The sequence below is a fragment of the Symphodus melops genome, assembly GCF_947650265.1.
Source record: "Symphodus melops genome assembly, chromosome: 14".
Taxonomy (NCBI): domain Eukaryota; kingdom Metazoa; phylum Chordata; class Actinopteri; order Labriformes; family Labridae; genus Symphodus; species Symphodus melops.
The window spans coordinates 8,404,399-8,475,076 of record NC_136704.1 but is presented as its reverse complement, the minus strand read 5'-3'; positions in this window follow the sequence as shown (position 1 = coordinate 8,475,076).

Below are 70,678 nucleotides of genomic sequence, written 5' to 3'. Positions count from 1 at the left end.
GACTTCTCTTCAAAGAACTAAAATATTCAGGGACTTCTCTTCAAAGAACTATAAGGTTCAGGGACTTCTCTTCATGGAACTAAATGGTTCAGGGACTTCTCTTCAAAGAACTAAATGGTTTAGGGACTACTCTTCAAAGAACTAAAAGGTTCAGGGACTTCTCTTCTCAGAACTAAAAGGTTCAGGGACGTCTGTTCTCAGAACTAAAAGGTTCAGGGACTTCTCTTGATAGAACTACAAGATTCAGGGACTTCTCTTCATAGAACTAAACGGTTCAGGGACTTTTCTTCAAAGAACTAAAAGGTTCAGGGACATCTCTTCATAGAATTAAAAGGTTCAGGGACTTCTTTTCATAGAACCAAAAGGTTCAGGGACGTCTCTTCAGGAACTAAAAGGTTCAGGGACATCTCTTCATAGAACTAAAAGGTTCAGGGACTTCTCTTGAAAGAACTAAAATGTTCTGGAACTTCTCTTCCAAGAACTAAAAGGTTCAGGGACTTCTCTTCATAGAATTAAAAGGTTCAGGGACTTCTCTTCCAAGAGCTAAAAGGTTCAGGGACTTCTCTTCTCAGAACTACAGGGTTCAGGGACTTCTCTTCATGGAAATAAAAGGTTCAGGGACATCTCTTTAAAGAACTAAAATGTTCAGGGACTTCTATTCTCTGAACTAAAAGGTTCAGGGACTTCTCTTCATAGAACTAAAAGGTTCAGGGACTTCTCGTCATAGAAAATAAAAAGGTTCAGGGACTTCTCGTCATAGAAAATAAAAAGGTTCAGGGACTTCTCTTCATAGAACTAAAAGGTTCAGGGACATCTCTTTAAAGAACTAAAATGTTCAGGGACTTCTATACTCTGAAGTAAAAGGTTCAGGGACTTCTCTTCATAGAACTAAAAGGTTCAGGGACTTCTCGTCATAGAAAATAAAAAGGTTCAGGGACTTTTCTTCAAGGAACTAAATGGTTCAGGATCTTCTTTTCCAAAACTAAAAGGTTCAGGGACTTCTCTACATAGAATTAAAAGGTTCAGGGACTTCTCTTGGGGAGCTAAAAGGTTCAGGGACTTCTCTTTAAAGAACTAAAAGGTTCAGGGACTTCTCTTCAGGAACTAAAAGGTTCAGGGACTGCTCTTCGTAGAACTAAAAGGTTCAGGGACTTCTCTTCAGGAGCTAAAAGGTTCACGGACTTCTCTTGGGGACCTAAAAGGTTCACGGACTTCTCTTCATAGAACTAAAAGGTTCAGGGACTTCTCTGCTCAGAACTAAAAGGTTTTGGAGCTTCTCTTGCGAGAACTAAAAGGTTCAGGGACTTCTCTTCATAGAATTAAAAGGTTCAGGGAGTTCTCTTTTCAGAACTAAGAGGTTCAGGGACTTCTCTTCCAATAGCTAAAAGGTTCAGGGACTTCTCTTCTCAGAACTAAAAGGTTCAGGAACTTCTCTTCCAAGAACTAAAAGGTTCAGGGACTTCTCTTCATAGAACTAAAAGGTTCAGGGACTTCTCTTCAAAGAACTAAAAGGTTCAGGGACTTCTCTTGAATGAAATAAAAGGTTCAGGGACTTCTCTTCATAGAACTAAAAGATTCAGGGACTTCTCTTCATAGAAGTAAAAGGTTCAGAGACTTCTCTTGAGGAACTAAAAGGTTCAGGGACTTCTCTTCATAGATTCAAAATTCTCAGGGACTTCTTTTTAAAGAACTAAAAGGTTCAGGTACTTCTCTTCAGGAACTAAAAGGTTCAGGGACTTTTCTTCATAGAACTAAAAGGTTCAGGGACTTTTCTTCAAAGAACTAAAAGGTTCAGGGACTTCTCTTCTCAGAACTAAAAGGTTCAGGAACTTCTCTTCCAAGAACTAAAAGCTTCAGGGACTTCTCTTCATAGAACTAAAAGGTTCAGGGACTTCTCTTGAAAAAACTAAAAGGTTCAGGGACTTCTCTTCATAGAACTAAAAGGTTCAGAAACTTCTCTTCCAAGAACTAAAAGGTTCAGGGACTTCTCTTCAGGAACTAAAAGGTTCACAGACTTCTCTTCATAGAACTAAAAGGTTCATGGACTTCTCTTTAGTAAATAAAAGGTTCAGGGACTTCTCTTGGGGACCTAAAAGGTTCAGGGACTTCTACTCATAGACCTAAAAGGTTCAGGGACTTCTCTTCTAAGAACTAAAAGGTTCAGGGACTTCTCTTGAAATAACTAAAATGTTCAGGGACTTCTTTTCTCAGAACTAAAAGTTTCAGGGACTGCTCTTCGTAGAACTAAAAGGTTCAGGGACTTCTCTTCATAGAACTAAAAGGTTCATGGACTTCTCTTCAGGAGCTAAAAGGTTCAGAGACTTCTCTTGGGGACCTAAAAGGTTCAAGGACTTCTCTTCATACACCAAAAAGGTTCAGGGACTTCTCTCCAGGAACTGAAAGGTTCAGGGACTTCTTTTCATAGAACTAAAAGGTTCAGGGACTTCTCTGCTCAGAACTAAAAGGTTCTGGAACTTGTCTTGGAAGAACTAAAAGGTTCAGGGACTTCTCGTTAAAGAACTAAAAGGTTCAGGTACTTCTCTTCAGGAACTAAAAGGTTCAGGGACTTCTCTTCAGGAACTAAAAGGTTCAGGGACTTCTCTTGAGGAACTAAAATATTCAGGGACTTCTCTTCATAGAACTAAAAGGTTCAGGGACTTCTCTTGAAAGAACTAAAAGGTTCAGGGACTTCTCTTCTCAGAAGTAAAAGGTTCAGGGACTTCTCTTCATAGAAAGTAAAAGGTTCAGGGACTTCTCTTGAAAGAACTAAAAGGTTCAGGGACTTCTCTTCTCAGAACTAAAAGGTTCAGGGACTTCTCTCCATAGAACTAAAAGGTTCAGGGACTTCGATTCAAAGAACTAAAAGGTTCATGGACTTCTCTTCATAGACCTAAAAGGTTCAGGGACTTCTATTGACCGAAATAAAAGGTTCAGGGACTTCTCTTCATAGAACTAAAAGGTTCAGGGACTTCTCGTCATAGAACTAAAAGGTTCAGGGACTGCTCTTTTTAGAACTAAAAGGTTCAGGGACTTCTCTTCATAGAACTAAAAGGTTCATGGACTTCTCTTTAGGAAATAAAAGGTTCAGGGACTTCTCTTGAGGACCTAAAAGGTTCAGGGACTTCTACTCATAGAACTAAAAGGTTCAGGGACTTCTCTTAGAAGAACTAAAAGGTTCAGGGACTTCTCTTGAAAGAACTAAAAGGTTCAGGGACTTCTCTTCTCAGAACTAAAAGGTTCAGGGACTGCTCTTCGTAGAACGAAAAGGTTCAATGACTTCTCTTCATAGAACTAAAAGGTTCATGGACTTCTCTTCAAGAGCTAAAAGGTTCAGAGACTTCTCTTGGAGACCTAAAAGGTTCAAGGACTTCTCTTCATAGAACAAAAAGGATCAGGGACTTCTCTTCAGGAACTAAAAGGTTCAGGGATTTCTTTTCATAGAACTAAAAGGTTCAGGGACTTCTCTGCTCAGAATTAAAATGTTCTGGAACTTCTCTTGGAAGAACTAAAAGGTTCAGGGACTTCTCTTCTTAGAATTAAAAGGTTCAGGGACTTCTCTTCTCAGAACTAAGAGGTTCAGGGACTTCTCTTCCAAGAACTAAAAGCTTCAGGGACTTCTCTTCATAGAACTAAAAGATTCAGGGACTTCTCTTCATAGAACTAAAAGGTTCAGAAACCTCTCTTCCAATTACTAAAAGGTTCAGAAACCTCTCTTCCAATAACTAAAAGGTTCAGGGACTTCTCTTCAGGAACTAAAAGGTTCAGGGACTTCTTTTCATAGAACTAAAAGGTTCAGGGACTTCTCTTGAAAGAACTAAAAGGTCCAGGGACTTCTCTTCAGGAACTGAAAGGTTCAGGGACTTCTTTTCATAGAACTAAAAGGTTCAGGGACTTCTCTGCTCAGAACTAAAAGGTTCTGGAACTTGTCTTGGAAGAACTAAAAGGTTCAGGGACTTCTCGTTAAAGAACTAAAAGGTTCAGGTACTTCTCTTCAGGAACTAAAAGGTTCAGGGACTTCTCTTCAGGAACTAAAAGGTTCAGGGACTTCTCTTGAGGAACTAAAATATTCAGGGACTTCTCTTCATAGAACTAAAAGGTTCAGGGACTTCTCTTGAAAGAACTAAAAGGTTCAGGGACTTCTCTTCTCAGAAGTAAAAGGTTCAGGGACTTCTCTTCATAGAAAGTAAAAGGTTCAGGGACTTCTCTTGAAAGAACTAAAAGGTTCAGGGACTTCTCTTCTCAGAACTAAAAGGTTCAGGGACTTCTCTCCATAGAACTAAAAGGTTCAGGGACTTCGATTCAAAGAACTAAAAGGTTCATGGACTTCTCTTCATAGACCTAAAAGGTTCAGGGACTTCTATTGACCGAAATAAAAGGTTCAGGGACTTCTCTTCATAGAACTAAAAGGTTCAGGGACTTCTCGTCATAGAACTAAAAGGTTCAGGGACTGCTCTTTTTAGAACTAAAAGGTTCAGGGACTTCTCTTCATAGAACTAAAAGGTTCATGGACTTCTCTTTAGGAAATAAAAGGTTCAGGGACTTCTCTTGAGGACCTAAAAGGTTCAGGGACTTCTACTCATAGAACTAAAAGGTTCAGGGACTTCTCTTAGAAGAACTAAAAGGTTCAGGGACTTCTCTTGAAAGAACTAAAAGGTTCAGGGACTTCTCTTCTCAGAACTAAAAGGTTCAGGGACTGCTCTTCGTAAAACGAAAAGGTTCAATGACTTCTCTTCATAGAACTAAAAGGTTCATGGACTTCTCTTCAAGAGCTAAAAGGTTCAGAGACTTCTCTTGGAGACCTAAAAGGTTCAAGGACTTCTCTTCATAGAACAAAAAGGATCAGGGACTTCTCTTCAGGAACTAAAAGGTTCAGGGATTTCTTTTCATAGAACTAAAAGGTTCAGGGACTTCTCTGCTCAGAACTAAAATGTTCTGGAACTTCTCTTGGAAGAACTAAAAGGTTCAGGGACTTCTCTTCTTAGAATTAAAAGGTTCAGGGACTTCTCTTCTCAGAACTAAGAGGTTCAGGGACTTCTCTTCCAAGAACTAAAAGCTTCAGGGACTTCTCTTCATAGAACTAAAAGATTCAGGGACTTCTCTTCATAGAACTAAAAGGTTCAGAAACCTCTCTTCCAATTACTAAAAGGTTCAGAAACCTCTCTTCCAATAACTAAAAGGTTCAGGGACTTCTCTTCAGGAACTAAAAGGTTCAGGGACTTCTTTTCATAGAACTAAAAGGTTCAGGGACTTCTCTTGAAAGAACTAAAAGGTCCAGGGACTTCTCTTCATAGACCTAAAAGGTTCAGGGACTTCTATTGACCGAAATAAAAGGTTCAGGGACTTCTCTTCATAGAACTAAAAGGTTCAGGGACTTCTCGTCATAGAACAAAAAGGTTCAGGGACTGCTCTTTGTAGAACTAAAAGGTTCAGGGACTTCTCTTCATAGAACTAAAAGGTTCAGGGACTGCTCTTTGTAGAACTAAAAGGTTCAGGGACTTCTCTTCATAGAACTAAAAGGTTCAGGGACCTCTACTCATAGAACTAAAAGGTTCAGGGACTTCTCTTCGAAGAACTAAAAGGTTCAGGGACTTCTCTTGAAAGAACTAAAAGGTTCAGGGACTTCTCTTCTCAGAACTAAAAGGTTCAGGGACTGCTCTTCGTAGAACTAAAAGGTTCAGGGACTGCTTTTCGTAGAACTAATAGGTTCAGGGACTTCTCTTCAGGAGCTAAAAGGTTCAAGGACTTCTCTTCATAGAACAAAAAGGTTCAGGGACTTCTCTTCAGGAACTAAAAGGTTCAGGGACTTCTTTTCATAGAACTAAAAGGTTCAGGGACTTCTCTGCTCAGAACTAAATGTTTCTGGAACTTCTCTTGGAAGAACTAAAAGGTTCAGGGACTTCTCTTCTTAGAATTAAAAGGTTCAGGGACTTCTCTTCTCAGAACTAAGAGGTTCAGGGACTTCTCTTCCAAGAACTAAAAGCTTCAGGGACTTCTCTTCATAGAACTAAAAGATTCAGGGACTTCTCGTCATCGAACTAAAAGGTTCAGAAACCTCTCTTCCAATAACTAAAAGGTTCAGAAACCTCTCTTCCAATAACTAAAAGGTTCAGGGACTTCTCTTCAGGAACTAAAAGGTTCAGGGACTTCTTTTCATAGAACTAAAAGGTTCAGGGACTTCTCTTCAGGAACTAAAAGGTTCACAGACTTCTCTTCATAGAACTAAAAGGTTCATGGACTTCTCTTTAGTATATAAAAGGTTCAGGGACTTCTCTTGGGGACCTAAAAGGTTCAGGGACTTCTACTCATAGAACTAAAAGGTTCAGGGACTTCTTTTCGAAGAACTAAAAGGTTCAGGGACTTCTCTTGAAAGAACTAAAAGGTTCAGGGACTTCTCTTCTCAGAACTAAAAGGTTCAGGGACTGCTCTTCATAGAACTAAAAGGTTCAGGGACTTCTCTTCCAAGAACTAAAAGGTTCAGGGACTTCTCTTTAAAGAACTAAAAGGTTCAGGGACTTCTCTTAAGGAAGTAAAAGGTTCAGGGAGTTCTCTTCATAGAACTATAAGGTTCAGGGACTTCTCTTCAAATAACTAAAATATTCAGGGACTTCTCTTCAAAGAACTAAAAGGTTCAGGGACTTCTCTTCTCAGAACTAAAAGGTTCAGGGACGTCTCTTCTCAGAACTAAAAGGTTCAGGGACTTCTCTTGATAGAACTACAAGATTAAGGGAATTCTCTTCATAGAACTAAACGGTTCAGTGGCTTTTCTTCAAAGAACTACAAAGTTCAGGGACTTCTCTTCATAGAATTAAAAGGTTCAGGGACTTCTTTTCATAGAACCAAAAGGTTCAGGGACGTCTCTTCAGGAACTAAAAGGTTCAGGGACTTCTCTTCAAAGAACTAAAAGGTTCAGGGACTTCTCTTCTCAGAACTAAAAGGTTCAGGGACGTCTCTTCTCAGAACTAAAAGGTTCAGGGACTTCTCTTGATAGAACTACAAGATTCAGGGAATTCTCTTCATAGAACTAAACGGTTCAGGGGCTTTTCTTCAAAGAACTACAAGGTTCAGGGACTTCTCTTCATAGAATTAAAAGGTTCAGGGACTTCTTTTCATAGAACCAAAAGGTTCAGGGACGTCTCTTCAGGAACTAAAAGGTTCAGAGACTTCTCTTCATAGAACTAAAAGGTTCAGGGACTTCTGTTGAAAGAACTAAAATGTTCTGGAACGTCTCTTCCAAGAACTAAAAGGTTCAGGGACTTCTCTTCATAGAATTAAAAGGTTCAGGGATTTCTCTTCCAAGAGCTAAAAGGTTCAGGGACTTCTCTTTTCAGAACTACAGGGTTCAGGGACTTCTCTTCAAATAACTAAAATATTCAGGGACTTCTCTTGAAAGAACTAAAAGGTTCAGGGACTTCTCTTCTCAGAAGTAAAAGGTTCAGGGACTTCTCTTCATAGAAGTAAAAGGTTCAGGGACTTCTCTTGAAAGAACTAAAAGGTTCAGGGACTTCTCTTCTCAGAACTAAAAGGTTCAGGGACTTCTCTCCATAGAACTAAAAGGTTCAGGGACTTCGATTCAAAGAACTAAAAGGTTCATGGACTTCTCTTCATAGACCTAAAAGGTTCAGGGACTTCTATTGACCGAAATAAAAGGTTCAGGGACTTCTCTTCATAGAACTAAAAGGTTCAGGGACTTCTCGTCATAGAACTAAAAGGTTCAGGGACTGCTCTTTTTAGAACTAAAAGGTTCAGGGACTTCTCTTCATAGAACTAAAAGGTTCATGGTCTTCTCTTTAGGAAATAAAAGGTTCAGGGACTTCTCTTGAGGACCTAAAAGGTTCAGGGACTTCTACTCATAGAACTAAAAGGTTCAGGGACTTCTCTTCGAAGAACTAAAAGGTTCAGGGACTTCTCTTGAAAGAACTAAAAGGTTCAGGGACTTCTCTTCTCAGAACTAAAAGGTTCAGGGACTGCTCTTCGTAGAACGAAAAGGTTCAATGACTTCTCTTCATAGAACAAAAAGGATCAGGGACTTCTCTTCAGGAACTAAAAGGTTCAGGGACTTCTTTTCATAGAACTAAAAGGTTCAGGGACTTCTCTGCTCAGAACTAAAAGGTTCTGGAACTTCTCTTGGAAGAACTAAAAGGTTCAGGGACTTCTCTTCTTAGAATTAAAAGGTTCAGGGACTTCTCTTCTCAGAACTAAGAGGTTCAGGGACTTCTCTTCCAAGAACTAAAAGCTTCAGGGACTTCTCTTCATAGAACTAAAAGATTCAGGGACTTCTCTTCATAGAACTAAAAGGTTCAGAAACCTCTCTTCCAATAACTAAAAGGTTCAGAAACCTCTCTTCCAATAACTAAAAGGTTCAGGGACTTCTCTTCAGGAACTAAAAGGTTCAGGGACTTCTTTTCATAGAACTAAAAGGTTCAGGGACTTCTCTTGAAAGAACTAAAAGGTTCAGGGACTTCTCTTCATAGACCTAAAAGGTTCAGGGACTTCTATTGACCGAAATAAAAGGTTCAGGGACTTCTCTTCATAGAACTAAAAGGTTCAGGGACTTCTCGTCATAGAACAAAAAGGTTCAGGGACTGCTCTTTGTAGAACTAAAAGGTTCAGGGACTTCTCTTCATAGAACTAAAAGGTTCAGGGACTGCTCTTCATAGAACTAAAAGATTCAGGGACTTCTCTTCATAGAACTAAAAGGTTCAGAAACCTCTCTTCCAATAACTAAAAGGTTCAGAAACCTCTCTTCCAATAACTAAAAGGTTCAGGGACTTCTCGTCAGGAACTAAAAGGTTCAGGGACTTCTTTTCATAGAACTAAAAGGTTCAGGGACTTCTCTTGAAAGAACTAAAAGGTTCAGGGACTTCTCTTCATAGACCTAAAAGGTTCAGGGACTTCTCTTCATAGACCTAAAAGATTCAGGGACTTCTATTGACCGAAATAAAAGGTTCAGGGACTTCTCTTCATAGAACTAAAAGGTTCAGGGACTTCTCGTCATAGAACAAAAAGGTTCAGGGACTGCTCTTTGTAGAACTAAAAGGTTCAGGGACTTCTCTTCATAGAACTAAAATGTTCAGGGACTGCTCTTCATAGAGCTAAAAGATTCAGGGACTTCTCTTCATAGAACTAAAAGGTTCAGGGACTTCTCTTCTCAGAACTAAAAGGTTCAGGGACTGCTCTTCGTAGAACGAAAAGGTTCAATGACTTCTCTTCATAGAACAAAAAGGATCAGGGACTTCTCTTCAGGAACTAAAAGGTTCAGCGACTTCTTTTCATAGAACTAAAAGGTTCAGGGACTTCTCTGCTCAGAACTAAAAGGTTCTGGAACTTCTCTTGGAAGAACTAAAAGGTTCAGGGACTTCTCTTCTTAGAATTAAAAGGTTCAGGGACTTCTCTTCTCAGAACTAAGAGGTTCAGGGACTTCTCTTCCAAGAACTAAAAGCTTCAGGGACTTCTCTTCATAGAACTAAAAGATTCAGGGACTTCTCTTCATAGAACTAAAAGGTTCAGAAACCTCTCTTCCAATAACTAAAAGGTTCAGAAACCTCTCTTCCAATAACTAAAAGGTTCAGGGACTTCTCTTCAGGAACTAAAAGGTTCAGGGACTTCTTTTCATAGAACTAAAAGGTTCAGGGACTTCTCTTGAAAGAACTAAAAGGTTCAGGGACTTCTCTTCATAGACCTAAAAGGTTCAGGGACTTCTATTGACCGAAATAAAAGGTTCAGGGACTTCTCTTCATAGAACTAAAAGGTTCAGGGACTTCTCGTCATAGAACAAAAAGGTTCAGGGACTGCTCTTTGTAGAACTAAAAGGTTCAGGGACTTCTCTTCATAGAACTAAAAGGTTCAGGGACTGCTCTTCATAGAACTAAAAGATTCAGGGACTTCTCTTCATAGAACTAAAAGGTTCAGAAACCTCTCTTCCAATAACTAAAAGGTTCAGAAACCTCTCTTCCTATAACTAAAAGGTTCAGGGACTTCTCGTCAGGAACTAAAAGGTTCAGGGACTTCTTTTCATAGAACTAAAAGGTTCAGGGACTTCTCTTGAAAGAACTAAAAGGTTCAGGGACTTCTCTTCATAGACCTAAAAGGTTCAGGGACTTCTATTGACCGAAATAAAAGGTTCAGGGACTTCTCTTCATAGAACTAAAAGGTTCAGGGACTTCTCGTCATAGAACAAAAACGTTCAGGGACTGCTCTTTGTAGAACTAAAAGGTTCAGGGACTTCTCTTCATAGAACTAAATGGTTCAGGGACTGCTCTTTGTAGAACTAAAAGGTTCAGGGACTTCTCTTCATAGAACTAAACGGTTCAGGGACCTCTACTCATAGAACTAAAAGGTTCAGGGACTTCTCTTCGAAGAACTAAAAGGTTCAGGGACTTCTCTTGAAAGAACTAAAAGGTTCAGGGACTTCTCTTCTCAGAACTAAAAGGTTCATGGACTGCTCTTCGTAGAACTAAAAGGTTCAGGGACTGCTTTTCGTAGAACTAAAAGGTTCAGGGACTTCTCTTCAGGAGCTAAAAGGTTCAAGGACTTCTCTTCATAGAACAAAAAGGTTCAGGGACTTCTCTTCAGGAACTAAAAGGTCCAGGGACTTCTTTTCATAGAACTAAAAGGTTCAGGGACTTCTCTGCTCAGAACTAAAAGGTTCTGGAACTTCTCTTGGAAGAACTAAATGGTTCAGGGACTTCTCTTCTTAGAATTAAAAGGTTCAGGGACTTCTCTTCTCAGAACTAAGAGGTTCAGGGACTTCTCTTCCAAGAACTAAAAGCTTCAGGGACTTCTCTTCATAGAACTAAAAGATTCAGGGACTTCTCGTCATAGAACTAAAAGGTTCAGAAACCTCTCTTCCAATAACTAAAAGGTTCAGAAACCTCTCTTCCAATAACTAAAAGGTTCAGGGACTTCTCTTCAGGAACTAAAAGGTTCAGGGACTTCTTTTCATAGAACTAAAAGGTTCAGGGACTTCTCTTCAGGAACTAAAAGGTTCACAGACTTCTCTTCATAGAACTAAAAGGTTCAGGGGCTTTTCTTCAAAGAACTACAAGGTTCAGGGACTTCTCTTCATAGAATTGAAAGGTTCAGGGACTTCTTTTCATAGAACCAAAAGGTTCAGGGACGTCTCTTCAGGAACTAAAAGGTTCAGGGACTTCTCTTCATAGAACTAAAAGGTTCAGGGACTTCTCTTGAAAGAACTAAAATGTTCTGGAACGTCTCTTCCAAGAACTAAAAGGTTCAGGGACTTCTCTTCATAGAATTAAAAGGTTCAGGGATTTCTCTTCCAAGAGCTAAAAGGTTCAGGGACTTCTCTTTTCAGAACTACAGGGTTCAGGGACTTCTCTTCATGGAAATAACAGGTTCAGGGACTTCTCTTGAGGAACTAAAAGGTTCAGGGATTTCTCTTCGAAGAGCTAATAGGTTCAGGGACTTCTCTTCTCAGAACTACAGGGTTCAGGGACTTCTCTTCATGGAAATAACAGGTTCAGGGACTTCTCTTGAGGAACTAAAAGGTTCAGGGACTTCTCTTCATAGAACTAAAAGGTTCAGGAACATCTCTTCATAGAACTAAAAGGTTCAGGGACATCTCTTTAAAGAACTAAAATGTTCAGGGACTTCTATTCTCTGAACTAAATGGTTCAGGGACTTCTCTTCATACAACTAAAAGGTTCAGGGACTTCTCGTCATAGAAAATAAAAAGGTTCAGGGACTTCTCGTCATAGAAAATAAAAAGGTTCAGGGACTTCTCTTTAAAGAACTAAAAGGTTCACGGACTTCTCTTAAGGAACTAAAAGGTTCAGGGAGTTCTCTTCATAGAACTATAAGGTTCACGGACTTCTCTTCAAAGAACTAAAATATTCAGGGACTTCTCTTCAAAGAACTATAAGGTTCAGGGACTTCTCTTCATGGAACTAAATGGTTCAGGGACTTCTCTTCAAAGAACTAAATGGTTTAGGGATAACTCTTCAAAGAACTAAAAGGTTCAGGGACTTCTCTTCTCAGAACTAAAAGGTTCAGGGACGTCTGTTCTCAGAACTAAAAGGTTCAGGGACTTCTCTTGATAGAACTACAAGATTCAGGGACTTCTTTTCATAGAACTAAACGGTTCAGGGACTTTTCTTCAAAGAACTAAAAGGTTCAGGGACTTCTCTTCATAGAATTAAAAGGTTCAGGGACTTCTTTTCATAGAACCAAAAGGTTCAGGGACGTCTCTTCAGGAACTAAAAGGTTCAGGGACATCTCTTCATAGAACTAAAAGGTTCAGGGACTTCTCTTGAAAGAACTAAAATGTTCTGGAACTTCTCTTCCAAGAACTAAAAGGTTCAGGGACTTCTCTTCATAGAATTAAAAGGTTCAGGGACTTCTCTTCCAAGAGCTAAAAGGTTCAGGGACTTCTCTTCTCAGAACTACAGGGTTCAGGGACTTCTCTTCATGGAAATAAAAGGTTCAGGGACATCTCTTTAAAGAACTAAAATGTTCAGGGACTTCTATTCTCTGAACTAAAAGGTTCAGGGACTTCTCTTCATAGAACTAAAAGGTTCAGGGACTTCTCGTCATAGAAAATAAAAAGGTTCAGGGACTTCTCGTCATAGAAAATAAAAAGGTTCAGGGACTTCTCTTCATAGAACTAAAAGGTTCAGGGACATCTCTTTAAAGAACTAAAATGTTCAGGGACTTCTATACTCTGAAGTAAAAGGTTCAGGGACTTCTCTTCATAGAACTAAAAGGTTCAGGGACTTCTCGTCATAGAAAATAAAAAGGTTCAGGGACTTCTCTTCAAGGAACTAAATGGTTCAGGATCTTCTTTTCCAAAACTAAAAGGTTCAGGGACTTCTCTTCATAGAATTAAAAGGTTCAGGGACTTCTCTTGGGGACCTAAAAGGTTCAGGGACTTCTCTTTAAAGAACTAAAAGGTTCAGGGACTTCTCTTCAGGAACTAAAAGGTTCAGGGACTGCTCTTCGTAGAACTAAAAGGTTCAGGGACTTCTCTTCAGGAGCTAAAAGGTTCACGGACTTCTCTTGGGGACCTAAAAGGTTCACGGACTTCTCTTCATAGAACTAAAAGGTTCAGGGACTTCTCTGCTCAGAACTAAAAGGTTTTGGAGCTTCTCTTGCGAGAACTAAAAGGTTCAGGGACTTCTCTTCATAGAATTAAAAGGTTCAGGGAGTTCTCTTTTCAGAACTAAGAGGTTCAGGGACTTCTCTTCCAATAGCTAAAAGGTTCAGGGACTTCTCTTCATAGAACTAAAAGGTTCAGGGACTTCTCGTCATAGAAAATAAAAAGGTTCAGGGACTTCTCTTCAAGGAACTAAATGGTTCAGGATCTTCTTTTCCAAAACTAAAAGGTTCAGGGACTTCTCTTCATAGAATTAAAAGGTTCAGGGACTTCTCTTGGGGACCTAAAAGGTTCAGGGACTTCTCTTTAAAGAACTAAAAGGTTCAGGGACTTCTCTTCAGGAACTAAAAGGTTCAGGGACTGCTCTTCGTAGAACTAAAAGGTTCAGGGACTTCTCTTCAGGAGCTAAAAGGTTCACGGACTTCTCTTGGGGACCTAAAAGGTTCACGGACTTCTCTTCATAGAACTAAAAGGTTCAGGGACTTCTCTGCTCAGAACTAAAAGGTTTTGGAGCTTCTCTTGCGAGAACTAAAAGGTTCAGGGACTTCTCTTCATAGAATTAAAAGGTTCAGGGAGTTCTCTTTTCAGAACTAAGAGGTTCAGGGACTTCTCTTCCAATAGCTAAAAGGTTCAGGGACTTCTCTTCTCAGAACTAAAAGGTTCAGGGACTTCTCTTCATAGAACTAAAAGGTTCAGGGACTTCTCTTCAAAGAACTAAAAGGTTCAGGGACTTCTCTTGAACGAAATAAAAGGTTCAGGGACTTCTCTTCATAGAACTAAAAGATTCAGGGACTTCTCTTCATAGAAGTAAAAGGTTCAGAGACTTCTCTTGAGGAACTAAAAGGTTCAGGGACTTCTCTTCATAGATTCAAAATTCTCAGGGACTTCTTTTTAAAGAACTAAAATGTTCAGGTACTTCTCTTCAGGAACTAAAAGGTTCAGGGACTTTTCTTCATAGAACTAAAAGGTTCAGGGACTTTTCTTCAAAGAACTAAAAGGTTCAGGGACTTCTCTTCTCAGAACTAAAAGGTTCAGGAACTTCTCTTCCAAGAACTAAAAGCTTCAGGGACTTCTCTTCATAGAACTAAAAGGTTCAGGGACTTCTCTTGAAAAAACTAAAAGGTTCAGGGACTTCTCTTCATAGAACTAAAAGGTTCAGAAACTTCTCTTCCAAGAACTAAAAGGTTCAGGGACTTCTCTTCAGGAACTAAAAGGTTCACAGACTTCTCTTCATAGAACTAAAAGGTTCATGGACTTCTCTTTAGTAAATAAAAGGTTCAGGGACTTCTCTTGGGGACCTAAAAGGTTCAGGGACTTCTACTCATAGACCTAAAAGGTTCAGGGACTTCTCTTCTAAGAACTAAAAGGTTCAGGGACTTCTCTTGAAAGAACTAAAATGTTCAGGGACTTCTTTTCTCAGAACTAAAAGGTTCAGGGACTGCTCTTCGTAGAACTAAAAGGTTCAGGGACTTCTCTTCATAGAACTAAAAGGTTCATGGACTTCTCTTCAGGAGCTAAAAGGTTCAGAGACTTCTCTTGGGGACCTAAAAGGTTCAAGGACTTCTCTTCATACACCAAAAAGGTTCAGGGACTTCTCTCCAGGAACTGAAAGGTTCAGGGACTTCTTTTCATAGAACTAAAAGGTTCAGGGACTTCTCTGCTCAGAACTAAAAGGTTCTGGAACTTGTCTTGGAAGAACTAAAAGGTTCAGGGACTTCTCGTTAAAGAACTAAAAGGTTCAGGTACTTCTCTTCAGGAACTAAAAGGTTCAGGGACTTCTCTTCAGGAACTAAAAGGTTCAGGGACTTCTCTTGAGGAACTAAAATATTCAGGGACTTCTCTTCATAGAACTAAAAGGTTCAGGGACTTCTCTTGAAAGAACTAAAAGGTTCAGGGACTTCTCTTCTCAGAAGTAAAAGGTTCAGGGACTTCTCTTCATAGAAAGTAAAAGGTTCAGGGACTTCTCTTCTCAGAACTAAAAGGTTCAGGGACTTCTCTTCTCAGAACTAAAAGGTTCAGGGACTTCTCTCCATAGAACTAAAAGGTTCAGGGACTTCGATTCAAAGAACTAAAAGGTTCATGGACTTCTCTTCATAGACCTAAAAGGTTCAGGGACTTCTATTGACCGAAATAAAAGGTTCAGGGACTTCTCTTCATAGAACAAAAAGGTTCAGGGACTTCTCGTCATAGAACTAAAAGGTTCAGGGACTGCTCTTTTTAGAACTAAAAGGTTCAGGGACTTCTCTTCATAGAACTAAAAGGTTCATGGACTTCTATTTAGGAAATAAAAGGTTCAGGGACTTCTCTTGAGGACCTAAAAGGTTCAGGGACTTCTACTCATAGAACTAAAAGGTTCAGGGACTTCTCTTCGAAGAACTAAAAGGTTCAGGGACTTCTCTTGAAAGAACTAAAAGGTTCAGGGACTTCTCTTCTCAGAACTAAAAGGTTCAGGGACTGCTCTTCGTAGAACGAAAAGGTTCAATGACTTCTCTTCATAGAACTAAAAGGTTCATGGACTTCTCTTCAAGAGCTAAAAGGTTCAGAGACTTCTCTTGGAGACCTAAAAGGTTCAAGGACTTCTCTTCATAGAACAAAAAGGATCAGGGACTTCTCTTCAGGAACTAAAAGGTTCAGGGACTTCTTTTCATAGAACTAAAAGGTTCAGGGACTTCTCTGCTCAGAACTAAAAGGTTCTGGAACTTCTCTTGGAAGAACTAAAAGGTTCAGGGACTTCTCTTCTTAGAATTAAAAGGTTCAGGGACTTCTCTTCTCAGAACTAAGAGGTTCAGGGACTTCTCTTCCAAGAACTAAAAGCTTCAGGGACTTCTCTTCATAGAACTAAAAGATTCAGGGACTTCTCTTCATAGAACTAAAAGGTTCAGAAACCTCTCTTCCAATTACTAAAAGGTTCAGAAACCTCTCTTCCAATAACTAAAAGGTTCAGGGACTTCTCTTCAGGAACTAAAAGGTTCAGGGACTTCTTTTCATAGAACTAAAAGGTTCAGGGACTTCTCTTGAAAGAACTAAAAGGTCCAGGGACTTCTCTTCATAGACCTAAAAGGTTCAGGGACTTCTATTGACCGAAATAAAAGGTTCAGGGACTTCTCTTCATAGAACTAAAAGGTTCAGGGACTTCTCGTCATAGAACAAAAAGGTTCAGGGACTGCTCTTTGTAGAACTAAAAGGTTCAGGGACTTCTCTTCATAGAACTAAAAGGTTCAGGGACTGCTCTTTGTAGAACTAAAAGGTTCAGGGACTTCTCTTCATAGAACTAAAAGGTTCAGGGACCTCTACTCATAGAACTAAAAGGTTCAGGGACTTCTCTTCTAAGAACTAAAAGGTTCAGGGACTTCTCTTGAAAGAACTAAAAGGTTCAGGGACTTCTCTTCTCAGAACTAAAAGGTTCAGGGACTGCTCTTCGTAGAACTAAAAGGTTCAGGGACTGCTTTTCGTAGAACTAATAGGTTCAGGGACTTCTCTTCAGGAGCTAAAAGGTTCAAGGACTTCTCTTCATAGAACAAAAAGGTTCAGGGACTTCTCTTCAGGAACTAAAAGGTTCAGGGACTTCTTTTCATAGAACTAAAAGGTTCAGGGACTTCTCTGCTCAGAACTAAAAGGTTCTGGAACTTCTCTTGGAAGAACTAAAAGGTTCAGGGACTTCTCTTCTTAGAATTAAAAGGTTCAGGGACTTCTCTTCTCAGAACTAAGAGGTTCAGGGACTTCTCTTCCAAGAACTAAAAGCTTCAGGGACTTCTCTTCATAGAACTAAAAGATTCAGGGACTTCTCGTCATCGAACTAAAAGGTTCAGAAACCTCTCTTCCAATAACTAAAAGGTTCAGAAACCTCTCTTCCAATAACTAAAAGGTTCAGGGACTTCTCTTCAGGAACTAAAAGGTTCAGGGACTTCTTTTCATAGAACTAAAAGGTTCAGGGACTTCTCTTCAGGAACTAAAAGGTTCACAGACTTCTCTTCATAGAACTAAAAGGTTCATGGACTTCTCTTTAGTATATAAAAGGTTCAGGGACTTCTCTTGGGGACCTAAAAGGTTCAGGGACTTCTACTCATAGAACTAAAAGGTTCAGGGACTTCTTTTCGAAGAACTAAAAGGTTCAGGGACTTCTCTTGAAAGAACTAAAAGGTTCAGGGACTTCTCTTCTCAGAACTAAAAGGTTCAGGGACTGCTCTTCATAGAACTAAAAGGTTCAGGGACTTCTCTTCCAAGAACTAAAAGGTTCAGGGACTTCTCTTTAAAGAACTAAAAGGTTCAGGGACTTCTCTTAAGGAAGTAAAAGGTTCAGGGAGTTCTCTTCATAGAACTATAAGGTTCAGGGACTTCTCTTCAAATAACTAAAATATTCAGGGACTTCTCTTCAAAGAACTAAAAGGTTCAGGGACTTCTCTTCTCAGAACTAAAAGGTTCAGGGACGTCTCTTCTCAGAACTAAAAGGTTCAGGGACTTCTCTTGATAGAACTACAAGATTAAGGGAATTCTCTTCATAGAACTAAACGGTTCAGTGGCTTTTCTTCTCAGAACTACAGGGTTCAGGGACTTCTCTTCATGGAAATAACAGGTTCAGGGACTTCTCTTGAGGAACTAAAAGGTTCAGGGACTTCTCTTCATAGAACTAAAAGGTTCAGGAACATCTCTTCATAGAACTAAAAGGTTCAGGGACATCTCTTTAAAGAACTAAAATGTTCAGGGACTTCTATTCTCTGAACTAAATGGTTCAGGGACTTCTCTTCATACAACTAAAAGGTTCAGGGACTTCTCGTCATAGAAAATAAAAATGTTCAGGGACTTCTCGTCATAGAAAATAAAAAGGTTCAGGGACTTCTCTTTAAAGAACTAAAAGGTTCACGGACTTCTCTTAAGGAACTAAAAGGTTCAGGGAGTTCTCTTCATAGAACTATAAGGTTCAGGGACTTCTCTTCAAAGACCTAAAATATTCAGGGACTTCTCTTCAAAGAACTATAAGGTTCAGGGACTTCTCTTCATGGAACTAAATGGTTCAGGGACTTCTCTTCAAAGAACTAAATGGTTTAGGGATAACTCTTCAAAGAACTAAAAGGTTCAGGGACTTCTCTTCTCAGAACTAAAAGGTTCAGGGACTTCTCTTTTCAGAACTACATGGTTCAGGGACTTCTCTTCATGGAAATAACAGGTTCAGGGACTTCTCTTGTGGAACTAAAAGGTTCAGGGATTTCTCTTCCAAGAGCTAATAGGTTCAGGGACTTCTCTTCTCAGAACTACAGGGTTCAGGGACTTCTCTTCATGGAAATAACAGGTTCAGGGACTTCTCTTGAGGAACTAAAAGGTTCAGGGACTTCTCTTCATAGAACTAAAAGGTTCAGGAACATCTCTTCATAGAACTAAAAGGTTCAGGGACATCTCTTTAAAGAACTAAAATGTTCAGGGACTTCTATTCTCTGAACTAAATGGTTCAGGGACTTCTCTTCATACAACTAAAAGGTTCAGGGACTTCTCGTCATAGAAAATAAAAAGGTTCAGGGACTTCTCGTCATAGAAAATAAAAAGGTTCAGGGACTTCTCTTTAAAGAACTAAAAGGTTCACGGACTTCTCTTAAGGAACTAAAAGGTTCAGGGAGTTCTCTTCAAAGAACTATAAGGTTCAGGGACTTCTCTTCATGGAACTAAATGGTTCAGGGACTTCTCTTCAAAGAACTAAATGGTTTAGGGATAACTCTTCAAAGAACTAAAAGGTTCAGGGACTTCTCTTCTCAGAACTAAAAGGTTCAGGGACGTCTGTTCTCAGAACTAAAAGGTTCAGGGACTTCTCTTGATAGAACTACAAGATTCAGGGACTTCTCTTCATAGAACTAAACGGTTCAGGGACTTTTCTTCAAAGAACTAAAAGGTTCAGGGACTTCTCTTCATAGAATTAAAAGGTTCAGGGACTTCTTTTCATAGAACCAAAAGGTTCAGGGACGTCTCTTCAGGAACTAAAAGGTTCAGGGACATCTCTTCATAGAACTAAAAGGTTCAGGGACTTCTCTTGAAAGAACTAAAATGTTCTGGAACTTCTCTTCCAAGAACTAAAAGGTTCAGGGACTTCTCTTCATAGAATTAAAAGGTTCAGGGACTTCTCTTCCAAGAGCTAAAAGGTTCAGGGATTTCTCTTCTCAGAACTACAGGGTTCAGGGACTTCTCTTCATGGAAATAAAAGGTTCAGGGACATCTCTTTAAAGAACTAAAATGTTCAGGGACTTCTATACTCTGAAGTAAAAGGTTCAGGGACTTCTCTTCATAGAACTAAAAGGTTCAGGGACTTCTCGTCATAGAAAATAAAAAGGTTCAGGGACTTCTCTTCAAGGAACTAAATGGTTCAGGATCTTCTTTTCCAAAACTAAAAGGTTCAGGGACTTCTCTACATAGAATTAAAAGGTTCAGGGACTTCTCTTGGGGACCTAAAAGGTTCAGGGATTTCTCTTTAAAGAACTAAAAGGTTCAGGGACTTGTCTTCAGGAACTAAAAGGTTCAGGGACTGCTCTTCGTAGAACTAAAAGGTTCAGGGACTTCTCTTCAGGAGCTAAAAGGTTCACGGACTTCTCTTGGGGACCTAAAAGGTTCACGGACTTCTCTTCATAGAACTAAAAGGTTCAGGGACTTCTCTGCTCAGAACTAAAAGGTTTTGGAGCTTCTCTTGCGAGAACTAAAAGGTTCAGGGACTTCTCTTTTCAGAACTAAGAGGTTCAGGGACTTCTCTTCCAATAGCTAAAAGGTTCAGGGACTTCTCTTCTCAGAACTAAAAGGTTCAGGAACTTCTCTTCCAAGAACTAAAAGGTTCAGGGACTTCTCTTCATAGAACTAAAAGGTTCAGGGACTTCTCTTCAAAGAACTAAAAGGTTCAGGGACTTCTCTTGAACGAAATAAAAGGTTCAGGGACTTCTCTTCATAGAACTAAAAGATTCAGGGACTTCTCTTCATAGAAGTAAAAGGTTCAGAGACTTCTCTTGAGGAACTAAAAGGTTCAGGGACTTCTCTTCATAGATTCAAAATTCTCAGGGACTTCTTTTTAAAGAACTAAAAGGTTCAGGTACTTCTCTTCAGTAACTAAAAGGTTCAGGGACTTTTCTTCATAGAACTAAAAGGTTCAGGGACTTTTCTTCAGAGAACTAAAAGGTTCAGGGACTTCTCTTCTCAGAACTAAAAGGTTCAGGAACTTCTCTTCCAAGAACTAAAAGCTTCAGGGACTTCTCTTCATTGAACTAAAAGGTTCAGGGACTTCTCTTGAAAAAACTAAAAGGTTCAGGGACTTCTCTTCATAGAACTAAAAGGTTCAGAAACTTCTCTTCCAAGAACTAAAAGGTTCAGGGACTTCTCTTCAGGAACTAAAAGGTTCACAGACTTCTCTTCATAGAACTAAGAGGTTCATGGACTTCTCTTTAGTAAATAAAAGGTTCAGGGACTTCTCTTGGGGACCTAAAAGGTTCAGGGACTTCTACTCATAGACCTAAAAGGTTCAGGGACTTCTCTTCTAAGAACTAAAAGGTTCAGGGACTTCTCTTGAAAGAACTAAAATGTTCAGGGACTTCTTTTCTCAGAACTAAAAGGTTCAGGGACTGCTCTTCGTAGAACTAAAAGGTTCAGGGACTTCTCTTCATAGAACTAAAAGGTTCATGGACTTCTCTTCAGGAGCTAAAAGGTTCAGAGACTTCTCTTGGGGACCTAAAAGGTTCAAGGACTTCTCTTCATACACCAAAAAGGTTCAGGGACTTCTCTCCAGGAACTGAAAGGTTCAGGGACTTCTTTTCATAGAACTAAAAGGTTCAGGGACTTCTCTGCTCAGAACTAAAAGGTTCTGGAACTTGTCTTGGAAGAACTAAAAGGTTCAGGGACTTCTCTTTAAAGAACTAAAAGGTTCAGGTACTTCTCTTCAGGAACTAAAAGGTTCAGGGACTTCTCTTCAGGAACTAAAAGGTTCAGGGACTTCTCTTGAGGAACTAAAATATTCAGGGACTTCTCTTCATAGAACTAAAAGGTTCAGGGACTTCTCTTGAAAGAACTAAAAGGTTCAGGGACTTCTCTTCTCAGAAGTAAAAGGTTCAGGGACTTCTCTTCATAGAAAGTAAAAGGTTCAGGGACTTCTCTTGAAAGAACTAAAAGGTTCAGGGACTTCTCTTCTCAGAACTAAAAGGTTCAGGGTCTTCTCTCCATAGAACTAAAAGGTTCAGGGACTTCGATTCAAAGAACTAAAAGGTTCATGGACTTCTCTTCATAGACCTAAAAGGTTCAGGGACTTCTATTGACCGAAATAAAAGGTTCAGGGACTTCTCTTCATAGAACTAAAAGGTTCAGGGACTTCTCGTCATAGAACTAAAAGGTTCAGGGACTGCTCTTTTTAGAACTAAAAGGTTCAGGGACTTCTCTTCATAGAACTAAAAGGTTCATGGACTTCTCTTTAGGAAATAAAAGGTTCAGGGACTTCTCTTGAGGACCTAAAAGGTTCAGGGACTTCTACTCATAGAACTAAAAGGTTCAGGGACTTCTCTTCGAAGAACTAAAAGGTTCAGGGACTTCTCTTGAAAGAACTAAAAGGTTCAGGGACTTCTCTTCTCAGAACTAAAAGGTTCAGGGACTGCTCTTCGTAGAACGAAAAGGTTCAATGACTTCTCTTCATAGAACTAAAAGGTTCATGGACTTCTCTTCAAGAGCTAAAAGGTTCAGAGACTTCTCTTGGAGACCTAAAAGGTTCAAGGACTTCTCTTCATAGAACAAAAAGGATCAGGGACTTCTCTTCAGGAACTAAAAGGTTCAGGGACTTCTTTTCATAGAACTAAAAGGTTCAGGGACTTCTCTGCTCAGAACTAAAAGGTTCTGGAACTTCTCTTGGAAGAACTAAAAGGTTCAGGGACTTCTCTTCTTAGAATTAAAAGGTTCAGGGACTTCTCTTCTCAGAACTAAGAGGTTCAGGGACTTCTCTTCCAAGAACTAAAAGCTTCAGGGACTTCTCTTCATAGAACTAAAAGATTCAGGGACTTCTCTTCCAATTACTAAAAGGTTCAGAAACCTCTCTTCCAATAACTAAAAGGTTCAGGGACTTCTCTTCAGGAACTAAAAGGTTCAGGGACTTCTTTTCATAGAACTAAAAGGTTCAGGGACTTCTCTTGAAAGAACTAAAAGGTCCAGGGACTTCTCTTCATAGACCTAAAAGGTTAAGGGACTTCTATTGACCGAAATAAAAGGTTCAGGGACTTCTCTTCATAGAACTAAAAGGTTCAGGGACTTCTCGTCATAGAACAAAAAGGTTCAGGGACTGCTCTTTGTGGAACTAAAAGGTTCAGGGACTTCTCTTCATAGAACTAAAAGGTTCAGGGACTGCTCTTTGTAGAACTAAAAGGTTCAGGGACTTCTCTTCATAGAACTAAAAGGTTCAGGGACCTCTACTCATAGAACTAAAAGGTTCAGGGACTTCTCTTCGAAGAACTAAAAGGTTCAGGGACTTCTCTTGAAAGAACTAAAAGGTTCAGGGACTTCTCTTCTCAGAACTAAAAGGTTCAGGGACTGCTCTTCGTAGAACTAAAAGGTTCAGGGACTGCTTTTCGTAGAACTAATAGGTTCAGGGACTTCTCTTCAGGAGCTAAAAGGTTCAAGGACTTCTCTTCATAGAACAAAAAGGTTCAGGGACTTCTCTTCAGGAACTAAAAGGTTCAGGGACTTCTTTTCATAGAACTAAAAGGTTCAGGGACTTCTCTGCTCAGAACTAAAAGGTTCTGGAACTTCTCTTGGAAGAACTAAAAGGTTCAGGGACTTCTCTTCTTAGAATTAAAAGGTTCAGGGACTTCTCTTCTCAGAACTAAGAGGTTCAGGGACTTCTCTTCCAAGAACTAAAAGCTTCAGGGACTTCTCTTCATAGAACTAAAAGATTCAGGGACTTCTCGTCATCGAACTAAAAGGTTCAGAAACCTCTCTTCCAATAACTAAAAGGTTCAGAAACCTCTCTTCCAATAACTAAAAGGTTCAGGGACTTCTCTTCAGGAACTAAAAGGTTCAGGGACTTCTTTTCATAGAACTAAAAGGTTCAGGGACTTCTCTTCAGGAACTAAAAGGTTCACAGACTTCTCTTCATAGAACTAAAAGGTTCATGGACTTCTCTTTAGTATATAAAAGGTTCAGGGACTTCTCTTGGGGACCTAAAAGGTTCAGGGACTTCTACTCATAGAACTAAAAGGTTCAGGGACTTCTTTTCGAAGAACTAAAAGGTTCAGGGACTTCTCTTGAAAGAACTAAAAGGTTCAGGGACTTCTCTTCTCAGAACTAAAAGGTTCAGGGACTTCTCTTCGAAGAACTAAAAGGTTCAGGGACTTCTCTTTAAAGAACTAAAAGGTTCAGGGACTTCTCTTAAGGAAGTAAAAGGTTCAGGGAGTTCTCTTCATAGAACTATAAGGTTCAGGGACTTCTCTTCAAATAACTAAAATATTCAGGGACTTCTCTTCAAAGAACTAAAAGGTTCAGGGACTTCTCTTCTCAGAACTAAAAGGTTCAGGGACGTCTCTTCTCAGAACTAAAAGGTTCAGGGACTTCTCTTGATAGAACTACAAGATTAAGGGAATTCTCTTCATAGAACTAAACGGTTCAGTGGCTTTTCTTCAAAGAACTACAAAGTTCAGGGACTTCTCTTCATAGAATTAAAAGGTTCAGGGACTTCTTTTCATAGAACCAAAAGGTTCAGGGACGTCTCTTCAGGAACTAAAAGGTTCAGGGACTTCTCTTCATAGAACTAAAAGGTTCAGGGACTTCTCTTGAAAGAACTAAAATGTTCTGGAACGTCTCTTCCAAGAACTAAAAGGTTCAGGGACTTCTCTTCATAGAATTAAAAGGTTCAGGGATTTCTCTTCCAAGAGCTAAAAGGTTCAGGGACTTCTCTTTTCAGAACTACAGGGTTCAGGGACTTCTCTTCATGGAAATAACAGGTTCAGGGACTTCTCTTGAGGAACTAAAAGGTTCAGGGATTTCTCTTCCAAGAGATAATAGGTTCAGGGACTTCTCTTCTCAGAACTACAGGGTTCAGGGACTTCTCTTCATGGAAATAACAGGTTCAGGAACATCTCTTCATAGAACTAAAAGGTTCAGGGACATCTCTTTAAAGAACTAAAATGTTCAGGGACTTCTATTCTCTGAACTAAAAGGTTCAGGGACTTCTCTTCATACAACTAAAAGGTTCAGGGACTTCTCGTCATAGAAAATAAAAAGGTTCAGGGACTTCTCGTCATAGAAAATAAAAAGGATCAGGGACTTCTCTTTAAAGAACTAAAAGGTTCACGGACTTCTCTTAAGGAACTAAAAGGTTCAGGGAGTTCTCTTCATAGAACTATTAGGTTCAGGGACTTCTCTTCATGGAACTAAATGGTTCAGGGACTTCTCTTCAAAGAACTAAATGGTTTAGGGACTACTCTTCAAAGAACTAAAAGGTTCAGGGACTTCTCTTCTCAGAACTAAAAGGTTCAGGGATGTCTGTTCTCAGAACTAAAAGGTTCAGGGACTTCTCTTGATAGAACTACAAGATTCAGGGACTTCTCTTCATAGAACTAAACGGTTCAGGGACTTTTCTTCAAAGAACTAAAAGGTTCAGGGACTTCTCTTCATAGAATTAAAAGGTTCAGGGACTTCTTTTCATAGAACCAAAAGGTTCAGGGACGTCTCTTCAGGAACTAAAAGGTTCAGGGACTTCTCTTCATAGAACTAAAAGGTTCAGGGACTTCTCTTGAAAGAACTAAAATGTTCTGGAACTTCTCTTCCAAGAACTAAAAGGTTCAGGGACTTCTCTTCATAGAATTAAAAGGTTCAGGGACTTCTTTTCCAAGAGCTAAAAGGTTCAGGGACTTCTATTCTCAGAACTACCGGGTTCAGGGACTTCTCTTCATGGAAATAAAAGGTTCAGGGACTTCTCTTGAGGAACTAAAAGGTTCAGGGACTTCTCTTCATGAACTAAAAGGTTCAGGAACATCTCTTCATAGAACTAAAAGGTTCAGGGACATCTCTTTAAAGAACTAAAAGGTTCAGGGACTTCTCGTCATAGAAAATAAAAAGGTTCAGGGACTTCTCGTCATAGAAAATAAAAAGGTTCAGGGACTTCTATTCTCTGAACTAAAAGGTTCAGGGACTTCTCTTCATAGAACTAAAAGGTTCAGGGACTTCTCGTCATAGAAAATAAAAAGGTTCAGGGACTTCTCGTCATAGAAAATAAAAAGGTTCAGGGACTTCTCTTCATAGAACTAAAAGGTTCAGGGACATCTCTTTAAAGAACTAAAATGTTCAGGGACTTCTATACTCTGAAGTAAAAGGTTCAGCGACTTCTCTTCATAGAACTAAAAGGTTCAGGGACTTCTCGTCATAGAAAATAAAAAGGTTCAGGGACTTCTCTTCAAGGAACTAAATGGTTCAGGATCTTCTTTTCCAAAACTAAAAGGTTCAGGGACTTCTCTTCATAGAATTAAAAGGTTCAGGGACTTCTCTTCATGGAACTAAATGGTTCAGGGACTTCTCTTCAAAGAACTAAAAGGTTCAGGGACTTTTCTTCATAGAACAAAGAGTTTCAGGGACTTCTCGTCATAGAACTAAAAGCTTGAGGGACTTCTCTTCTCAGAACTAAAAGGTTCAGGGACTTCTCTTGAAAGAACTAAAAGGTTCAGGGACTTCTCTTAAGGAACTAAAAGGTTCAGGGAGTTCTCTTCATTGAACTATAAGGTTCAGGGACTTCTCTTCTCAGAACTAAAAGGTTCCGGGACGTCTCTTGATAGAACTACAAGGTTCAGGGACTTCTCCTGATAGAACCACAAGGTTCAGGGACTTCTCTTCATAGAACTAAACGGTTCAGGGACTTCTCTAAAAAAAGAACTACAAGTTTCAGGGACTTCTCTTCATAGAACTAAACGGTTCAGGGACTTCTCTTCAAGGAACTAAAAGCTTCAGGAACTTCTCTTCAAAGAACTAAAAGGTTCAGGGACTTCTCTTCATAGAACAACGAGTTTCAGGGACTTCTCGTCATAGAAATAAAAGCTTGAGGGTCTTCTCTTCTCAGAACTAAAAGGTTCAGGGACTTCTCTTGAAAGAACTAAAAGGTTCAGGGATTGCTCTTCATAGAACTAAAAGGTTCAGGGACTTCTCTTCCAAGAACTAAAAGGTTCAGGGACTTCTCTTTAAAGAACTAAAAGGTTCAGGGACTTCTCTTAAGGAAGTAAAAGGTTCAGGGAGTTCTTTTCATAGAACTATAAGGTTCAGGGACTTCTCTTCAAATAACTAAAATATTCAGGGACTTCTCTTCAAAGAACTAAAAGGTTCAGGGACTTCTCTTCTCAGAACTAAAAGGTTCAGGGACGTCTCTTCTCAGAACTAAAAGGTTCAGGGACTTCTCTTGATAGAACTACAAGATTCAGGGAATTCTCTTCATAGAACTAAAAGGTTCAGGGACCTCTACTCATAGAACTAAAAGGTTCAGGGACTTCTCTTCGAAGAACTAAAAGGTTCAGGGACTTCTCTTGAAAGAACTAAAAGGTTCAGGGACTTCTCTTCTCAGAACTAAAAGGTTCAGGGACTGCTCTTCGTAGAACTAAAAGGTTCAGGGACTGCTTTTCGTAGAACTAATAGGTTCAGGGACTTCTCTTCAGGAGCTAAAAGGTTCAAGGACTTCTCTTCATAGAACAAAAAGGTTCAGGGACTTCTCTTCAGGAACTAAAAGGTTCAGGGACTTCTTTTCATAGAACTAAAAGGTTCAGGGACTTCTCTGCTCAGATCTAAAAGGTTCTGGAACTTCTCTTGGAAGAACTAAAAGGTTCAGGGACTTCTCTTCCAATAACTAAAAGGTTCAGGGACTTCTCTTCAGGAACTAAAAGGTTCAGGGACTTCTTTTCATGAACTAAAAGGTTCAGGGACTTCTCTTCAGGAACTAAAAGGTTCACAGACTTCTCTTCATAGAACTAAAAGGTTCATGGACTTCTCTTTAGTATATAAAAGGTTCAGGGACTTCTCTTGGGGACCTAAAAGGTTCAGGGACTTCTACTCATAGAACTAAAAGGTTCAGGGACTTCTCTTGAAAGAACTAAAAGGTTCAGGGACTTCTCTTCTCAGAACTAAAAGGTTCAGGGACTGCTCTTCATAGAACTAAAAGGTTCAGGGACTTCTCTTCCAAGAACTAAAAGGTTCAGGGACTTCTCTTTAAAGAACTAAAAGGTTCAGGGACTTCTCTTAAGGAAGTAAAAGGTTCAGGGAGTTCTCTTCATAGAACTATAAGGTTCAGGGACTTCTCTTCAAATAACTAAAATATTCAGGGACTTCTCTTCAAAGAACTAAAAGGTTCAGGGACTTCTCTTCTCAGAACTAAAAGGTTCAGGGACGTCTCTTCTCAGAACTAAAAGGTTCAGGGACTTCTCTTGATAGAACTACAAGATTAAGGGAATTCTCTTCATAGAACTAAACGGTTCAGTGGCTTTTCTTCAAAGAACTACAAAGTTCAGGGACTTCTCTTCATAGAATTAAAAGGTTCAGGGACTTCTTTTCATAGAACCAAAAGGTTCAGGGACGTCTCTTCAGGAACTAAAAGGTTCAGGGACTTCTCTTCAAAGAACTAAAAGGTTCAGGGACTTCTCTTCTCAGAACTAAAAGGTTCAGGGACGTCTCTTCTCAGAACTAAAAGGTTCAGGGACTTCTCTTGATAGAACTACAAGATTCAGGGAATTCTCTTCATAGAACTAAACGGTTCAGGGGCTTTTCTTCAAAGAACTACAAGGTTCAGGGACTTCTCTTCATAGAATTAAAAGGTTCAGGGACTTCTTTTCATAGAGCCAAAAGGTTCAGGGACGTCTCTTCAGGAACTAAAAGGTTCAGGGACTTCTCTTCATAGAACTAAAAGGTTCAGGGACTTCTCTTGAAAGAACTAAAATGTTCTGGAACGTCTCTTCCAAGAACTAAAAGGTTCAGGGACTTCTCTTCATAGAATTAAAAGGTTCAGGGATTTCTCTTCCAAGACCTAAAAGGTTCAGGGACTTCTCTTTTCAGAACTACAGGGTTCAGGGACTTCTCTTCAAATAACTAAAATATTCAGGGACTTCTCTTGAAAGAACTAAAAGGTTCAGGGACTTCTCTTCTCAGAAGTAAAAGGTTCAGGGACTTCTCTTCATAGAAGTAAAAGGTTCAGGGACTTCTCTCCATAGAACTAAAAGGTTCAGGGACTTCGATTCAAAGAACTAAAAGGTTCATGGACTTCTCTTCATAGACCTAAAAGGTTCAGGGACTTCTATTGACCAAAATAAAAGGTTCAGGGACTTCTCTTCATAGAACTAAAAGGTTCAGGGACTTCTCGTCATAGAACTAAAAGGTTCAGGGACTGCTCTTTTTAGAACTAAAAGGTTCAGGGACTTCTATTCATAGAACTAAAAGGTTCATGGACTTCTCTTTAGGAAATAAAAGGTTCAGGGACTTCTCTTGAGGACCTAAAAGGTTCAGGGACTTCTACTCATAGAACTAAAAGGTTCAGGGACTTCTCTTCGAAGAACTAAAAGGTTCAGGGACTTCTCTTGAAAGAACTAAAAGGTTCAGGGACTTCTCTTCTCAGAACTAAAAGGTTCAGGGACTGCTCTTCGTAGAACGAAAAGGTTCAATGACTTCTCTTCATAGAACAAAAAGGATCAGGGACTTCTCTTCAGGAACTAAAAGGTTCAGGGACTTCTTTTCATAGAACTAAAAGGTTCAGGGACTTCTCTGCTCAGAACTAAAAGGTTCTGGAACTTCTCTTGGAAGAACTAAAAGGTTCAGGGACTTCTCTTCTTAGAATTAAAAGGTTCAGGGACTTCTCTTCTCAGAACTAAGAGGTTCAGGGACTTCTCTTCCAAGAACTAAAAGCTTCAGGGACTTCTCTTCATAGAACTAAAAGATTCAGGGACTTCTCTTCATAGAACTAAAAGGTTCAGAAACATCTCTTCCAATAACTAAAAGGTTCAGAAACCTCTCTTCCAATAACTAAAAGGTTCAGTGACTTCTCTTCAGGAACTAAAAGGTTCAGGGACTTCTTTTCATAGAACTAAAAGGTTCAGGGACTTCTCTTGAAAGAACTAAAAGGTTCAGGGACTTCTCTTCATAGACCTAAAAGGTTCAGGGACTTCTCTTCAGGAACTAAAAGGTTCACAGACTTCTCTTCATAGAACTAAAAGGTTCATGGACTTCTCTTTAGTATATAAAAGGTTCAGGGACTTCTCTTGGGGACCTAAAAGGTTCAGGGACTTCTACTCATAGAACTAAAAGGTTCAGGGACTTCTCTTGAAAGAACTAAAAGGTTCAGGGACTTCTCTTCTCAGAACTAAAAGGTTCAGGGACTGCTCTTCATAGAACTAAAAGGTTCAGGGACTTCTCTTCCAAGAACTAAAAGGTTCAGGGACTTCTCTTTAAAGAACTAAAAGGTTCAGGGACTTCTCTTAAGGAAGTAAAAGGTTCAGGGAGTTCTCTTCATAGAACTATAAGGTTCAGGGACTTCTCTTCAAATAACTAAAATATTCAGGGACTTCTCTTGATAGAACTACAAGATTAAGGGAATTCTCTTCATAGAACTAAACGGTTCAGTGGCTTTTCTTCAAAGAACTACAAAGTTCAGGGACTTCTCTTCATAGAATTAAAAGGTTCAGGGACTTCTTTTCATAGAACCAAAAGGTTCAGGGACGTCTCTTCAGGAACTAAAAGGTTCAGGGACTTCTCTTCAAAGAACTAAAAGGTTTCATGGACTTCTCTTCTCAGAACTAAAAGGTTCAGGGACGTCTCTTCTCAGAACTAAAAGGTTCAGGGACTTCTCTTGATAGAACTACAAGATTCAGGGAATTCTCTTCATAGAACTAAACGGTTCAGGGGCTTTTCTTCAAAGAACTACAAGGTTCAGGGACTTCTCTTCATAGAATTAAAAGGTTCAGGGACTTCTTTTCATAGAACCAAAAGGTTCAGGGACGTCTCTTCAGGAACTAAAAGGTTCAGGGACTTCTCTTCATAGAACTAAAAGGTTCAGGGACTTCTCTTGAAAGAACTAAAATGTTCTGGAACGTCTCTTCCAAGAACTAAAAGGTTCAGGGACTTCTCTTCATAGAATTAAAAGGTTCAGGGATTTCTCTTCCAAGAGCTAAAAGGTTCAGGGACTTCTCTTTTCAGAACTACAGGGTTCAGGGACTTCTCTTCAAATAACTAAAATATTCAGGGACTTCTCTTGAAAGAACTAAAAGGTTCAGGGACTTCTCTTCTCAGAAGTAAAAGGTTCAGGGACTTCTCTTCATAGAAGTAAAAGGTTCAGGGACTTCTCTCCATAGAACTAAAAGGTTCAGGGACTTCGATTCAAAGAACTAAAAGGTTCATGGACTTCTCTTCATAGACCTAAAAGGTTCAGGGACTTCTATTGACCGAAATAAAAGGTTCAGGGACTTCTCTTCATAGAACTAAAAGGTTCAGGGACTTCTCGTCATAGAACTAAAAGGTTCATGGACTTCTCTTTAGGAAATAAAAGGTTCAGGGACTTCTCTTCATAGAACTAAAAGGTTCAGGGACTTCTCGTCATAGAACTAAAAGGTTCATGGACTTCTCTTGAGGACCTAAAAGGTTCAGGGACTTCTACTCATAGAACTAAAAGGTTCAGGGACTTCTCTTCGAAGAACTAAAAGGTTCAGGGACTTCTCTTGAAAGAACTAAAAGGTTCAGGGACTTCTCTTCTCAGAACTAAAAGGTTCAGGGACTGCTCTTCGTAGAACGAAAAGGTTCAATGACTTCTCTTCATAGAACAAAAAGGATCAGGGACTTCTCTTCAGGAACTAAAAGGTTCAGGGACTTCTTTTCATAGAACTAAAAGGTTCAGGGACTTCTCTGCTCAGAACTAAAAGGTTCTGGAACTTCTCTTGGAAGAACTAAAAGGTTCAGGGACTTCTCTTCTTAGAATTAAAAGGTTCAGGGACTTCTCTTCTCAGAACTAAGAGGTTCAGGGACTTCTCTTCCAAGAACTAAAAGCTTCAGGGACTGCTCTTCATAGAACTAAAAGATTCAGGGACTTCTCTTCATAGAACTAAAAGGTTCAGAAACCTCTCTTCCAATAACTAAAAGGTTCAGAAACCTCTCTTCCAATAACTAAAAGGTTCAGGGACTTCTCGTCAGGAACTAAAAGGTTCAGGGACTTCTTTTCATAGAACTAAAAGGTTCAGGGACTTCTCTTGAAAGAACTAAAAGGTTCAGGGACTTCTCTTCATAGACCTAAAAGGTTCAGGGACTTCTATTGACCGAAATAAAAGGTTCAGGGACTTCTCTTCATAGAACTAAAAGGTTCAGGGACTTCTCGTCATAGAACAAAAAGGTTCAGGGACTGCTCTTTGTAGAACTAAAAGGTTCAGGGACTTCTCTTCATAGAACTAAAAGGTTCAGGGACTGCTCTTTGTAGAACTAAAAGGTTCAGGGACTTCTCTTCATAGAACTAAAGGGTTCAGGGACCTCTACTCATAGAACTAAAAGGTTCAGGGACTTCTCTTCGAAGAACTAAAAGGTTCAGGGACTTCTCTTGAAAGAACTAAAAGGTTCAGGGACTTCTCTTCTCAGAACTAAAAGGTTCAGGGACTGCTCTTCGTAGAACTAAAAGGTTCAGGGACTGCTTTTCGTAGAACTAAAAGGTTCAGGGACTTCTCTTCAGGAGCTAAAAGGTTCAAGGACTTCTCTTCATAGAACAAAAAGGTTCAGGGACTTCTCTTCAGGAACTAAAAGGTTCAGGGACTTCTTTTCATAGAACTAAAAGGTTCAGGGACTTCTCTGCTCAGAACTAAAAGGTTCTGGAACTTCTCTTCTTAGAATTAAAAGGTTCAGGGACTTCTCTTCTCAGAACTAAGAGGTTCAGGGACTTCTCTTCCAAGAACTAAAAGCTTCAGGGACTTCTCTTCATAGAACTAAAAGATTCAGGGACTTCTCGTCATAGAACTAAAAGGTTCAGAAACCTCTCTTCCAATAACTAAAAGGTTCAGAAACCTCTCTTCCAATAACTAAAAGGTTCAGGGACTTCTCTTCAGGAACTAAAAGGTTCAGGGACTTCTTTTCATAGAACTAAAAGGTTCAGGGACTTCTCTTCAGGAACTAAAAGGTTCACAGACTTCTCTTCATAGAACTAAAAGGTTCAGGGACTTCTCTTGATAGAACTACAAGATTCAGGGAATTCTCTTCATAGAACTAAACGGTTCAGGGGCTTTTCTTCAAAGAACTACAAGGTTCAGGGACTTCTCTTCATAGAATTGAAAGGTTCAGGGACTTCTTTTCATAGAACCAAAAGGTTCAGGGACGTCTCTTCAGGAACTAAAAGGTTCAGGGACTTCTCTTCATTGAACTAAAAGGTTCAGGGACTTCTCTTGAAAGAACTAAAATGTTCTGGAACGTCTCTTCCAAGAACTAAAAGGTTCAGGGACTTCTCTTCATAGAATTAAAAGGTTCAGGGATTTCTCTTCCAAGAGCTAAAAGGTTCAGGGACTTCTCTTTTCAGAACTACAGGGTTCAGGGACTTCTCTTCATGGAAATAACAGGTTCAGGGACTTCTCTTGAGGAACTAAAAAGTTCAGGGATTTCTCTTCCAAGAGCTAATAGGTTCAGGGACTTCTCTTCTCAGAACTACAGGGTTCAGGGACTTCTCTTCATGGAAATAACAGGTTCAGGGACTTCTCTTGAGGAACTAAAAGGTTCAGGGACTTCTCTTCATAGAACTAAAAGGTTCAGGAACATCTCTTCATAGAACTAAAAGGTTCAGGGACATCTCTTTAAAGAACTAAAATGTTCAGGGACTTCTATTCTCTGAACTAAATGGTTCAGGGACTTCTCTTCATACAACTAAAAGGTTCAGGGACTTCTCGTCATAGAAAATAAAAAGGTTCAGGGACTTCTCGTCATAGAAAATAAAAAGGTTCAGGGACTTCTCTTTAAAGAACTAAAAGGTTCACGGACTTCTCTTGAAAGAACTAAAATGTTCTGGAACTTCTCTTCCAAGAACTAAAAGGTTCAGGGACTTCTCTTCATAGAATTAAAAGGTTCAGGGACTTCTCTTCCAAGAACTATAAGGTTCAGGGACTTCTCTTCATGGAACTAAAAGGTTCAGGGACTTCTCTTCGAAGAACTAAAAGGTTCAGGGACTTCTCTTGAAAGAACTAAAAGGTTCAGGGACTTCTCTTCTCAGAACTAAAAGGTTCAGGGACTGCTCTTCGTAGAACGAAAAGGTTCAATGACTTCTCTTCATAGAACAAAAAGGATCAGGGACTTCTCTTCAGGAACTAAAAGGTTCAGGGACTTCTTTTCATAGAACTAAAAGGTTCAGGGACTTCTCTGCTCAGAACTAAAAGGTTCTGGAACTTCTCTTGGAAGAACTAAAAGGTTCAGGGACTTCTCTTCTTAGAATTAAAAGGTTCAGGGACTTCTCTTCTCAGAACTAAGAGGTTCAGGGACTTCTCTTCCAAGAACTAAAAGCTTCAGGGACTGCTCTTCATAGAACTAAAAGATTCAGGGACTTCTCTTCATAGAACTAAAAGGTTCAGAAACCTCTCTTCCAATAACTAAAAGGTTCAGAAACCTCTCTTCCAATAACTAAAAGGTTCAGGGACTTCTCGTCAGGAACTAAAAGGTTCAGGGACTTCTTTTCATAGAACTAAAAGGTTCAGGGACTTCTCTTGAAAGAACTAAAAGGTTCAGGGACTTCTCTTCATAGACCTAAAAGGTTCAGGGACTTCTATTGACCGAAATAAAAGGTTCAGGGACTTCTCTTCATAGAACTAAAAGGTTCAGGGACTTCTCGTCATAGAACAAAAAGGTTCAGGGACTGCTCTTTGTAGAACTAAAAGGTTCAGGGACTTCTCTTCATAGAACTAAAAGGTTCAGGGACTGCTCTTTGTAGAACTAAAAGGTTCAGGGACTTCTCTTCATAGAACTAAAGGGTTCAGGGACCTCTACTCATAGAACTAAAAGGTTCAGGGACTTCTCTTCGAAGAACTAAAAGGTTCAGGGACTTCTCTTGAAAGAACTAAAAGGTTCAGGGACTTCTCTTCTCAGAACTAAAAGGTTCAGGGACTGCTCTTCGTAGAACTAAAAGGTTCAGGGACTGCTTTTCGTAGAACTAAAAGGTTCAGGGACTTCTCTTCAGGAGCTAAAAGGTTCAAGGACTTCTCTTCATAGAACAAAAAGGTTCAGGGACTTCTCTTCAGGAACTAAAAGGTTCAGGGACTTCTTTTCATAGAACTAAAAGGTTCAGGGACTTCTCTGCTCAGAACTAAAAGGTTCTGGAACTTCTCTTCTTAGAATTAAAAGGTTCAGGGACTTCTCTTCTCAGAACTAAGAGGTTCAGGGACTTCTCTTCCAAGAACTAAAAGCTTCAGGGACTTCTCTTCATAGAACTAAAAGATTCAGGGACTTCTCGTCATAGAACTAAAAGGTTCAGAAACCTCTCTTCCAATAACTAAAAGGTTCAGAAACCTCTCTTCCAATAACTAAAAGGTTCAGGGACTTCTCTTCAGGAACTAAAAGGTTCAGGGACTTCTTTTCATAGAACTAAAAGGTTCAGGGACTTCTCTTCAGGAACTAAAAGGTTCACAGACTTCTCTTCATAGAACTAAAAGGTTCAGGGACTTCTCTTGATAGAACTACAAGATTCAGGGAATTCTCTTCATAGAACTAAACGGTTCAGGGGCTTTTCTTCAAAGAACTACAAGGTTCAGGGACTTCTCTTCATAGAATTGAAAGGTTCAGGGACTTCTTTTCATAGAACCAAAAGGTTCAGGGACGTCTCTTCAGGAACTAAAAGGTTCAGGGACTTCTCTTCATAGAACTAAAAGGTTCAGGGACTTCTCTTGAAAGAACTAAAATGTTCTGGAACGTCTCTTCCAAGAACTAAAAGGTTCAGGGACTTCTCTTCATAGAATTAAAAGGTTCAGGGATTTCTCTTCCAAGAGCTAAAAGGTTCAGGGACTTCTCTTTTCAGAACTACAGGGTTCAGGGACTTCTCTTCATGGAAATAACAGGTTCAGGGACTTCTCTTGAGGAACTAAAAAGTTCAGGGATTTCTCTTCCAAGAGCTAATAGGTTCAGGGACTTCTCTTCTCAGAACTACAGGGTTCAGGGACTTCTCTTCATGGAAATAACAGGTTCAGGGACTTCTCTTGAGGAACTAAAAGGTTCAGGGACTTCTCTTCATAGAACTAAAAGGTTCAGGAACATCTCTTCATAGAACTAAAAGGTTCAGGGACATCTCTTTAAAGAACTAAAATGTTCAGGGACTTCTATTCTCTGAACTAAATGGTTCAGGGACTTCTCTTCATACAACTAAAAGGTTCAGGGACTTCTCGTCATAGAAAATAAAAAGGTTCAGGGACTTCTCGTCATAGAAAATAAAAAGGTTCAGGGACTTCTCTTTAAAGAACTAAAAGGTTCACGGACTTCTCTTGAAAGAACTAAAATGTTCTGGAACTTCTCTTCCAAGAACTAAAAGGTTCAGGGACTTCTCTTCATAGAATTAAAAGGTTCAGGGACTTCTCTTCCAAGAACTATAAGGTTCAGGGACTTCTCTTCATGGAACTAAATGGTTCAGGGACTTCTCTTCAAAGAACTAAATGGTTTAGGGATAACTCTTCAAAGAACTAAAAGGTTCAGGGACTTCTCTTCTCAGAACTAAAAGGTTCAGGGACGTCTGTTCTCAGAACTAAAAGGTTCAGGGACTTCTCTTGATAGAACTACAAGATTCAGGGACTTCTCTTCATAGAACTAAACGGTTCAGGGACTTTTCTTCAAAGAACTAAAAGGTTCAGGGACTTCTCTTCATAGAATTAAAAGGTTCAGGGACTTCTTTTCATAGAACCAAAAGGTTCAGGGACGTCTCTTCAGGAACTAAAAGGTTCAGGGACATCTCTTCATAGAACTAAAAGGTTCAGGGACTTCTCTTGAAAGAACTAAAATGTTCTGGAACTTCTCTTCCAAGAACTAAAAGGTTCAGGGACTTCTCTTCATAGAATTAAAAGGTTCAGGGACTTCTCTTCCAAGAGCTAAAAGGTTCAGGGACTTCTCTTCTCAGAACTACAGGGTTCAGGGACTTCTCTTCATGGAAATAAAAGGTTCAGGGACATCTCTTTAAAGAACTAAAATGTTCAGGGACTTCTATTCTCTGAACTAAAAGGTTCAGGGACTTCTCTTCATAGAACTAAAAGGTTCAGGGACTTCTCGTCATAGAAAATAAAAAGGTTCAGGGACTTCTCGTCATAGAAAATAAAAAGGTTCAGGGAGTTCTCTTCATAGAACTAAAAGGTTCAGGGACATCTCTTTAAAGAACTAAAATGTTCAGGGACTTCTATACTCTGAAGTAAAAGGTTCAGGGACTTCTCTTCATAGAACTAAAAGGTTCAGGGACTTCTCGTCATAGAAAATAAAAAGGTTCAGGGACTTCTCTTCAAGGAACTAAATGGTTCAGGATCTTCTTTTCCAAAACTAAAAGGTTCAGGGACTTCTCTACATAGAATTAAAAGGTTCAGGGACTTCTCTTGGGGACCTAAAAGGTTCAGGGACTTCTCTTTAAAGATCTAAAAGGTTCAGGGACTTCTCTTCAGGAACTAAAAGGTTCAGGGACTGCTCTTCGTAGAACTAAAAGGTTCAGGGACTTCTCTTCAGGAGCTAAAAGGTTCACGGACTTCTCTTGGGGACCTAAAAGGTTCACGGACTTCTCTTCATAGAACTAAAAGGTTCAGGGACTTCTCTGCTCAGAACTAAAAGGTTTTGGAGCTTCTCTTGCGAGAACTAAAAGGTTCAGGGACTTCTCTTCATAGAATTAAAAGGTTCAGGGAGTTCTCTTTTCAGAACTAAGAGGTTCAGGGACTTCTCTTCCAATAGCTAAAAGGTTCAGGGACTTCTCTTCTCAGAACTAAAAGGTTCAGGAACTTCTCTTCCAAGAACTAAAAGGTTCAGGGACTTCTCTTCATAGAACTAAAAGGTTCAGGGACTTCTCTTCAAAGAACTAAAAGGTTCAGGGACTTCTCTTGAACGAAATAAAAGGTTCAGGGACTTCTCTTCATAGAACTAAAAGATTCAGGGACTTCTCTTCATAGAAGTAAAAGGTTCAGAGACTTCTCTTGAGGAACTAAAAGGTTCAGGGACTTCTCTTCATAGATTCAAAATTCTCAGGGACTTCTTTTTAAAGAACTAAAAGGTTCAGGTACTTCTCTTCAGGAACTAAAAGGTTCAGGGACTTTTCTTCATAGAACTAAAAGGTTCAGGGACTTTTCTTCAAAGAACTAAAAGGTTCAGGGACTTCTCTTCTCAGAACTAAAAGGTTCAGGAACTTCTCTTCCAAGAACTAAAAGCTTCAGGGACTTCTCTTCATAGAACTAAAAGGTTCAGGGACTTCTCTTGAAAAAACTAAAAGGTTCAGGGACTTCTCTTCATAGAACTAAAAGGTTCAGAAACTTCTCTTCCAAGAACTAAAAGGTTCAGGGACTTCTCTTCAGGAACTAAAAGGTTCACAGACTTCTCTTCATAGAACTAAAAGGTTCATGGACTTCTCTTTAGTAAATAAAAGGTTCAGGGACTTCTCTTGGGGACCTAAAAGGTTCAGGGACTTCTACTCATAGACCTAAAAGGTTCAGGGACTTCTCTTCTAAGAACTAAAAGGTTCAGGGACTTCTCTTGAAAGAACTAAAATGTTCAGGGACTTCTTTTCTCAGAACTAAAAGGTTCATGGACTGCTCTTCGTAGAACTAAAAGGTTCAGGGACTTCTCTTCATAGAACTAAAAGGTTCATGGACTTCTCTTCAGGAGCTAAAATGTTCAGAGACTTCTCTTGGGGACCTAAAAGGTTCAAGGACTTCTCTTCATAGAACAAAAAGGTTCAGGGACTTCTCTCCAGGAACTGAAAGGTTCAGGGACTTCTTTTCATAGAACTAAAAGGTTCAGGGACTTCTCTGCTCAGAACTAAAAGGTTCTGGAACTTCTGTTGGGAGAACTAAAAGGTTCAGGGACTTCTCGTTAAAGAACTAAAAGGTTCAGGTACTTCTCTTCAGGAACTAAAAGGTTCAGGGACTTCTCTTCAGGAACTAAAAGGTTCAGGGACTTCTCTTGAGGAACTAAAATATTCAGGGACTTCTCTTCATAGAACTAAAAGGTTCAGGGACTTCTCTTGAAAGAACTAAAAGGTTCAGGGACTTCTCTTCTCAGAAGTAAAAGGTTCAGGGACTTCTCTTCATAGAAAGTAAAAGGTTCAGGGACTTCTCTTGAAAGAACTAAAAGGTTCAGGGACTTCTCTTCTCAGAACTAAAAGGTTCAGGGACTTCTCTCCATAGAACTAAAAGGTTCAGGGACTTCGATTCAAAGAACTAAAAGGTTCATGGACTTCTCTTCATAGACTTAAAAGGTTCAGGGACTTCTCGTCATAGAACTAAAAGGTTCAGGGACTGCTCTTTTTAGAACTAAAAGGTTCAGGGACTTCTCTTCATAGAACTAAAAGGTTCATGGACTTCTCTTTAGGAAATAAAAGGTTCAGGGACTTCTCTTGAGGACCTAAAAGGTTCAGGGACTTCTACTCATAGAACTAAAAGGTTCAGGGACTTCTCTTCGAAGAACTAAAAGGTTCAGGGACTTCTCTTGAAAGAACTAAAAGGTTCAGGGACTTCTCTTCTCAGAACTAAAAGGTTCAGGGACTGCTCTTCGTAGAACGAAAAGGTTCAATGACTTCTCTTCATAGAACTAAAAGGTTCATGGACTTCTCTTCAAGAGCTAAAAGGTTCAGAGACTTCTCTTGGAGACCTAAAAGGTTCAAGGACTTCTCTTCATAGAACAAAAAGGATCAGGGACTTCTCTTCAGGAACTAAAAGGTTCAGGGACTTCTTTTCATAGAACTAAAAGGTTCAGGGACTTCTCTGCTCAGAACTAAAAGGTTCTGGAACTTCTCTTGGAAGAACTAAAAGGTTCAGGGACTTCTCTTCTTAGAATTAAAAGGTTCAGGGACTTCTCTTCTCAGAACTAAGAGGTTCAGGGACTTCTCTTCCAAGAACTAAAAGCTTCAGGGACTTCTCTTCATAGAACTAAAAGATTGAGGGACTTCTCTTCATAGAACTAAAAGGTTCAGAAACCTCTCTTCCAATTACTAAAAGGTTCAGAAACCTCTCTTCCAATAACTAAAAGGTTCAGGGACTTCTCTTCAGGAACTAAAAGGTTCAGGGACTTCTTTTCATAGAACTAAAAGGTTCAGGGACTTCTCTTGAAAGAACTAAAAGGTCCAGGGACTTCTCTTCATAGACCTAAAAGGTTCAGGGACTTCTATTGACCGAAATAAAAGGTTCAGGGACTTCTCTTCATAGAACTAAAAGGTTCAGGGACTTCTCGTCATAGAACAAAAAGGTTCAGGGACTGCTCTTTGTAGAACTAAAAGGTTCAGGGACTTCTCTTCATAGAACTAAAAGGTTCAGGGACTGCTCTTTGTAGAACTAAAAGGTTCAGGGACTTCTCTTCATAGAACTAAAAGGTTCAGGGACCTCTACTCATAGAACTAAAAGGTTCAGGGACTTCTCTTCGAAGAACTAAAAGGTTCAGGGACTTCTCTTGAAAGAACTAAAAGGTTCAGGGACTTCTCTTCTCAGAACTAAAAGGTTCAGGGACTGCTCTTCGTAGAACTAAAAGGTTCAGGGACTGCTTTTCGTAGAACTAAAAGGTTCAGGGACTTCTCTTCAGGAGCTAAAAGGTTCAAGGACTTCTCTTCAGGAACTAAAAGGTTCAGGGACTTCTTTTCATAGAACTAAAAGGTTCAGGGACTTCTCTGCTCAGAACTAAAAGGTTCTGGAACTTCTCTTGGAAGAAGTAAAAGGTTCAGGGACATCTCTTCTTAGAATTAAAAGGTTCAGGGACTTCTCTTCTCAGAACTAAGAGGTTCAGGGACTTCTCTTCCAAGAACTAAAAGCTTCAGGGACTTCTCTTCATAGAACTAAAAGATTCAGGGACTTCTCGTCATCGAACTAAAAGGTTCAGAAACCTCTCTTCCAATAACTAAAAGGTTCAGAAACCTCTCTTCCAATAGCTAAAAGGTTCAGGGACTTCTCTTCAGGAACTAAAAGGTTCAGGGACTTCTTTTCATAGAACTAAAAGGTTCAGGGACTTCTCTTCAGGAACTAAAAGGTTCACAGACTTCTCTTCATAGAACTAAAAGGTTCATGGACTTCTCTTTAGTATATAAAAGGTTCAGGGACTTCTCTTGGGGACCTAAAAGGTTCAGGGACTTCTACTCATAGAACTAAAAGGTTCAGGGACTTCTTTTCGAAGAACTAAAAGGTTCAGGGACTTCTCTTGAAAGAACTAAAAGGTTCAGGGACTTCTCTTCTCAGAACTAAAAGGTTCAGGAACTTCTCTTCCAAGAACTAAAAGGTTCAGGGACTTCTCTTCATAGAACTAAAAGGTTCAGGGACTTCTCTTCATAGAACTAAAAGGTTCAGAAACCTCTCTTCCAATAACTAAAAGGTTCAGAAACCTCTCTTCCAATAACTAAAAGGTTCAGGGACTTCTCGTCAGGAACTAAAAGGTTCAGGGACTTCTTTTCATAGAACTAAAAGGTTCAGGGACTTCTCTTGAAAGAACTAAAAGGTTCAGGGACTTCTCTTCATAGACCTAAAAGGTTCAGGGACTTCTATTGACCGAAATAAAAGGTTCAGGGACTTCTCTTCATAGAACTAAAAGGTTCAGGGACTTCTCGTCATAGAACAAAAAGGTTCAGGGACTGCTCTTTGTAGAACTAAAAGGTTCAGGGACTTCTCTTCATAGAACTAAAAGGTTCAGGGACTGCTCTTTGTAGAACTAAAAGGTTCAGGGACTTCTCTTCATAGAACTAAAGGGTTCAGGGACCTCTACTCATAGAACTAAAAGGTTCAGGGACTTCTCTTCGAAGAACTAAAAGGTTCAGGGACTTCTCTTGAAAGAACTAAAAGGTTCAGGGACTTCTCTTCTCAGAACTAAAAGGTTCAGGGACTGCTCTTCGTAGAACTAAAAGGTTCAGGGACTGCTTTTCGTAGAACTAAAAGGTTCAGGGACTTCTCTTCAGGAGCTAAAAGGTTCAAGGACTTCTCTTCATAGAACAAAAAGGTTCAGGGACTTCTCTTCAGGAACTAAAAGGTTCAGGGACTTCTTTTCATAGAACTAAAAGGTTCAGGGACTTCTCTGCTCAGAACTAAAAGGTTCTGGAACTTCTCTTCTTAGAATTAAAAGGTTCAGGGACTTCTCTTCTCAGAACTAAGAGGTTCAGGGACTTCTCTTCCAAGAACTAAAAGCTTCAGGGACTTCTCTTCATAGAACTAAAAGATTCAGGGACTTCTCGTCATAGAACTAAAAGGTTCAGAAACCTCTCTTCCAATAACTAAAAGGTTCAGAAACCTCTCTTCCAATAACTAAAAGGTTCAGGGACTTCTCTTCAGGAACTAAAAGGTTCAGGGACTTCTTTTCATAGAACTAAAAGGTTCAGGGACTTCTCTTCAGGAACTAAAAGGTTCACAGACTTCTCTTCATAGAACTAAAAGGTTCAGGGACTTCTCTTGATAGAACTACAAGATTCAGGGAATTCTCTTCATAGAACTAAACGGTTCAGGGGCTTTTCTTCAAAGAACTACAAGGTTCAGGGACTTCTCTTCATAGAATTGAAAGGTTCAGGGACTTCTTTTCATAGAACCAAAAGGTTCAGGGACGTCTCTTCAGGAACTAAAAGGTTCAGGGACTTCTCTTCATAGAACTAAAAGGTTCAGGGACTTCTCTTGAAAGAACTAAAATGTTCTGGAACGTCTCTTCCAAGAACTAAAAGGTTCAGGGACTTCTCTTCATAGAATTAAAAGGTTCAGGGATTTCTCTTCCAAGAGCTAAAAGGTTCAGGGACTTCTCTTTTCAGAACTACAGGGTTCAGGGACTTCTCTTCATGGAAATAACAGGTTCAGGGACTTCTCTTGAGGAACTAAAAAGTTCAGGGATTTCTCTTCCAAGAGCTAATAGGTTCAGGGACTTCTCTTCTCAGAACTACAGGGTTCAGGGACTTCTCTTCATGGAAATAACAGGTTCAGGGACTTCTCTTGAGGAACTAAAAGGTTCAGGGACTTCTCTTCATAGAACTAAAAGGTTCAGGAACATCTCTTCATAGAACTAAAAGGTTCAGGGACATCTCTTTAAAGAACTAAAATGTTCAGGGACTTCTATTCTCTGAACTAAATGGTTCAGGGACTTCTCTTCATACAACTAAAAGGTTCAGGGACTTCTCGTCATAGAAAATAAAAAGGTTCAGGGACTTCTCGTCATAGAAAATAAAAAGGTTCAGGGACTTCTCTTTAAAGAACTAAAAGGTTCACGGACTTCTCTTGAAAGAACTAAAATGTTCTGGAACTTCTCTTCCAAGAACTAAAAGGTTCAGGGACTTCTCTTCATAGAATTAAAAGGTTCAGGGACTTCTCTTCCAAGAACTATAAGGTTCAGGGACTTCTCTTCATGGAACTAAATGGTTCAGGGACTTCTCTTCAAAGTACTAAATGGTTTAGGGATAACTCTTCAAAGAACTAAAAGGTTCAGGGACTTCTCTTCTCAGAACTAAAAGGTTCAGGGACGTCTGTTCTCAGAACTAAAAGGTTCAGGGACTTCTCTTGATAGAACTACAAGATTCAGGGACTTCTCTTCATAGAACTAAAAGATTCAGGGACTTCTCGTCATCGAACTAAAAGGTTCAGAAACCTCTCTTCCAATAACTAAAAGGTTCAGAAACCTCTCTTCCAATAGCTAAAAGGTTCAGGGACTTCTCTTCAGGAACTAAAAGGTTCAGGGACTTCTTTTCATAGAACTAAAAGGTTCAGGGACTTCTCTTCAGGAACTAAAAGGTTCACAGACTTCTCTTCATAGAACTAAAAGGTTCATGGACTTCTCTTTAGTATATAAAAGGTTCAGGGACTTCTCTTGGGGACCTAAAAGGTTCAGGGACTTCTACTCATAGAACTAAAAGGTTCAGGGACTTCTTTTCGAAGAACTAAAAGGTTCAGGGACTTCTCTTGAAAGAACTAAAAGGTTCAGGGACTTCTCTTCTCAGAACTAAAAGGTTCAGGAACTTCTCTTCCAAGAACTAAAAGGTTCAGGGACTTCTCTTCATAGAACTAAAAGGTTCAGGGACTTCTCTTCATAGAACTAAAAGGTTCAGAAACCTCTCTTCCAATAACTAAAAGGTTCAGAAACCTCTCTTCCAATAACTAAAAGGTTCAGGGACTTCTCGTCAGGAACTAAAAGGTTCAGGGACTTCTTTTCATAGAACTAAAAGGTTCAGGGACTTCTCTTGAAAGAACTAAAAGGTTCAGGGACTTCTCTTCATAGACCTAAAAGGTTCAGGGACTTCTATTGACCGAAATAAAAGGTTCAGGGACTTCTCTTCATAGAACTAAAAGGTTCAGGGACTTCTCGTCATAGAACAAAAAGGTTCAGGGACTGCTCTTTGTAGAACTAAAAGGTTCAGGGACTTCTCTTCATAGAACTAAAAGGTTCAGGGACTGCTCTTTGTAGAACTAAAAGGTTCAGGGACTTCTCTTCATAGAACTAAAGGGTTCAGGGACCTCTACTCATAGAACTAAAAGGTTCAGGGACTTCTCTTCGAAGAACTAAAAGGTTCAGGGACTTCTCTTGAAAGAACTAAAAGGTTCAGGGACTTCTCTTCTCAGAACTAAAAGGTTCAGGGACTGCTCTTCGTAGAACTAAAAGGTTCAGGGACTGCTTTTCGTAGAACTAAAAGGTTCAGGGACTTCTCTTCAGGAGCTAAAAGGTTCAAGGACTTCTCTTCATAGAACAAAAAGGTTCAGGGACTTCTCTTCAGGAACTAAAAGGTTCAGGGACTTCTTTTCATAGAACTAAAAGGTTCAGGGACTTCTCTGCTCAGAACTAAAAGGTTCTGGAACTTCTCTTCTTAGAATTAAAAGGTTCAGGGACTTCTCTTCTCAGAACTAAGAGGTTCAGGGACTTCTCTTCCAAGAACTAAAAGCTTCAGGGACTTCTCTTCATAGAACTAAAAGATTCAGGGACTTCTCGTCATAGAACTAAAAGGTTCAGAAACCTCTCTTCCAATAACTAAAAGGTTCAGAAACCTCTCTTCCAATAACTAAAAGGTTCAGAAACCTCTCTTCCAATAACTAAAAGGTTCAGGGACTTCTCTTCAGGAACTAAAAGGTTCAGGGACTTCTCTTCATAGAACTAAAAGGTTCATGGACTTCTCTTTAGTAAATAAAAGGTTCAGGGACTTCTCTTGGGGACCTAAAAGGTTCAGGGACTTCTACTCATAGACCTAAAAGGTTCAGGGACTTCTCTTCTAAGAACTAAAAGGTTCAGGGACTTCTCTTGAAAGAACTAAAATGTTCAGGGACTTCTTTTCTCAGAACTAAAAGGTTCAGGGACTGCCCTTCGTAGAACTAAAAGGTTCAGGGACTTCTCTTCATAGAACTAAAAGGTTCATGGACTTCTCTTCAGGAGCTAAAATGTTCAGAGACTTCTCTTGGGGACCTAAAAGGTTCAAGGACTTCTCTTCATAGAACAAAAAGGTTCAGGGACTTCTCTCCAGGAACTGAAAGGTTCAGGGACTTCTTTTCATAGAACTAAAAGGTTCAGGGACTTCTCTGCTCAGAACTAAAAGGTTCTGGAACTTCTGTTGGGAGAACTAAAAGGTTCAGGGACTTCTCGTTAAAGAACTAAAAGGTTCAGGTACTTCTCTTCAGGAACTAAAAGGTTCAGGGACTTCTCTTCAGGAACTAAAAGGTTCAGGGACTTCTCTTGAGGAACTAAAATATTCAGGGACTTCTCTTCATAGAACTAAAAGGTTCAGGGACTTCTCTTGAAAGAACTAAAAGGTTCAGGGACTTCTCTTCTCAGAAGTAAAAGGTTCAGGGACTCCTCTTCATAGAAAGTAAAAGGTTCAGGGACTTCTCTTGAAAGAACTAAAAGGTTCAGGGACTTCTCTTCTCAGAACTAAAAGCTTCAGGGACTTCTCTTCATAGAACTAAAACGTTCAGGGACTTCTCTTGAAAAAACTAAAAGGTTCAGGGACTTCTCTTCATAGAACTAAAAGGTTCAGAAACTTCTCTTCCAAGAACTAAAAGGTTCAGGGACTTCTCTTCAGGAACTAAAAGGTTCACAGACTTCTCTTCATAGAACTAAAAGGTTCATGGACTTCTCTTTAGTAAATAAAAGGTTCAGGGACTTCTCTTGGGGACCTAAAAGGTTCAGGGACTTCTACTCATAGACCTAAAAGGTTCAGGGACTTCTCTTCTAAGAACTAAAAGGTTCAGGGACTTCTCTTGAAAGAACTAAAATGTTCAGGGACTTCTTTTCTCAGAACTAAAAGGTTCAGGGACTTCTCTCCATAGAACTAAAAGGTTCAGAGACTTCTCTTGGAGACCTAAAAGGTTCAAGGACTTCTCTTCATAGAACAAAAAGGATCAGGGACTTCTCTTCAGGAACTAAAAGGTTCAGGGACTTCTTTTCATAGAACTAAAAGGTTCAGGGACTTCTCTGCTCAGAACTAAAAGGTTCTGGAACTTCTCTTGGAAGAACTAAAAGGTTCAGGGACTTCTCTTCTCAGAATTAAAAGGTTCAGGGACTTCTCTTCTCAGAACTAAGAGGTTCAGGGACTTCTCTTCCAAGAACTAAAAGCTTCAGGGACTTCTCTTCATAGAACTAAAAGATTCAGGGACTTCTCTTCATAGAACTAAAAGGTTCAGAAACCTCTCTTCCAATTACTAAAAGGTTCAGAAACCTCTCTTCCAATAACTAAAAGGTTCAGGGACTTCTCTTCAGGAACTAAAAGGTTCAGGGACTTCTTTTCATAGAACTAAAAGGTTCAGGGACTTCTCTTGAAAGAACTAAAAGGTCCAGGGACTTCTCGTCATCGAACTAAAAGGTTCAGAAACCTCTCTTCCAATAACTAAAAGGTTCAGAAACCTCTCTTCCAATAACTAAAAGGTTCAGGGACTTCTCTTCAGGAACTAAAAGGTTCAGGGACTTCTTTTCATAGAACTAAAAGGTTCAGGGACTTCTCTTCAGGAACTAAAAGGTTCACAGACTTCTCTTCATAGAACTAAAAGGTTCATGGACTTCTCTTTAGTATATAAAAGGTTCAGGGACTTCTCTTGGGGACCTAAAAGGTTCAGGGACTTCTACTCATAGAACTAAAAGGTTCAGGGACTTCTTTTCGAAGAACTAAAAGGTTCAGGGACTTCTCTTGAAAGAACTAAAAGGTTCAGGGACTTCTCTTCTCAGAACAAAAAGGTTCAGGGACTTCTCTTCCAAGAACTAAAAGGTTCAGGGACTTCTCTTTAAAGAACTAAAAGGTTCAGGGACTTCTCTTAAGGAAGTAAAAGGTTCAGGGAGTTCTCTTCATAGAACTATAAGGTTCAGGGACTTCTCTTCAAATAACTAAAATATTCAGGGACTTCTCTTCAAAGAACTAAAAGGTTCAGGGACTTCTCTTCTCAGAACTAAAAGGTTCAGGGACGTCTCTTCTCAGAACTAAAAGGTTCAGGGACTTCTCTTGATAGAACTACAAGATTAAGGGAATTCTCTTCATAGAACTAAACGGTTCAGTGGCTTTTCTTCAAAGAACTACAAAGTTCAGGGACTTCTCTTCATAGAATTAAAAGGTTCAGGGACTTCTTTTCATAGAACCAAAAGGTTCAGGGACGTCTCTTCAGGAACTAAAAGGTTCAGGGACTTCTCTTCATAGAACTAAAAGGTTCAGGGACTTCTCTTGAAAGAACTAAAATGTTCTGGAACGTCTCTTCCAAGAACTAAAAGGTTCAGGGACTTCTCTTCATAGAATTAAAAGGTTCAGGGATTTCTCTTCCAAGAGCTAAAAGGTTCAGGGACTTCTCTTTTCAGAACTACAGGGTTCAGGGACTTCTCTTCATGGAAATAACAGGTTCAGGGACTTCTCTTGAGGAACTAAAAGGTTCAGGGATTTCTCTTCCAAGAGATAATAGGTTCAGGGACTTCTCTTCTCAGAACTACAGGGTTCAGGGACTTCTCTTCATGGAAATAACAGGTTCAGGAACATCTCTTCATAGAACTAAAAGGTTCAGGGACATCTCTTTAAAGAACTAAAATGTTCAGGGACTTCTATTCTCTGAACTAAAAGGTTCAGGGACTTCTCTTCATACAACTAAAAGGTTCAGGGACTTCTCGTCATAGAAAATAAAAAGGTTCAGGGACTTCTCGTCATAGAAAATAAAAAGGATCAGGGACTTCTCTTTAAAGAACTAAAAGGTTCACGGACTTCTCTTAAGGAACTAAAAGGTTCAGGGAGTTCTCTTCATAGAACTATAAGGTTCAGGGACTTCTCTTCATGGAACTAAATGGTTCAGGGACTTCTCTTCAAAGAACTAAATGGTTTAGGGACTACTCTTCAAAGAACTAAAAGGTTCAGGGACTTCTCTTCTCAGAACTAAAAGGTTCAGGGATGTCTGTTCTCAGAACTAAAAGGTTCAGGGACTTCTCTTGATAGAACTACAAGATTCAGGGACTTCTCTTCATAGAACTAAACGGTTCAGGGACTTTTCTTCAAAGAACTAAAAGGTTCAGGGACTTCTCTTCATAGAATTAAAAGGTTCAGGGACTTCTTTTCATAGAACCAAAAGGTTCAGGGACGTCTCTTCAGGAACTAAAAGGTTCAGGGACTTCTCTTCATAGAACTAAAAGGTTCAGGGACTTCTCTTGAAAGAACTAAAATGTTCTGGAACTTCTCTTCCAAGAACTAAAAGGTTCAGGGACTTCTCTTCATAGAATTAAAAGGTTCAGGGACTTCTTTTCCAAGAGCTAAAAGGTTCAGGGACTTCTATTCTCAGAACTACCGGGTTCAGGGACTTCTCTTCATGGAAATAAAAGGTTCAGGGACTTCTCTTGAGGAACTAAAATGTTCAGGGACTTCTATTCTCTGAACTAAAAGGTTCAGGGACTTCTCTTCATAGAACTAAAAGGTTCAGGGACTTCTCGTCATAGAAAATAAAAAGGTTCAGGGACTTCTCGTCATAGAAAATAAAAAGGTTCAGGGAGTTCTCTTCATAGAACTAAAAGGTTCAGGGACATCTCTTTAAAGAACTAAAATGTTCAGGGACTTCTATACTCTGAAGTAAAAGGTTCAGGGACTTCTCTTCATAGAACTAAAAGGTTCAGGGACTTCTCGTCATAGAAAATAAAAAGGTTCAGGGACTTCTCTTCAAGGAACTAAATGGTTCAGGATCTTCTTTTCCAAAACTAAAAGGTTCAGGGACTTCTCTACATAGAATTAAAAGGTTCAGGGACTTCTCTTGGGGACCTAAAAGGTTCAGGGACTTCTCTTTAAAGATCTAAAAGGTTCAGGGACTTCTCTTCAGGAACTAAAAGGTTCAGGGACTGCTCTTCGTAGAACTAAAAGGTTCAGGGACTTCTCTTCAGGAGCTAAAAGGTTCACGGACTTCTCTTGGGGACCTAAAAGGTTCACGGACTTCTCTTCATAGAACTAAAAGGTTCAGGGACTTCTCTGCTCAGAACTAAAAGGTTTTGGAGCTTCTCTTGCGAGAACTAAAAGGTTCAGGGACTTCTCTTCATAGAATTAAAAGGTTCAGGGAGTTCTCTTTTCAGAACTAAGAGGTTCAGGGACTTCTCTTCCAATAGCTAAAAGGTTCAGGGACTTCTCTTCTCAGAACTAAAAGGTTCAGGAACTTCTCTTCCAAGAACTAAAAGGTTCAGGGACTTCTCTTCATAGAACTAAAAGGTTCAGGGACTTCTCTTCAAAGAACTAAAAGGTTCAGGGACTTCTCTTGAACGAAATAAAAGGTTCAGGGACTTCTCTTCATAGAACTAAAAGATTCAGGGACTTCTCTTCATAGAAGTAAAAGGTTCAGAGACTTCTCTTGAGGAACTAAAAGGTTCAGGGACTTCTCTTCATAGATTCAAAATTTTCAGGGACTTCTTTTTAAAGAACTAAAAGGTTCAGGTACTTCTCTTCAGGAACTAAAAGGTTCAGGGACTTTTCTTCATAGAACTAAAAGGTTCAGGGACTTTTCTTCAAAGAACTAAAAGGTTCAGGGACTTCTCTTCTCAGAACTAAAAGGTTCAGGAACTTCTCTTCCAAGAACTAAAAGCTTCAGGGACTTCTCTTCATAGAACTAAAAGGTTCAGGGACTTCTCTTGAAAAAACTAAAAGGTTCAGGGACTTCTCTTCATAGAACTAAAAGGTTCAGAAACTTCTCTTCCAAGAACTAAAAGGTTCAGGGACTTCTCTTCAGGAACTAAAAGGTTCACAGACTTCTCTTCATAGAACTAAAAGGTTCATGGACTTCTCTTTAGTAAATAAAAGGTTCAGGGACTTCTCTTGGGGACCTAAAAGGTTCAGGGACTTCTACTCATAGACCTAAAAGGTTCAGGGACTTCTCTTCTAAGAACTAAAAGGTTCAGGGACTTCTCTTGAAAGAACTAAAATGTTCAGGGACTTCTTTTCTCAGAACTAAAAGGTTCATGGACTGCTCTTCGTAGAACTAAAAGGTTCAGGGACTTCTCTTCATAGAACTAAAAGGTTCATGGACTTCTCTTCAGGAGCTAAAATGTTCAGAGACTTCTCTTGGGGACCTAAAAGGTTCAAGGACTTCTCTTCATAGAACAAAAAGGTTCAGGGACTTCTCTCCAGGAACTGAAAGGTTCAGGGACTTCTTTTCATAGAACTAAAAGGTTCAGGGACTTCTCTGCTCAGAACTAAAAGGTTCTGGAACTTCTGTTGGGAGAACTAAAAGGTTCAGGGACTTCTCGTTAAAGAACTAAAAGGTTCAGGTACTTCTCTTCAGGAACTAAAAGGTTCAGGGACTTCTCTTCAGGAACTAAAAGGTTCAGGGACTTCTCTTGAGGAACTAAAATATTCAGGGACTTCTCTTCATAGAACTAAAAGGTTCAGGGACTTCTCTTGAAAGAACTAAAAGGTTCAGGGACTTCTCTTCTCAGAAGTAAAAGGTTCAGGGACTTCTCTTCATAGAAAGTAAAAGGTTCAGGGACTTCTCTTGAAAGAACTAAAAGGTTCAGGGACTTCTCTTCTCAGAACTAAAAGGTTCAGGGACTTCTCTCCATAGAACTAAAAGGTTCAGGGACTTCGATTCAAAGAACTAAAAGGTTCATGGACTTCTCTTCATAGACTTAAAAGGTTCAGGGACTTCTCGTCATAGAACTAAAAGGTTCAGGGACTGCTCTTTTTAGAACTAAAAGGTTCAGGGACTTCTCTTCATAGAACTAAAAGGTTCATGGACTTCTCTTTAGGAAATAAAAGGTTCAGGGACTTCTCTTGAGGACCTAAAAGGTTCAGGGACTTCTACTCATAGAACTAAAAGGTTCAGGGACTTCTCTTCGAAGAACTAAAAGGTTCAGGGACTTCTCTTGAAAGAACTAAAAGGTTCAGGGACTTCTCTTCTCAGAACTAAAAGGTTCAGGGACTGCTCTTCGTAGAACGAAAAGGTTCAATGACTTCTCTTCATAGAACTAAAAGGTTCATGGACTTCTCTTCAAGAGCTAAAAGGTTCAGAGACTTCTCTTGGAGACCTAAAAGGTTCAAGGACTTCTCTTCATAGAACAAAAAGGATCAGGGACTTCTCTTCAGGAACTAAAAGGTTCAGGGACTTCTTTTCATAGAACTAAAAGGTTCAGGGACTTCTCTGCTCAGAACTAAAAGGTTCTGGAACTTCTCTTGGAAGAACTAAAAGGTTCAGGGACTTCTCTTCTTAGAATTAAAAGGTTCAGGGACTTCTCTTCTCAGAACTAAGAGGTTCAGGGACTTCTCTTCCAAGAACTAAAAGCTTCAGGGACTTCTCTTCATAGAACTAAAAGATTGAGGGACTTCTCTTCATAGAACTAAAAGGTTCAGAAACCTCTCTTCCAATTACTAAAAGGTTCAGAAACCTCTCTTCCAATAACTAAAAGGTTCAGGGACTTCTCTTCAGGAACTAAAAGGTTCAGGGACTTCTTTTCATAGAACTAAAAGGTTCAGGGACTTCTCTTGAAAGAACTAAAAGGTCCAGGGACTTCTCTTCATAGACCTAAAAGGTTCAGGGACTTCTATTGACCGAAATAAAAGGTTCAGGGACTTCTCTTCATAGAACTAAAAGGTTCAGGGACTTCTCGTCATAGAACAAAAAGGTTCAGGGACTGCTCTTTGTAGAACTAAAAGGTTCAGGGACTTCTCTTCATAGAACTAAAAGGTTCAGGGACTGCTCTTTGTAGAACTAAAAGGTTCAGGGACTTCTCTTCATAGAACTAAAAGGTTCAGGGACCTCTACTCATAGAACTAAAAGGTTCAGGGACTTCTCTTCGAAGAACTAAAAGGTTCAGGGACTTCTCTTGAAAGAACTAAAAGGTTCAGGGACTTCTCTTCTCAGAACTAAAAGGTTCAGGGAATGCTCTTCGTAGAACTAAAAGGTTCAGGGACTGCTTTTCGTAGAACTAAAAGGTTCAGGGACTTCTCTTCAGGAGCTAAAAGGTTCAAGGACTTCTCTTCAGGAACTAAAAGGTTCAGGGACTTCTTTTCATAGAACTAAAAGGTTCAGGGACTTCTCTGCTCAGAACTAAAAGGTTCTGGAACTTCTCTTGGAAGAAGTAAAAGGTTCAGGGACATCTCTTCTTAGAATTAAAAGGTTCAGGGACTTCTCTTCTCAGAACTAAGAGGTTCAGGGACTTCTCTTCCAAGAACTAAAAGCTTCAGGGACTTCTCTTCATAGAACTAAAAGATTCAGGGACTTCTCGTCATCGAACTAAAAGGTTCAGAAACCTCTCTTCCAATAACTAAAAGGTTCAGAAACCTCTCTTCCAATAGCTAAAAGGTTCAGGGACTTCTCTTCAGGAACTAAAAGGTTCAGGGACTTCTTTTCATAGAACTAAAAGGTTCAGGGACTTCTCTTCAGGAACTAAAAGGTTCACAGACTTCTCTTCATAGAACTAAAAGGTTCATGGACTTCTCTTTAGTATATAAAAGGTTCAGGGACTTCTCTTGGGGACCTAAAAGGTTCAGGGACTTCTACTCATAGAACTAAAAGGTTCAGGGACTTCTTTTCGAAGAACTAAAAGGTTCAGGGACTTCTCTTGAAAGAACTAAAAGGTTCAGGGACTTCTCTTCTCAGAACTAAAAGGTTCAGGAACTTCTCTTCCAAGAACTAAAAGGTTCAGGGACTTCTCTTCATAGAACTAAAAGGTTCAGGGACTTCTCTTCATAGAACTAAAAGGTTCAGAAACCTCTCTTCCAATAACTAAAAGGTTCAGAAACCTCTCTTCCAATAACTAAAAGGTTCAGGGACTTCTCGTCAGGAACTAAAAGGTTCAGGGACTTCTTTTCATAGAACTAAAAGGTTCAGGGACTTCTCTTGAAAGAACTAAAAGGTTCAGGGACTTCTCTTCATAGACCTAAAAGGTTCAGGGACTTCTATTGACCGAAATAAAAGGTTCAGGGACTTCTCTTCATAGAACTAAAAGGTTCAGGGACTTCTCGTCATAGAACAAAAAGGTTCAGGGACTGCTCTTTGTAGAACTAAAAGGTTCAGGGACTTCTCTTCATAGAACTAAAAGGTTCAGGGACTGCTCTTTGTAGAACTAAAAGGTTCAGGGACTTCTCTTCATAGAACTAAAGGGTTCAGGGACCTCTACTCATAGAACTAAAAGGTTCAGGGACTTCTCTTCGAAGAACTAAAAGGTTCAGGGACTTCTCTTGAAAGAACTAAAAGGTTCAGGGACTTCTCTTCTCAGAACTAAAAGGTTCAGGGACTGCTCTTCGTAGAACTAAAAGGTTCAGGGACTGCTTTTCGTAGAACTAAAAGGTTCAGGGACTTCTCTTCAGGAGCTAAAAGGTTCAAGGACTTCTCTTCATAGAACAAAAAGGTTCAGGGACTTCTCTTCAGGAACTAAAAGGTTCAGGGACTTCTTTTCATAGAACTAAAAGGTTCAGGGACTTCTCTGCTCAGAACTAAAAGGTTCTGGAACTTCTCTTCTTAGAATTAAAAGGTTCAGGGACTTCTCTTCTCAGAACTAAGAGGTTCAGGGACTTCTCTTCCAAGAACTAAAAGCTTCAGGGACTTCTCTTCATAGAACTAAAAGATTCAGGGACTTCTCGTCATAGAACTAAAAGGTTCAGAAACCTCTCTTCCAATAACTAAAAGGTTCAGAAACCTCTCTTCCAATAACTAAAAGGTTCAGGGACTTCTCTTCAGGAACTAAAAGGTTCAGGGACTTCTTTTCATAGAACTAAAAGGTTCAGGGACTTCTCTTCAGGAACTAAAAGGTTCACAGACTTCTCTTCATAGAACTAAAAGGTTCAGGGACTTCTCTTGATAGAACTACAAGATTCAGGGAATTCTCTTCATAGAACTAAACGGTTCAGGGGCTTTTCTTCAAAGAACTACAAGGTTCAGGGACTTCTCTTCATAGAATTGAAAGGTTCAGGGACTTCTTTTCATAGAACCAAAAGGTTCAGGGACGTCTCTTCAGGAACTAAAAGGTTCAGGGACTTCTCTTCATAGAACTAAAAGGTTCAGGGACTTCTCTTGAAAGAACTAAAATGTTCTGGAACGTCTCTTCCAAGAACTAAAAGGTTCAGGGACTTCTCTTCATAGAATTAAAAGGTTCAGGGATTTCTCTTCCAAGAGCTAAAAGGTTCAGGGACTTCTCTTTTCAGAACTACAGGGTTCAGGGACTTCTCTTCATGGAAATAACAGGTTCAGGGACTTCTCTTGAGGAACTAAAAAGTTCAGGGATTTCTCTTCCAAGAGCTAATAGGTTCAGGGACTTCTCTTCTCAGAACTACAGGGTTCAGGGACTTCTCTTCATGGAAATAACAGGTTCAGGGACTTCTCTTGAGGAACTAAAAGGTTCAGGGACTTCTCTTCATAGAACTAAAAGGTTCAGGAACATCTCTTCATAGAACTAAAAGGTTCAGGGACATCTCTTTAAAGAACTAAAATGTTCAGGGACTTCTATTCTCTGAACTAAATGGTTCAGGGACTTCTCTTCATACAACTAAAAGGTTCAGGGACTTCTCGTCATAGAAAATAAAAAGGTTCAGGGACTTCTCGTCATAGAAAATAAAAAGGTTCAGGGACTTCTCTTTAAAGAACTAAAAGGTTCACGGACTTCTCTTGAAAGAACTAAAATGTTCTGGAACTTCTCTTCCAAGAACTAAAAGGTTCAGGGACTTCTCTTCATAGAATTAAAAGGTTCAGGGACTTCTCTTCCAAGAACTATAAGGTTCAGGGACTTCTCTTCATGGAACTAAATGGTTCAGGGACTTCTCTTCAAAGTACTAAATGGTTTAGGGATAACTCTTCAAAGAACTAAAAGGTTCAGGGACTTCTCTTCTCAGAACTAAAAGGTTCAGGGACGTCTGTTCTCAGAACTAAAAGGTTCAGGGACTTCTCTTGATAGAACTACAAGATTCAGGGACTTCTCTTCATAGAACTAAAAGATTCAGGGACTTCTCGTCATCGAACTAAAAGGTTCAGAAACCTCTCTTCCAATAACTAAAAGGTTCAGAAACCTCTCTTCCAATAGCTAAAAGGTTCAGGGACTTCTCTTCAGGAACTAAAAGGTTCAGGGACTTCTTTTCATAGAACTAAAAGGTTCAGGGACTTCTCTTCAGGAACTAAAAGGTTCACAGACTTCTCTTCATAGAACTAAAAGGTTCATGGACTTCTCTTTAGTATATAAAAGGTTCAGGGACTTCTCTTGGGGACCTAAAAGGTTCAGGGACTTCTACTCATAGAACTAAAAGGTTCAGGGACTTCTTTTCGAAGAACTAAAAGGTTCAGGGACTTCTCTTGAAAGAACTAAAAGGTTCAGGGACTTCTCTTCTCAGAACTAAAAGGTTCAGGAACTTCTCTTCCAAGAACTAAAAGGTTCAGGGACTTCTCTTCATAGAACTAAAAGGTTCAGGGACTTCTCTTCATAGAACTAAAAGGTTCAGAAACCTCTCTTCCAATAACTAAAAGGTTCAGAAACCTCTCTTCCAATAACTAAAAGGTTCAGGGACTTCTCGTCAGGAACTAAAAGGTTCAGGGACTTCTTTTCATAGAACTAAAAGGTTCAGGGACTTCTCTTGAAAGAACTAAAAGGTTCAGGGACTTCTCTTCATAGACCTAAAAGGTTCAGGGACTTCTATTGACCGAAATAAAAGGTTCAGGGACTTCTCTTCATAGAACTAAAAGGTTCAGGGACTTCTCGTCATAGAACAAAAAGGTTCAGGGACTGCTCTTTGTAGAACTAAAAGGTTCAGGGACTTCTCTTCATAGAACTAAAAGGTTCAGGGACTGCTCTTTGTAGAACTAAAAGGTTCAGGGACTTCTCTTCATAGAACTAAAGGGTTCAGGGACCTCTACTCATAGAACTAAAAGGTTCAGGGACTTCTCTTCGAAGAACTAAAAGGTTCAGGGACTTCTCTTGAAAGAACTAAAAGGTTCAGGGACTTCTCTTCTCAGAACTAAAAGGTTCAGGGACTGCTCTTCGTAGAACTAAAAGGTTCAGGGACTGCTTTTCGTAGAACTAAAAGGTTCAGGGACTTCTCTTCAGGAGCTAAAAGGTTCAAGGACTTCTCTTCATAGAACAAAAAGGTTCAGGGACTTCTCTTCAGGAACTAAAAGGTTCAGGGACTTCTTTTCATAGAACTAAAAGGTTCAGGGACTTCTCTGCTCAGAACTAAAAGGTTCTGGAACTTCTCTTCTTAGAATTAAAAGGTTCAGGGACTTCTCTTCTCAGAACTAAGAGGTTCAGGGACTTCTCTTCCAAGAACTAAAAGCTTCAGGGACTTCTCTTCATAGAACTAAAAGGTTCAGGGACTTCTCTTCATAGACCTAAAAGGTTCAGGGACTTCTATTGACCGAAATAAAAGGTTCAGGGACTTGTCTTCATAGAACTAAAAGGTTCAGGGACTTCTCGTCATAGAACAAAAAGGTTCAGGGACTGCTCTTTGTAGAACTAAAAGGTTCAGGGACTTCTCTTCATAGAACTAAAAGGTTCAGGGACTGCTCTTTGTAGAACTAAAAGGTTCAGGGACTTCTCTTCATAGAACTAAAGGGTTCAGGGACCTCTACTCATAGAACTAAAAGGTTCAGGGACTTCTCTTCGAAGAACTAAAAGGTTCAGGGACTTCTCTTGAAAGAACTAAAAGGTTCAGGGACTTCTCTTCTCAGAACTAAAAGGTTCAGGGACTGCTCTTCGTAGAACTAAAAGGTTCAGGGACTGCTTTTCGTAGAACTAAAAGGTTCAGGGACTTCTCTTCAGGAGCTAAAAGGTTCAAGGACTTCTCTTCATAGAACAAAAAGGTTCAGGGACTTCTCTTCAGGAACTAAAAGGTTCAGGGACTTCTTTTCATAGAACTAAAAGGTTCAGGGACTTCTCTGCTCAGAACTAAAAGGTTCTGGAACTTCTCTTCTTAGAACTAAGAGGTTCAGGGACTTCTCTTCCAAGAACTAAAAGCTTCAGGGACTTCTCTTCATAGAACTAAAAGATTCAGGGACTTCTCGTCATAGAACTAAAAGGTTCAGAAACCTCTCTTCCAATAACTAAAAGGTTCAGAAACCTCTCTTCCAATAACTAAAAGGTTCAGGGACTTCTCTTCAGGAACTAAAAGGTTCAGGGACTTCTCTTCAGGAACTAAAAGGTTCACAGACTTCTCTTCATAGAACTAAAAGGTTCAGGGACTTCTCTTGATAGAACTACAAGATTCAGGGAATTCTCTTCATAGAACTAAACGGTTCAGGGGCTTTTCTTCAAAGAACTACAAGGTTCAGGGACTTCTCTTCATAGAATTGAAAGGTTCAGGGACTTCTTTTCATAGAACCAAAAGGTTCAGGGACGTCTCTTCAGGAAATAAAAGGTTCAGGGACTTCTCTTCATAGAACTAAAAGGTTCAGGGACTTCTCTTGAAAGAACTAAAATGTTCTGGAACGTCTCTTCCAAGAACTAAAAGGTTCAGGGACTTCTCTTCATAGAATTAAAAGGTTCAGGGATTTCTCTTCCAAGAGCTAAAAGGTTCAGGGACTTCTCTTTTCAGAACTACAGGGTTCAGGGACTTCTCTTCATGGAAATAACAGGTTCAGGGACTTCTCTTGAGGAACTAAAAAGTTCAGGGATTTCTCTTCCAAGAGCTAATAGGTTCAGGGACTTCTCTTCTCAGAACTACAGGGTTCAGGGACTTCTCTTCATGGAAATAACAGGTTCAGGGACTTCTCTTGAGGAACTAAAAGGTTCAGGGACTTCTCTTCATAGAACTAAAAGGTTCAGGAACATCTCTTCATAGAACTAAAAGGTTCAGGGACATCTCTTTAAAGAACTAAAATGTTCAGGGACTTCTATTCTCTGAACTAAATGGTTCAGGGACTTCTCTTCATACAACTAAAAGGTTCAGGGACTTCTCGTCATAGAAAATAAAAAGGTTCAGGGACTGCTCTTTGTAGAACTAAAAGGTTCAGGGACTTCTCTTCATAGAACTAAAAGGTTCAGGGACATCTCTTCATAGAACTAAAAGGTTCAGGGACTTCTCTTGAAAGAACTAAAATGTTCTGGAACTTCTCTTCCAAGAACTAAAAGGTTCAGGGACTTCTCTTCATAGAATTAAAAGGTTCAGGGACTTCTCTTCCAAGAGCTAAAAGGTTCAGGGACTTCTCTTCTCAGAACTACAGGGTTCAGGGACGTCTCTTCATGGAAATAAAAGATTTAGGGACATCTCTTTAAAGAACTAAAATGTTCAGGGACTTCTATTCTCTGAACTAAAAGGTTCAGGGACTTCTCTTCATAGAACTAAAAGGTTCAGGGACTTCTCGTCATAGAAAATAAAAAGGTTCAGGGACTTCTCGTCATAGAAAATAAAAAGGTTCAGGGAGTTCTCTTCATAGAACTAAAAGGTTCAGGGACATCTCTTTAAAGAACTAAAATGTTCAGGGACTTCTATACTCTGAAGTAAAAGGTTCAGGGACTTCTCTTCATAGAACTAAAAGGTTCAGGGACTTCTCGTCATAGAAAATAAAAAGGTTCAGGGACTTCTCTTCAAGGAACTAAATGGTTCAGGATCTTCTTTTCCAAAACTAAAAGGTTCAGGGACTTCTCTTGGGGACCTAAAAGGTTCAGGGACTTCTCTTTAAAGAACTAAAAGGTTCAGGGACTTCTCTTCAGGAACTAAAAGGTTCAGGGACTGCTCTTCGTAGAACTAAAAGGTTCAGGGACTTCTCTTCAGGAGCTAAAAGGTTCACGGACTTCTCTTGGGGACCTAAAAGGTTCACGGACTTCTCTTCATAGAACTAAAAGGTTCAGGGACTTCTCTGCTCAGAACTAAAAGGTTTTGGAGCTTCTCTTGCCAGAACTAAAAGGTTCAGGGACTTCTCTTCATAGAATTAAAAGGTTCAGGGAGTTCTCTTTTCAGAACTAAGAGGTTCAGGGACTTCTCTTCCAATAGCTAAAAGGTTCAGGGACTTCTCTTCTCAGAACTAAAAGGTTCAGGAACTTCTCTTCCAAGAACTAAAAGGTTCAGGGACTTCTCTTCATACAACTAAAAGGTTCAGGGACTTCTCTTCAAAGAACTAAAAGGTTCAGGGACTTCTCTTGAACGAAATAAAAGGTTCAGGGACTTCTCTTCATAGAACTAAAAGATTCAGGGACTTCTCTTCATAGAAGTAAAAGGTTCAGAGACTTCTCTTGAGGAACTAAAAGGTTCAGGGACTTCTCTTCATAGATTCAAAATTCTCAGGGACTTCTTTTTAAAGAACTAAAAGGTTCAGGTACTTCTCTTCAGGAACTAAAAGGTTCAGGGACTTTTCTTCATAGAACTAAAAGGTTCAGGGACTTTTCTTCAAAGAACTAAAAGGTTCAGGGACTTCTCTTCTCAGAACTAAAAGGTTCAGGAACTTCTCTTCCAAGAACTAAAAGCTTCAGGGACTTCTCTTCATAGAACTAAAAGGTTCAGGGACTTCTCTTGAAAAAACTAAAAGGTTCAGGGACTTCTCTTCATAGAACTAAAAGGTTCAGAAACTTCTCTTCCAAGAACTAAAAGGTTCAGGGACTTGTCTTCAGGAACTAAAAGGTTCACAGACTTCTCTTCATAGAACTAAAAGGTTCATGGACTTCTCTTTAGTAAATAAAAGGTTCAGGGACTTCTCTTGGGGACCTAAAAGGTTCAGGGACTTCTACTCATAGACCTAAAAGGTTCAGGGACTTCTCTTCTAAGAACTAAAAGGTTCAGGGACTTCTCTTGAAAGAACTAAAATGTTCAGGGACTTCTTTTCTCAGAACTAAAAGGTTCAGGGACTGCCCTTCGTAGAACTAAAAGGTTCAGGGACTTCTCTTCATAGAACTAAAAGGTTCATGGACTTCTCTTCAGGAGCTAAAATGTTCAGAGACTTCTCTTGGGGACCTAAAAGGTTCAAGGACTTCTCTTCATAGAACAAAAAGGTTCAGGGACTTCTCTCCAGGAACTGAAAGGTTCAGGGACTTCTTTTCATAGAACTAAAAGGTTCAGGGACTTCTCTGCTCAGAACTAAAAGGTTCTGGAACTTCTGTTGGGAGAACTAAAAGGTTCAGGGACTTCTCGTTAAAGAACTAAAAGGTTCAGGTACTTCTCTTCAGGAACTAAAAGGTTCAGGGACTTCTCTTCAGGAACTAAAAGGTTCAGGGACTTCTCTTGAGGAACTAAAATATTCAGGGACTTCTCTTCATAGAACTAAAAGGTTCAGGGACTTCTCTTGAAAGAACTAAAAGGTTCAGGGACTTCTCTTGAGGAACTAAAATATTCAGGGACTTCTCTTCATAGAACTAAAAGGTTCAGGGACTTCTCTTGAAAGAACTAAAAGGTTCAGGGACTTCTCTTGAAAGAACTAAAAGGTTCAGGGACTTCTCTTGAAAGAACTAAAAGGTTCAGAAACCTCTCTTCCAATAACTAAAAGGTTCAGAAACCTCTCTTCCAATAACTAAAAGGTTCAGGGACTTCTCTTCAGGAACTAAAAGGTTCAGGGACTTCTTTTCATAGAACTAAAAGGTTCAGGGACTTCTCTTCAGGAACTAAAAGGTTCACAGACTTCTCTTCATAGAACTAAAAGGTTCAGGGACTTCTCTTGATAGAACTACAAGATTCAGGGAATTCTCTTCATAGAACTAAACGGTTCAGGGGCTTTTCTTCAAAGAACTACAAGGTTCAGGGACTTCTCTTCATAGAATTGAAAGGTTCAGGGACTTCTTTTCATAGAACCAAAAGGTTCAGGGACGTCTCTTCAGGAACTAAAAGGTTCAGGGACTTCTCTTCATAGAACTAAAAGGTTCAGGGACTTCTCTTGAAAGAACTAAAATGTTCTGGAACGTCTCTTCCAAGAACTAAAAGGTTCAGGGACTTCTCTTCATAGAATTAAAAGGTTCAGGGATTTCTCTTCCAAGAGCTAAAAGGTTCAGGGACTTCTCTTTTCAGAACTACAGGGTTCAGGGACTTCTCTTCATGGAAATAACAGGTTCAGGGACTTCTCTTGAGGAACTAAAAAGTTCAGGGATTTCTCTTCCAAGAGCTAATAGGTTCAGGGACTTCTCTTCTCAGAACTACAGGGTTCAGGGACTTCTCTTCATGGAAATAACAGGTTCAGGGACTTCTCTTGAGGAACTAAAAGGTTCAGGGACTTCTCTTCATAGAACTAAAAGGTTCAGGGACATCTCTTTAAAGAACTAAAATGTTCAGGGACTTCTATTCTCTGAACTAAATGGTTCAGGGACTTCTCTTCATACAACTAAAAGGTTCAGGGACTTCTCGTCATAGAAAATAAAAAGGTTCAGGGACTTCTCGTCATAGAAAATAAAAAGGTTCAGGGACTTCTCTTTAAAGAACTAAAAGGTTCACGGACTTCTCTTGAAAGAACTAAAATGTTCTGGAACTTCTCTTCCAAGAACTAAAAGGTTCAGGGACTTCTCTTCATAGAATTAAAAGGTTCAGGGACTTCTCTTCCAAGAACTATAAGGTTCAGGGACTTCTCTTCATGGAACTAAATGGTTCAGGGACTTCTCTTCAAAGTACTAAATGGTTTAGGGATAACTCTTCAAAGAACTAAAAGGTTCAGGGACTTCTCTTCTCAGAACTAAAAGGTTCAGGGACGTCTGTTCTCAGAACTAAAAGGTTCAGGGACTTCTCTTGATAGAACTACAAGATTCAGGGACTTCTCTTCATAGAACTAAAAGATTCAGGGACTTCTCGTCATCGAACTAAAAGGTTCAGAAACCTCTCTTCCAATAACTAAAAGGTTCAGAAACCTCTCTTCCAATAGCTAAAAGGTTCAGGGACTTCTCTTCAGGAACTAAAAGGTTCAGGGACTTCTTTTCATAGAACTAAAAGGTTCAGGGACTTCTCTTCAGGAACTAAAAGGTTCACAGACTTCTCTTCATAGAACTAAAAGGTTCATGGACTTCTCTTTAGTATATAAAAGGTTCAGGGACTTCTCTTGGGGACCTAAAAGGTTCAGGGACTTCTACTCATAGAACTAAAAGGTTCAGGGACTTCTTTTCGAAGAACTAAAAGGTTCAGGGACTTCTCTTGAAAGAACTAAAAGGTTCAGGGACTTCTCTTCTCAGAACTAAAAGGTTCAGGAACTTCTCTTCCAAGAACTAAAAGGTTCAGGGACTTCTCTTCATAGAACTAAAAGGTTCAGGGACTTCTCTTCATAGAACTAAAAGGTTCAGAAACCTCTCTTCCAATAACTAAAAGGTTCAGGGACTTCTCGTCAGGAACTAAAAGGTTCAGGGACTTCTTTTCATAGAACTAAAAGGTTCAGGGACTTCTCTTGAAAGAACTAAAAGGTTCAGGGACTTCTCTTCATAGACCTAAAAGGTTCAGGGACTTCTATTGACCGAAATAAAAGGTTCAGGGACTTCTCTTCATAGAACTAAAAGGTTCAGGGACTTCTCGTCATAGAACAAAAAGGTTCAGGGACTGCTCTTTGTAGAACTAAAAGGTTCAGGGACTTCTCTTCATAGAACTAAAAGGTTCAGGGACTGCTCTTTGTAGAACTAAAAGGTTCAGGGACTTCTCTTCATAGAACTAAAGGGTTCAGGGACCTCTACTCATAGAACTAAAAGGTTCAGGGACTTCTCTTCGAAGAACTAAAAGGTTCAGGGACTTCTCTTGAAAGAACTAAAAGGTTCAGGGACTTCTCTTCTCAGAACTAAAAGGTTCAGGGACTGCTCTTCGTAGAACTAAAAGGTTCAGGGACTGCTTTTCGTAGAACTAAAAGGTTCAGGGACTTCTCTTCAGGAGCTAAAAGGTTCAAGGACTTCTCTTCATAGAACAAAAAGGTTCAGGGACTTCTCTTCAGGAACTAAAAGGTTCAGGGACTTCTTTTCATAGAACTAAAAGGTTCAGGGACTTCTCTGCTCAGAACTAAAAGGTTCTGGAACTTCTCTTCTTAGAATTAAAAGGTTCAGGGACTTCTCTTCTCAGAACTAAGAGGTTCAGGGACTTCTCTTCCAAGAACTAAAAGCTTCAGGGACTTCTCTTCATAGAACTAAAAGGTTCAGGGACTTCTCTTCATAGACCTAAAAGGTTCAGGGACTTCTATTGACCGAAATAAAAGGTTCAGGGACTTCTCTTCATAGAACTAAAAGGTTCAGGGACTTCTCGTCATAGAACAAAAAGGTTCAGGGACTGCTCTTTGTAGAACTAAAAGGTTCAGGGACTTCTCTTCATAGAACTAAAAGGTTCAGGGACTGCTCTTTGTAGAACTAAAAGGTTCAGGGACTTCTCTTCATAGAACTAAAGGGTTCAGGGACCTCTACTCATAGAACTAAAAGGTTCAGGGACTTCTCTTCGAAGAACTAAAAGGTTCAGGGACTTCTCTTGAAAGAACTAAAAGGTTCAGGGACTTCTCTTCTCAGAACTAAAAGGTTCAGGGACTGCTCTTCGTAGAACTAAAAGGTTCAGGGACTGCTTTTCGTAGAACTAAAAGGTTCAGGGACTTCTCTTCAGGAGCTAAAAGGTTCAAGGACTTCTCTTCATAGAACAAAAAGGTTCAGGGACTTCTCTTCAGGAACTAAAAGGTTCAGGGACTTCTTTTCATAGAACTAAAAGGTTCAGGGACTTCTCTGCTCAGAACTAAAAGGTTCTGGAACTTCTCTTCTTAGAATTAAAAGGTTCAGGGACTTCTCTTCTCAGAACTAAGAGGTTCAGGGACTTCTCTTCCAAGAACTAAAAGCTTCAGGGACTTCTCTTCATAGAACTAAAAGATTCAGGGACTTCTCGTCATAGAACTAAAAGGTTCAGAAACCTCTCTTCCAATAACTAAAAGGTTCAGAAACCTCTCTTCCAATAACTAAAAGGTTCAGGGACTTCTCTTCAGGAACTAAAAGGTTCAGGGACTTCTTTTCATAGAACTAAAAGGTTCAGGGACTTCTCTTCAGGAACTAAAAGGTTCACAGACTTCTCTTCATAGAACTAAAAGGTTCAGGGACTTCTCTTGATAGAACTACAAGATTCAGGGAATTCTCTTCATAGAACTAAACGGTTCAGGGGCTTTTCTTCAAAGAACTACAAGGTTCAGGGACTTCTCTTCATAGAATTGAAAGGTTCAGGGACTTCTTTTCATAGAACCAAAAGGTTCAGGGACGTCTCTTCAGGAAATAAAAGGTTCAGGGACTTCTCTTCATAGAACTAAAAGGTTCAGGGACTTCTCTTGAAAGAACTAAAATGTTCTGGAACGTCTCTTCCAAGAACTAAAAGGTTCAGGGACTTCTCTTCATAGAATTAAAAGGTTCAGGGATTTCTCTTCCAAGAGCTAAAAGGTTCAGGGACTTCTCTTTTCAGAACTACAGGGTTCAGGGACTTCTCTTCATGGAAATAACAGGTTCAGGGACTTCTCTTGAGGAACTAAAAAGTTCAGGGATTTCTCTTCCAAGAGCTAATAGGTTCAGGGACTTCTCTTCTCAGAACTACAGGGTTCAGGGACTTCTCTTCATGGAAATAACAGGTTCAGGGACTTCTCTTGAGGAACTAAAAGGTTCAGGGACTTCTCTTCATAGAACTAAAAGGTTCAGGAACATCTCTTCATAGAACTAAAAGGTTCAGGGACATCTCTTTAAAGAACTAAAATGTTCAGGGACTTCTATTCTCTGAACTAAATGGTTCAGGGACTTCTCTTCATACAACTAAAAGGTTCAGGGACTTCTCGTCATAGAAAATAAAAAGGTTCAGGGACTGCTCTTTGTAGAACTAAAAGGTTCAGGGACTTCTCTTCATAGAACTAAAAGGTTCAGGGACATCTCTTCATAGAACTAAAAGGTTCAGGGACTTCTCTTGAAAGAACTAAAATGTTCTGGAACTTCTCTTCCAAGAACTAAAAGGTTCAGGGACTTCTCTTCATAGAATTAAAAGGTTCAGGGACTTCTCTTCCAAGAGCTAAAAGGTTCAGGGACTTCTCTTCTCAGAACTACAGGGTTCAGGGACGTCTCTTCATGGAAATAAAAGATTTAGGGACATCTCTTTAAAGAACTAAAATGTTCAGGGACTTCTATTCTCTGAACTAAAAGGTTCAGGGACTTCTCTTCATAGAACTAAAAGGTTCAGGGACTTCTCGTCATAGAAAATAAAAAGGTTCAGGGACTTCTCGTCATAGAAAATAAAAAGGTTCAGGGAGTTCTCTTCATAGAACTAAAAGGTTCAGGGACATCTCTTTAAAGAACTAAAATGTTCAGGGACTTCTATACTCTGAAGTAAAAGGTTCAGGGACTTCTCTTCATAGAACTAAAAGGTTCAGGGACTTCTCGTCATAGAAAATAAAAAGGTTCAGGGACTTCTCTTCAAGGAACTAAATGGTTCAGGATCTTCTTTTCCAAAACTAAAAGGTTCAGGGACTTCTCTTGGGGACCTAAAAGGTTCAGGGACTTCTCTTTAAAGAACTAAAAGGTTCAGGGACTTCTCTTCAGGAACTAAAAGGTTCAGGGACTGCTCTTCGTAGAACTAAAAGGTTCAGGGACTTCTCTTCAGGAGCTAAAAGGTTCACGGACTTCTCTTGGGGACCTAAAAGGTTCACGGACTTCTCTTCATAGAACTAAAAGGTTCAGGGACTTCTCTGCTCAGAACTAAAAGGTTTTGGAGCTTCTCTTGCCAGAACTAAAAGGTTCAGGGACTTCTCTTCATAGAATTAAAAGGTTCAGGGAGTTCTCTTTTCAGAACTAAGAGGTTCAGGGACTTCTCTTCCAATAGCTAAAAGGTTCAGGGACTTCTCTTCTCAGAACTAAAAGGTTCAGGAACTTCTCTTCCAAGAACTAAAAGGTTCAGGGACTTCTCTTCATACAACTAAAAGGTTCAGGGACTTCTCTTCAAAGAACTAAAAGGTTCAGGGACTTCTCTTGAACGAAATAAAAGGTTCAGGGACTTCTCTTCATAGAACTAAAAGATTCAGGGACTTCTCTTCATAGAAGTAAAAGGTTCAGAGACTTCTCTTGAGGAACTAAAAGGTTCAGGGACTTCTCTTCATAGATTCAAAATTCTCAGGGACTTCTTTTTAAAGAACTAAAAGGTTCAGGTACTTCTCTTCAGGAACTAAAAGGTTCAGGGACTTTTCTTCATAGAACTAAAAGGTTCAGGGACTTTTCTTCAAAGAACTAAAAGGTTCAGGGACTTCTCTTCTCAGAACTAAAAGGTTCAGGAACTTCTCTTCCAAGAACTAAAAGCTTCAGGGACTTCTCTTCATAGAACTAAAAGGTTCAGGGACTTCTCTTGAAAAAACTAAAAGGTTCAGGGACTTCTCTTCATAGAACTAAAAGGTTCAGAAACTTCTCTTCCAAGAACTAAAAGGTTCAGGGACTTGTCTTCAGGAACTAAAAGGTTCACAGACTTCTCTTCATAGAACTAAAAGGTTCATGGACTTCTCTTTAGTAAATAAAAGGTTCAGGGACTTCTCTTGGGGACCTAAAAGGTTCAGGGACTTCTACTCATAGACCTAAAAGGTTCAGGGACTTCTCTTCTAAGAACTAAAAGGTTCAGGGACTTCTCTTGAAAGAACTAAAATGTTCAGGGACTTCTTTTCTCAGAACTAAAAGGTTCAGGGACTGCCCTTCGTAGAACTAAAAGGTTCAGGGACTTCTCTTCATAGAACTAAAAGGTTCATGGACTTCTCTTCAGGAGCTAAAATGTTCAGAGACTTCTCTTGGGGACCTAAAAGGTTCAAGGACTTCTCTTCATAGAACAAAAAGGTTCAGGGACTTCTCTCCAGGAACTGAAAGGTTCAGGGACTTCTTTTCATAGAACTAAAAGGTTCAGGGACTTCTCTGCTCAGAACTAAAAGGTTCTGGAACTTCTGTTGGGAGAACTAAAAGGTTCAGGGACTTCTCGTTAAAGAACTAAAAGGTTCAGGTACTTCTCTTCAGGAACTAAAAGGTTCAGGGACTTCTCTTCAGGAACTAAAAGGTTCAGGGACTTCTCTTGAGGAACTAAAATATTCAGGGACTTCTCTTCATAGAACTAAAAGGTTCAGGGACTTCTCTTGAAAGAACTAAAAGGTTCAGGGACTTCTCTTCTCAGAAGTAAAAGGTTCAGGGACTCCTCTTCATAGAAAGTAAAAGGTTCAGGGACTTCTCTTGAAAGAACTAAAAGGTTCAGGGACTTCTCTTCTCAGAACTAAAAGCTTCAGGGACTTCTCTTCATAGAACTAAAACGTTCAGGGACTTCTCTTGAAAAAACTAAAAGGTTCAGGGACTTCTCTTCATAGAACTAAAAGGTTCAGAAACTTCTCTTCCAAGAACTAAAAGGTTCAGGGACTTCTCTTCAGGAACTAAAAGGTTCACAGACTTCTCTTCATAGAACTAAAAGGTTCATGGACTTCTCTTTAGTAAATAAAAGGTTCAGGGACTTCTCTTGGGGACCTAAAAGGTTCAGGGACTTCTACTCATAGACCTAAAAGGTTCAGGGACTTCTCTTCTAAGAACTAAAAGGTTCAGAAACTTCTCTTCCAAGAACTAAAAGGTTCAGGGACTTGTCTTCAGGAACTAAAAGGTTCACAGACTTCTCTTCATAGAACTAAAAGGTTCATGGACTTCTCTTTAGTAAATAAAAGGTTCAGGGACTTCTCTTGGGGACCTAAAAGGTTCAGGGACTTCTACTCATAGACCTAAAAGGTTCAGGGACTTCTCTTCTAAGAACTAAAAGGTTCAGGGACTTCTCTTGAAAGAACTAAAATGTTCAGGGACTTCTTTTCTCAGAACTAAAAGGTTCAGGGACTGCCCTTCGTAGAACTAAAAGGTTCAGGGACTTCTCTTCATAGAACTAAAAGGTTCATGGACTTCTCTTCAGGAGCTAAAATGTTCAGAGACTTCTCTTGGGGACCTAAAAGGTTCAAGGACTTCTCTTCATAGAACAAAAAGGTTCAGGGACTTCTCTCCAGGAACTGAAAGGTTCAGGGACTTCTTTTCATAGAACTAAAAGGTTCAGGGACTTCTCTGCTCAGAACTAAAAGGTTCTGGAACTTCTGTTGGGAGAACTAAAAGGTTCAGGGACTTCTCGTTAAAGAACTAAAAGGTTCAGGTACTTCTCTTCAGGAACTAAAAGGTTCAGGGACTTCTCTTCAGGAACTAAAAGGTTCAGGGACTTCTCTTGAGGAACTAAAATATTCAGGGACTTCTCTTCATAGAACTAAAAGGTTCAGGGACTTCTCTTGAAAGAACTAAAAGGTTCAGGGACTTCTCTTCTCAGAAGTAAAAGGTTCAGGGACTCCTCTTCATAGAAAGTAAAAGGTTCAGGGACTTCTCTTGAAAGAACTAAAAGGTTCAGGGACTTCTCTTCTCAGAACTAAAAGCTTCAGGGACTTCTCTTCATAGAACTAAAACGTTCAGGGACTTCTCTTGAAAAAACTAAAAGGTTCAGGGACTTCTCTTCATAGAACTAAAAGGTTCAGAAACTTCTCTTCCAAGAACTAAAAGGTTCAGGGACTTCTCTTCAGGAACTAAAAGGTTCACAGACTTCTCTTCATAGAACTAAAAGGTTCATGGACTTCTCTTTAGTAAATAAAAGGTTCAGGGACTTCTCTTGGGGACCTAAAAGGTTCAGGGACTTCTACTCATAGACCTAAAAGGTTCAGGGACTTCTCTTCTAAGAACTAAAAGGTTCAGGGACTTCTCTTGAAAGAACTAAAATGTTCAGGGACTTCTTTTCTCAGAACTAAAAGGTTCAGGGACTTCTCTCCATAGAACTAAAAGGTTCAGAGACTTCTCTTGGAGACCTAAAAGGTTCAAGGACTTCTCTTCATAGAACAAAAAGGATCAGGGACTTCTCTTCAGGAACTAAAAGGTTCAGGGACTTCTTTTCATAGAACTAAAAGGTTCAGGGACTTCTCTGCTCAGAACTAAAAGGTTCTGGAACTTCTCTTGGAAGAACTAAAAGGTTCAGGGACTTCTCTTCTCAGAATTAAAAGGTTCAGGGACTTCTCTTCTCAGAACTAAGAGGTTCAGGGACTTCTCTTCCAAGAACTAAAAGCTTCAGGGACTTCTCTTCATAGAACTAAAAGATTCAGGGACTTCTCTTCATAGAACTAAAAGGTTCAGAAACCTCTCTTCCAATTACTAAAAGGTTCAGAAACCTCTCTTCCAATAACTAAAAGGTTCAGGGACTTCTCTTCAGGAACTAAAAGGTTCAGGGACTTCTTTTCATAGAACTAAAAGGTTCAGGGACTTCTCTTGAAAGAACTAAAAGGTCCAGGGACTTCTCGTCATCGAACTAAAAGGTTCAGAAACCTCTCTTCCAATAACTAAAAGGTTCAGAAACCTCTCTTCCAATAACTAAAAGGTTCAGGGACTTCTCTTCAGGAACTAAAAGGTTCAGGGACTTCTTTTCATAGAACTAAAAGGTTCAGGGACTTCTCTTCAGGAACTAAAAGGTTCACAGACTTCTCTTCATAGAACTAAAAGGTTCATGGACTTCTCTTTAGTATATAAAAGGTTCAGGGACTTCTCTTGGGGACCTAAAAGGTTCAGGGACTTCTACTCATAGAACTAAAAGGTTCAGGGACTTCTTTTCGAAGAACTAAAAGGTTCAGGGACTTCTCTTGAAAGAACTAAAAGGTTCAGGGACTTCTCTTCTCAGAACAAAAAGGTTCAGGGACTTCTCTTCCAAGAACTAAAAGGTTCAGGGACTTCTCTTTAAAGAACTAAAAGGTTCAGGGACTTCTCTTAAGGAAGTAAAAGGTTCAGGGAGTTCTCTTCATAGAACTATAAGGTTCAGGGACTTCTCTTCAAATAACTAAAATATTCAGGGACTTCTCTTCAAAGAACTAAAAGGTTCAGGGACTTCTCTTCTCAGAACTAAAAGGTTCAGGGACGTCTCTTCTCAGAACTAAAAGGTTCAGGGACTTCTCTTGATAGAACTACAAGATTAAGGGAATTCTCTTCATAGAACTAAACGGTTCAGTGGCTTTTCTTCAAAGAACTACAAAGTTCAGGGACTTCTCTTCATAGAATTAAAAGGTTCAGGGACTTCTTTTCATAGAACCAAAAGGTTCAGGGACGTCTCTTCAGGAACTAAAAGGTTCAGGGACTTCTCTTCAAAGAACTAAAAGGTTCAGGGACTTCTCTTCTCAGAACTAAAAGGTTCAGGGACGTCTCTTCTCAGAACTAAAAGGTTCAGGGACTTCTCTTGATAGAACTACAAGATTCAGGGAATTCTCTTCATAGAACTAAACGGTTCAGGGGCTTTTCTTCAAAGAACTACAAGGTTCAGGGACTTCTCTTCATAGAATTAAAAGGTTCAGGGACTTCTTTTCATAGAACCAAAAGGTTCAGGGACGTCTCTTCAGGAACTAAAAGGTTCAGGGACTTCTCTTCATAGAACTAAAAGGTTCAGGGACTCCTCTTGAAAGAACTAAAATGTTCTGGAACGTCTCTTCCAAGAACTAAAAGGTTCAGGGACTTCTCTTCATAGAATTAAAAGGTTCAGGGATTTCTCTTCCAAGAGCTAAAAGGTTCAGGGACTTCTCTTTTCAGAACTACAGGGTTCAGGGACTTCTCTTCAAATAACTAAAATATTCAGGGACTTCTCTTGAAAGAACTAAAAGGTTCAGGGACTTCTCTTCTCAGAAGTAAAAGGTTCAGGGACTTCTCTTCATAGAAGTAAAAGGTTCAGGGACTTCTCTTGAAAGAACTAAAAGGTTCAGGGACTTCTCTTCTCAGAACTAAAAGGTTCAGGGACTTCTCTCCATAGAACTAAAAGGTTCAGGGACTTCGATTCAAAGAACTAAAAGGTTCATGGACTTCTCTTCATAGACCTAAAAGGTTCAGGGACTTCTATTGACCGAAATAAAAGGTTCAGGGACTTCTCTTCATAGAACTAAAAGGTTCAGGGACTTCTCGTCATAGAACTAAAAGGTTCAGGGACTGCTCTTTTTAGAACTAAAAGGTTCAGGGACTTCTCTTCATAGAACTAAAAGGTTCATGGACTTCTCTTTAGGAAATAAAAGGTTCAGGGACTTCTCTTGAGGACCTAAAAGGTTCAGGGACTTCTACTCATAGAACTAAAAGGTTCAGGGACTTCTCTTCGAAGAACTAAAAGGTTCAGGGACTTCTCTTGAAAGAACT